Source organism: Pelodiscus sinensis, chromosome 5 (genome assembly GCF_049634645.1).
Source record: "Pelodiscus sinensis isolate JC-2024 chromosome 5, ASM4963464v1, whole genome shotgun sequence".
NCBI lineage: Eukaryota > Metazoa > Chordata > Testudines > Trionychidae > Pelodiscus > Pelodiscus sinensis.
The window spans coordinates 133,990,651-134,058,524 of record NC_134715.1 but is presented as its reverse complement, the minus strand read 5'-3'; the positions used below and the strand labels follow the sequence as shown (position 1 = coordinate 134,058,524).

The 67,874-nt window shown below is 62.3% G+C and overlaps 3 protein-coding genes across 7 annotated transcripts in view; 1 reads left to right on the top strand and 2 right to left on the bottom strand.

Moving 5' to 3' along the window:
- The window catches only part of LOC102448769 (C-type lectin domain family 4 member F-like), an 18,142-nt gene extending 8,389 nt beyond the window's left edge, over positions 1–9,753 (top strand). For 2 of the 3 annotated variants that reach the window (XM_075931120.1, XM_075931119.1), the window contains 6 exons: positions 20–133; positions 4,616–4,723; positions 5,663–5,803; positions 6,875–7,026; positions 7,545–7,663; positions 8,488–9,753. In XM_075931120.1, the coding sequence (XP_075787235.1) occupies positions 20–133; positions 4,616–4,723; positions 5,663–5,803; positions 6,875–7,026; positions 7,545–7,663; positions 8,488–8,650 (797 nt within the window). In that variant the 3' untranslated portion in view covers positions 8,651–9,753. The remainder of the gene's footprint in view (positions 1–19; positions 134–4,615; positions 4,724–5,662; positions 5,804–6,874; positions 7,027–7,544; positions 7,664–8,487) is intronic. The other variant, XM_075931121.1, reaches the window with a different exon arrangement.
- A 2,442-nt stretch (positions 9,754–12,195) lies between these two features.
- Positions 12,196–17,338, bottom strand: AP5S1 (adaptor related protein complex 5 subunit sigma 1). 2 transcript variants are annotated; one of them, XM_075931095.1, is made up of 3 exons: positions 17,217–17,338; positions 15,451–15,646; positions 12,196–13,471 (listed from the first exon to the last, which is right to left on the bottom strand). In XM_075931095.1, the coding sequence occupies exons 2-3, from the start codon at positions 15,633–15,635 to the stop codon at positions 13,045–13,047; spliced, it is 612 nt and encodes a 203-aa protein (XP_075787210.1). In that variant the 5' UTR covers positions 15,636–15,646; positions 17,217–17,338; the 3' UTR covers positions 12,196–13,044. The 2 variants fall into 2 exon arrangements, with proteins under 2 accessions (XP_075787210.1, XP_075787211.1); XM_075931096.1 differs by having other exon boundaries at positions 15,451–15,647; positions 17,229–17,312.
- Positions 17,339–27,859: 10,521 nt separating this feature from the next.
- CDC25B (cell division cycle 25B) lies at positions 27,860–49,597 on the bottom strand. 2 transcript variants are annotated; one of them, XM_075931094.1, is made up of 16 exons: positions 49,313–49,597; positions 45,673–45,800; positions 44,590–44,641; positions 40,406–40,447; positions 39,926–39,962; positions 39,368–39,475; positions 38,815–38,934; positions 37,743–37,877; positions 37,231–37,305; positions 36,539–36,715; positions 34,006–34,101; positions 33,391–33,453; positions 32,600–32,698; positions 32,212–32,345; positions 31,313–31,424; positions 27,860–30,691 (listed from the first exon to the last, which is right to left on the bottom strand). In XM_075931094.1, exons 1-16 carry the CDS (start codon positions 49,483–49,485, stop codon positions 30,554–30,556), a joined length of 1,689 nt encoding a protein of 562 aa, XP_075787209.1. In that variant the 5' UTR covers positions 49,486–49,597; the 3' UTR covers positions 27,860–30,553. The 2 variants fall into 2 exon arrangements, with proteins under 2 accessions (XP_075787209.1, XP_075787208.1); XM_075931093.1 differs by having other exon boundaries at positions 39,926–39,959; positions 49,313–49,595.
- Positions 49,598–67,874: the final 18,277 nt, after the last annotated feature.

Genomic DNA, 67,874 nt, shown 5'->3' with positions numbered 1-67,874 from the left:
TTCTTTGGTCTCCTTCAAGGCAATGCTCCCACGCGATCGGCTCCTTGGTGGCAGAGGACGAGAGGCATCACCCCAGCGGTGCTACTCCTGGTCCTGGCCCTGGCCACCTCCCTCCTCGCTGTGACGCTTCTATGTAAGTTCAGCGACTCCCTGTGTTTCCCCCTTCCATACAGGCCAGCTGGCTCCCGTGCGCAGGGGCCGCCCCGTTCTCAGCAGCATGGCGCCCGCATTTCCGGCTGTCCCTCCAGGAACTCTCCTGCTCAGGGCATTGGAACGGCGCTGTGAGATCTTGCCCTGGGGTTCGACAGCAGCACAAACGTTCTAACGCTACCGATGGCCAAGCCCTGGTGCAGTCACCTAGGGAGGCCGTGGTCTCCCGCGCTGGAGGGGGTCTCAACAGGGGTCAGACAGCCACCTCTCAGGGGTGGGCCCGGTGTCCTTCGTCCTGCCCCAGCATCAGCTCCCTGGCTTCACGCCACGTGTGGCAGCCCCGCCTGCTCGACCTCGCTCCGAGGGGCAAGCTGGGTCCCTGCCTGACCACGTGTCACCAGCACGAACCTCAGCCCAGGTGTGGCCCTGGTGCCACTGAAACATCCACCTGCCGGAGAGAGGCCAGCCCAGTGATTCGGGCCTGGCCTGGGAGTGTGGGGCTGGTTTAACTCCCTGCCCACCACAGAGCCTCTGCTCTGCAGCCCCGAGCCCCATCTGAGTGGGGAGCTGAAGGAGCAGACAAGGAGAAGCCCCACTGCCTGCGGTCTATATAGTGGCGTTATTCCAGGATAACATCCCTCATCCGAAATAGCGTTCTTTACATCTAAGAGCAAGCGTGTTATTTTGAAATGCATTCCAAAGAAAGGGCTTGCTATTCCGACATCCTGTGACCCTGATTGCACCAGGATTAAGGGGCTTGTCGGAATAGCACTGTACTGCGAAAGAAGCTATGCAATTTGCATAGCTCACATTGTATAGCTTATTTCAAACTGCATGCCCCTGTGTAGACATACCCTGAGTGGGTACTGGAGAGCATGTTTGTTTAAAGAGAGGGGCACAGGCAGTGCACAGTGAAGGAGCCTGTGAGCAAGCAGGTCAAGGCAGGTGTGTTTCTCCTCTCTCGTCTCTCTCCAATTTCTCCACCTCTTTCCTGAAGTGCGGTGCCCAGAACTGGATACAAGACTCCAGTTGAGGCCTAATCAGCGGAGAGCAGAGCAGAAGAATGTCTTGCTCACAACACTCCTGTTCATGCCTCCCAGAAGCATGTTTGCTTTTTCTGCAACAGTGTCACACGCTGACTCATATTTAGCTTGTGGTCCACTCTGAGCCCTAGATCCCTTTCTGCAGTATCCTTCCTAGATAGTCGCTTCCCATTCTGGGTGTGTGACACGGATTGTTCCTTCCTCGATGCAGCACTTTGCATTTGTCCTAAGTCAACTTCATCCCATTTACCTCAGACCCCTTCTCCAGTTTGGCCAGATCACTTTGAATTCTGACCCTGTCCTCCGAAGCACTCGCAACCCCTCCCAGCTCGGGATCTGCAAATTTTATAAATGTCCTCTCCATGCCATTATCTAAATCATTGATTAAGATACTGAAACAAACTTGTCCCAAAACAGGCCCCTGCGGAACCTCACTTGTTATACCCTTCCTGCATGACTGTGATCCATTGATAACTACCCTGAGAATGGCTTATGCACCAGTTATGCACCCAGCCAGTTATGCACCCACCTTATAGTAGCCCCATCTAAGTGTTATTTCCCTAATTTATTGATAAGAAAGTCATGAGAGACCATATGAAATGCCTTACTAAAGTCTAGCTATACTACATCCACCGCTTCCCCCTTATCCACAAGACTTGTAATCCCGTCAAAGTCCTTCCCCTCCAAAAGGTAGAATCCCTGAATTTCATACTTGAGATCTATATTAATTTAAATATTATTAATAATTAATCATCTGGACATGCCCAAGCCCCAGAGGCAGCTTTTACCTGCTACAGATCTTCTGGTGCTCCCAGCGGGGCCAGGAGTTTGTTTATGAACAGAGGGAGACAGGGTGAGCAAGGCAATCAAAGGGTTAATTCAAACCGAGGGCAGGAACAATGAGGAGGCTGGTGAGTGTCAAAAGGGGGAGCTCCAGGGGTCGGGCCTGTTCAGCTTACAGGGACGTTATCTGGAAAAGTGCTGACCAGGGAGGTGACAGAGTTTGCAGATGTTACAACGTGGCTCACAATGGTTAGGTCCCAAGGCGACTGCAGAGGGTTCCAGGGGATCTCACAAACCTGGGTGACTGGGCAACCAAATGGCAGTGGGAATTCAGCGATGATGAATGGAAAGTCGTGCGCATGGCAGAGCATGATCCCAGCCAGAGCTGTGCAATGATGGGCTCTAAAGGAGCTGTTAGCACGAGAGAGAGAGAGAGAGAGAGAGAGAGAGAGAGAGAGCTCGGCGGCGGCGTGGCTAGTTCTCTTCACAATCTGGTCCATGTGCAGTGTCAGTCCACAAAGCGAACTGAATCGTGGGGATCCTTGGGAAAGGAATAGCTAGGAAGACTGGAAACATCCCATTGCCACTATATAAATACTTGGTTTGCCCACGCCCTGAGTACTGCCTGCAGAATTGGTCACCATATCCCCCAAGATGTGTTGGAAACCGGCCCACAGATGGGCAATACAAGTGATTAGGAGGGTGGAACAGCTTCCATAGGAGCAGACTTTTAAAAGGTGGGGGGTGATGGGGAGGGGGTGTGAGGCTGGAACAGAGAGACAGGGGAGGGTGTGAGAAGGTCTGTGAATGGTGGGAAAACCGAACAAGAAAATGTGATTTCCGCGGGCGCGACTGCAGGGAAAGGACACAGGGGGCGCTGACCCTGCCCATGGTTTCTTCACGTGCCACCGCTAGCCCGGGGAGGGGCACCTCTCCCCCCCTACCCTTCCCCTACCCCATCCCGACCCCCAACCCTCTGCCCCTGCTCTGCCCCCTCCCTGCCACTTCCCGTCCCTGCTCAGCTCTCCCTGCTCCCACCCAACCTCTGCCCCAGCCACTCCCGGAGCAGTGATGGGAAGTGGAGCCATCTGGCCCAGCCTGCTCTGCTCCCTGACACTCAGTGCAACGCCCCACGCCCTGACTCTGCCCCCACCCCACCTCTCCCCCAACTCTCAGTGCACCACCCCGCTTCCCACCACTGGGGAGTGTGGGGCAGCTCCACCCTCCCCCAACCCTGTGCCTGCCCCTGGGCCGTGTGGCTGGAAGCCAGTGCCTACCTATCCCACCACTGCTGGTGAGCGCAGGGCAGGCTCAGCCCTACGGCCGGTGCCAGGCCCTGCTAGTTGTGTGGCTCTGTGGGCCCCTTGCTCCTTCCCCGTGGCATGTTGAGGGCCCACGGCCCTTCCTGCCCCCACGCATGGCCCCGCCTTCATCCACTGACACGAGGGCGCCCAGTGAAACCTGCAGGCAGCAGAGACCACACAAAACAAACCCTCTCTCCACGGTCACCCGGGGCCCTGCCAGGCCATGGTGTGATGGCCCAGCTGCAGCAGGGCTCCAGGGAGAACTGAGGCAGTTCAAGGAGGACGGGTCCATCAGTGGCCATTAGCAGTTTTCCCTGGACTCCGTCTGCCAGAGGCTGGGACTGGGCGATGGGAAGGATCACGGGATGGTTCCCTGGTCTGTTCCCTCCCTCTGGGCAGACAGGACCCTGGGCTGGAGGGACCTTTGCTCTCACCCCGTCTGGCCGCTCTGAAGTTCTTACACAGAAGCCAGATGTCTCTATTCCCTGCTGTACCCACTAGACCCCGCTCCCCTCCCAGAGCTGAGCCAGCGCCCAGCAGTCCTGAGGGGTCCCTCTCCTCAGAGCCCGGGAGGAAGCCTCACCCATCACTTCATGTGTAGCCTCACTCGTGTGCCCTCCATGACTTGCCACAAGATGGCCGCGCACGAGCGTGTCAGAGCTGAGCGGGGTCTGATATTGAGTTCACTGGCTGTTTATATAGGACTTAGACACAGTGCTCCTGGCAGCGCCTTGCTCAGTGAGCGGCCAAAACACTCACGTTTTCCAGGGCCTCACTAGCCCTGCCAAGAGGAGGTGGGTGTGTCGGAGGGGGGAGGGAGCTGATCATCTCGCAGAATTGCAGATGTTACTAAAGTTGATGTGTCCTGTGACATGTGGAAGGTCAGGACCATGATCCTGATGGGCCTTCTGGCTGCAGAGTCTGAGACCTTCTCTGGCCCCAGAGACTTCTCCACCTGAGACTTCCTGACTCCGCCGGGTGTGGGGTGACTCCCAGTGTTGTGTGAAAGCCTGCGAGGAGCCTGGCGGCCCTGGAGAGGGGAGACAGATGTGCAGGATGGATGGGGGACGAGGCTGCAGACAGCGCTTGGAGAGGGTCTCTGCGTATCGGGAGCAGCAACCTGCCCCACAGAGCTGCACCCCTGCCCCAAGGGTGCCCCGAGCAGCAGCAGCGACCCGACCGGCCTGGGCTCCCGTGTGCCCGTGGAGGAGGCTTGCAGAGAGACAGCCGCAGCCATAGCGCTTAGGCGGGCGTGGGGGGCAGGCCCTGCTCTGGGCCTGGCGCGTCCCCAGCCAGGTCAGTCCGGTCGCTGACCCGCCGACACCTGATCTCTAGATTCCCAGGGACGGAGCCGGCTGCAGGAGGTGGAAGAAGCCGCGCGGAACCTGAGAGTCTCCCTGCAGCCAACCAACACCTCGGCCACGCCCGCCAGGGAATCGGACAGTAAGTCTCAGCCTGGGGCCCGGCAGCAGGGTCACTCCCTCCCCAGGCCTGGAAGCCGAGCACGTGCCTGGCTGGAGGCTGGTGGGAGCATCCACGTGCCCCCTGCCCCTTGGCCTTCTCCCTGTCCAATCAGCTGCTGCTCTGCTCACTCCTCTGCCCATGGGGGCTCTGTCCCCAGGTGTGAACGGCTGCACCAGGCTCCCTCCTATCCCCTCCTGGCAGTGGCTGGCTGCTGCATCTCTCCCTGCTCCTGACCAGGAGGCCTAGTGGTCAGCATCTTCTGTCCTTTCACTAGTGTGTCCCTCATGCCAGAGTCCCCCTGGCCCTGCAGTGTCAGGGTCCCACGCACAAGGCAGAGAGATGCAGCTCATGAGCCAGACAGGGCTGAATTCAGACCTTGGTGGAAGCTGGGCACCAGTAGAGCTGCTCTCCTGGGCTTCATTTTCCACCCCCGCATCCTCCTCTCCCCCCCCCCCCCCCACACCTCTGAGCCCTTCCTAGGCAGCTACAACAGTTTGGGGCCTGGCCCTGTCACAGTGATGGAGGCAGAGCGCCCCCTTGTGGGCAGTGCCACAACTGCCTCTCTCTCTGTCTGGCAGGGGCTGTGCACACACACGGTCTGTGGCCCAGAGTCACTCAGGTGCAGGGGACGCGCTCACAGGTCACAGGGCGGCAGAGTCAGGAAGACGTGGCCGGGGAGACGGGCCTGGAGCTCAGGGAGCTGATTCAGTTCCCAGACCTGCTGCAAACATCCTGTGGACTTTGGGCATGTCTCTCTGAACCTGAGCTTCCCTTTGGGAAAACAAACCTCTACTCCTCCCACGTGGCATCTATCTCCACTGGGAGCTGCTGAGAGCAGGCCCCGTCTCCTCCTGCCTCCCAGATCCTGGCCCAACGATCGCTCTGACTGGCGCTGACGTTGCTCTTACTTGATCCCAGCGCTGCAGCTCCTGGGCGAAGTGCAGGCAGGAGTCCAGATGCTGAGAGCCGAGCTGGGAAATGTCAGTGCGGAGAACAGAGAACTCCAGACCCGTCTGGACACGGTCGCTGGGGCGCGAGGAGCTGGGTCGGATTCCTGCAGTGAGTCAGAGCCCCTGGTCCTGCCGGTGCAGGGGGGAAACGAGACTCAGGCTCCCAGGCTGCCAGTGCAGGGCTTGTCGCCAGCAACGAGTTCCCTGCATGAGACACACCTGTGGCTGCGCATGCACCACCCCGCAGGGATCCGTGTGGAGTTCAGTGGCACCCTCGGCCTCGATAGCCAATGGGAGCCCCCAGCTACCAGCTCTGGCTCGATCCAGGCCAGTCCGGGCACAGGCAGAGACAAACCAGACTTTCAGTGCCAGGGGGTGATGCTCAGAACTGTCCCTGGGCCAGCGCCCCCTGCAGGATGTGGGGGAACCTGACGGGAAATAAGCCTGAGACTGACCACTGACCACTAATGGTCACTGAGCACTGTTGGTGCAGAACCAGGGGCTGTTCCACCTTGTGCTGCTACATCCTCTGCCCCCCACCGCCTGAGTTCCCCCTCCAGCTCAGCTGAGCAGTGAGTCTTCCTGTTCCTATTACAGCTGTGCTGCTCTGCACTGGGACCAGCACCTGCTCCAGCCCAGACACAGCTGCATTTCCGTGCTGGGGGAGGGACCCTGGGCTGGCTGCTCTCTGCAGCATCTCCGGGATCCTTCCTACGGCCACCAATGTGATTGGCTGAGCAGCTGGAGAGTCAGGCTCAGATGCTCCCTGGGCAGCCGAGGGGCAGGGGAAATCATAGAATCACAGAAGACTGGGACTGGAAGGGACCTCGAGAGGCCAAATACTGTGTAGACCATCCCTGATAGACATTTATCTAACCTGATCTTCAATCTCTGCAAAGATGGAGATTCCACAACCTCCCTGGGCAACTTATTCAAGTGTTTCACCACCCTGACAGTTAGGAACTTTTCCTAATGTCCAACCTAAACCTCCCTTGCTGCAGTTTAAGCCCATTGCTTCTTGTTCTGTCCTCAGAGGCCAAGATGAACAAGTTTTCTCCCTCCTCATTGTGACACTCTATTAGATACCTGAAAACTACTAAATGCAGCAGGAGAAGCCCTGAGCTCCCTGCACGTGTCCCTGTGACTAGCCTGGGTATCTGACCCCAGTCTCTGCTCCCAGGGGTCCTGTGGACAAAACTCTCCGCAGGCTGGAGGTGTCACGGTGGGAACCTCTATTACTTCTCCCAAGAAGAGAAGTCGTGGTTGGAGGCCCAGCAGTTCTGTGTGTCTCAGGGCTCATACCTGACGTCCGTCTTGTCCCCGGAGGAGCAGGTGAGTGCAGCACCCTCCCGGGGCTCAGACCGTGGGCCAGGGCCTGGTTTTATGGCAGCAGCAGTTGACGGGTAACAGCTGAGGCAGCAAACCTGCGACGTGCCTGGTAACAAACTCTGGGGGAGGCTGCCCAGCCCTGGAACCTGACACAGGGATCCACCCATCAGCTGAGAAGCAGAGATGGGCAGGGGCACGGTGCCAGGCCCAGGACACCCCAGAGTCTAGGGTGTAGGAGGGAGGGGCGTGTAGGGTCTGGCTCATTTCTCTAGGACACATCGCCGTGGTTACTCTGTGCAGATGCACAGACTCAGACCCAGAGACGCTCCAGGACTCCCACAGGGTCTCCAGCAAGTCGCTGTCAGCGCTTGGGGTTAGACACCATGTCTACCGCTGCCCAGTGCCCTGCTCACATCCCCAGACGCCCGCTCCCCTCCCCAGCCTGCTCAGCCCAGGTAGCTGCAGCTGCACCTGCAACCTGCCTTGGGTGGCCTGACCATGCTGGGATCTGTGTTGGGCAGAAATTCCTCTCCAACGAGACGGACGGACAGTCCTACTGGATTGGACTCACTGACCAGGGCACTGAAGGCCGCTGGCGCTGGGTGGACGGCTCAGAATACAGAGCAGACGCCAGCAGCGGGTGAGTAACAGGGAGACTGATCCTCTGTTAATGTCTCGTCACAGGCTCTTTCAGCAGCAACTGTTCAGCCCCTTGGGTCCGTGCAGCCCCCAGCACAGGGGGCCCAATCCTGAGGGAAGCTCCCGGGTGCTTCCCCAACAGAAATTCAGCCTCCCAGGAATTCCTCGCATGCCCCTTTGCTCAGAGCGGTGCCCAGACACGCAGCGTGTGCTCCGTGCCAGTGAGAGCGAGACCAGAGCCTCCCTGGGAACTCGCCACTGACCTGAATGAACCACCTGGAACCACGCAGCCAGCTTGGAATGGAGCGAACAGCCGGGTCCAGCGCTCTCCCCAGGCCAAATGGCGCTCTAGCTTCCCGGCTGTGGGGGGCAGGCTGCAGGGGCCGGGGCGTGGCCAGAGCCAGCTGGAGCTGGTGCACTGAGCACAGGGGCTGGGGCTGAGGCCCATGACCGGGGCATGGAGAAGCCAATGAGGGAACCCGCTGCCCTCTCTTTCAGTCCCTGCGCCCCCATCTTGGGCTGAGCCTGGGACGTGCTGAGCCGCGCGCTTGGTGCTGGGCCCTGAGATCTGAGCGGCCGCTGCTCCGTGTTCAGAGCCACGCGGTCTCCTGGGCCCTTTGCCGGCCTGTCAGACCCAGGGCAATTGCTCCCCCCTCAGAAGCCCTTCGCAACCCAGCCATGGATGCTGCAGAGAACGCTGGTGGGGGTAGGAAGGGGGGCACTTTGCTGAGTCATTTCCGGGTGTCTTAGTCCCCTGCTGACACCAGAGTCCGAGCTCGGCATGTGGCCGTGGTTCTCCTGAGACAGGAACACTCTGCTCTGCAGGTTCTGGGAGCACCCTCAGCCTGACAACTGGCACCAGGGGATCGGCGGCAGAGAAGACTGTGTTGAGATCCGCACAGAGATGCAGACTTCGTGGAATGATGCCAACTGCTCTCTGCCTGCGCGGTGGATCTGTAAGCAGGCCCTTGGGCAGGCCGGGCTGTGACATGCAGGGCCAGTGTGAGAGTTTCACCCCCCTCCCCTTTGCTTTATGAAATTGACTTATGGGCACAAACATGCATAAGCCGAAGATGCTTTGGACAAATCCCTGATGTCACCCATCAGCCTTAACGCCACAAGCTGCTGGTGCCATGTGTCTGATTGGCGTGTGCACCATTCTTGGGGGTAAAGTGAGAGATATGGAGTAGGGGAAGGGTTAGGGTTTAACTATGCGAATGAAAGCCATGTGGGCATTTCCCTCCATGTCTGGGTGATCACCTGTAAACAGCCTCTTTTGTCCTGTGAGTCTACACAGTGGTTGGTTTTAGGAAGTCACATGACCACCCCAAGTGGTAGGCTGTGTCTACACTGGGCCACTTATTCCGGAAAATCAGCCGCTTTTCCGGAATAAGCTGCGAGCTGTCTACACTGGCCCTTGAATTTCCGGAAAAGCAACGATGCTCTACTGTACAAAATCAGCCGCTATTCCGGAAAAACTATTCTGCTCCTGCTCGGGCATAAGTCCTTATTCCGGAACACTGTTCCGGAAAAGGGCCAGTTTAGACAGCCCAGTAGTCTTTTCCAGAAAAAATGGCGAAAATGGCGATCGGGGCTCTTTTCCTGAAAAGCACGTCTACATTGGCCACAGATGCTTTTCCGGGAAAAGGGCTTTTCCGGAAAAGCAGCCTGCCAATGTAGACGCTCCTTTTCTGGAAAAACTGAAAACGGAATAGCAGTTCCGGAAATTCATGCCAGTGTAGACGTAGCCGTAGGGTCTGACCAGGTAATTGTCCATAGGAGGGGGAATGTCAAAACAGAATCCCCGCCTCAAAAGGAGGCTACTCAGGGATGTTTTGAGGCTTTTGTCTTTCCCTGGCACGTCACTGCCAGGAGAATGAACCAGAGACCCCAGGGAAAGGGCGTTCTCTGGCTGGGAGGCTTGGCTGAAAGAAGAACAGTTTCAGGGTAAGTTTGTGCTGAGCGTTTAGTGACAGAACTCGCTCTGCATTTCCTGTTAGTTTCAATCTGTAATCGACTTTGCTCGGCCTGTTTTCACCGGCAACCACTTCGCTGCTGCTGTTTGTACTGAATAAAATCACTTGGGTTCACTGTCCAGCCCAGGGTCAGTAATTGTTCCAGGGGAGCAATCGGAAAATCGTCCTCCTGTCACTGTGAAGGGGGCTGTAACCGGCCGTGCCTCCCCCCATGGGCACCTCCGGCTGCTCACTCTGGGGGTCACCTCTTCCGCCCTGAGCGCCCCTTTTCAGCCAGTCTGGCCCACGGGTACCTATTTTTTTCTCCACCTCTGGGTAATGCCCTGCCACAGGGCCCCCACATCTAGGATCCTCCCCTTCTGGGGGCCCCCAAACCCTCTCCCCTTGTTGCCTCAGGGACCCACTGCCAGGCTTCATCTAGCCCCTGCCTTGGGGCAAACTGCCGCCTGACATGAACACTCAGCATCGGCCAGGGGGTGGGGTCCTGCTGCCTTCTGCTACCCCAGCTGCCCCCTGCAGCCCTGGTGCCCTGAGGCCTTGTGTCAGGCCCTGCAGCCTGGGACCTTGCCTGGCCAGAGCTCCCCAGCCCTGCTCTAAGTCAGGAAACCTTCAGCTTCCCTGGCAGCCAGATCCCCCCACTGCAGGAGTGTGTCTGAGTCTGTGTCTGCTCCTCTCCGGGAGCCTTTATTTACACTCCCCTCAGCTGGGCCTGATTAGCAAGGACCTGCCTCAGCTGTGGGGCTTTGCTCTCTCCTCTCCCAGGGCTGGGTCAGTGTGGGGCAGACACCACGTCACAGGGCAACCGGATTGATTTGGGGTTCTGAGCCCAGCTGGCCGTTGGCTTCCTGGAAGCTGGGCCCCACAAACTGCATTTTCCTTGGGCCTGAAGAGTTTCTCTCTCTCTCTCTCTCTCTGTGTGTGTGTGTGTGTGTGTGTGAGAGAGAGAGAGAGAGAGAGAGAGAGAGCTTTGTGCCTCGGCTGGGGAGGGCAGATCTGGCCCAGCAGGACCGGGTGGTGAGAAGCCCCAGAGTGCTAGGAGGCGAGTGTCATTGGCCTTGTCAGCCCTCTGGGAAGCCCCCCCAAGGGGTCTTCTGTGACCCCCCCCAGTCACATTCAGACCCTCCAGAGGCGCCTCATTTCCCCAGCTATGAGCGTGTTTTCCAGCCAGCTGCTGAGGAGAAGCCCTGTGCACCGAGGGGGGGGGAGGTCCATAGGGCCTGCATTGGGGGGGACCCCCCAGGAGGAAGCCTGGTGACCCGGCCAGGAATGCTGCTGGTGGCTCCCAGGGCGTGTGGCAAAGCACGAGCTCCAGCAGTCTGGGGGGGGGGGGGGGGCAATGAGCTCCCACCGGGGAGGGGAGGCTGGCAAGGAAAAGGCTCTGCGCTCCTAGAGCCCTGCCAATCCGCAGCGCCGCTATCTGCCTGCAGAGCGCCCTGGCTCTTTTCCGTGGATACGGGCACAGATACACGTCTGGCACCTAGCGCCCTGCACAGGTACCCTCGGCACCCGTATCTGTGCACACGGCAGCAGATACCCGCGGCTCAGTCGTGCAGGCCCAGGCCGGGGCAGATACAAACGCTGTATCCGCACTGGGCTCTGTGCATCCCCCACGCGACTCGGGCCAGCGCCTGCTCCCAGATCAGAGCCAGGGGGAACCTACTGTGCCCGCCCCAGTGCTGCCCAGCTGATTAACAGAGCGCCCATGGCCAACAGCCTGTGTTTCTCCTGGTGGTGCACATCTGCACATGCCCAGTGCACAGAACATTTATTCTGCACAGGGATGGAAAAAATTAGAGTCTGCAGCCCCTCACCTAAAGCCCAGAGCGCCAGTGCTCCATAGGGTCTGAAGCCTGGATCCCTAACCTCCCTCCCCACCCAGCCACGGCCAACACCCACCTCTCACACCATGGCTGAAGCCCTGAGCCACAGGCGACGGTGCCTGCGGGGGAGGGGATGCAGGGAGGGGGATGCAGGTGTACCCCGTTGGGCCATTACAATGCTGGCAGGGGCACAGGCGACCTCCTGCCTGTTTGCCTCTCAGATTGGGCTGCCGCGTTGAAACGGTCACTGACCACTTTTGTTTCAGAAGGTCGGGGGCTGTGCCTAGGGGCGCTGGAACAAGCGTCCAGTGGGGGTGCTGAGCCACTGAATCAAACTGGGACTCCAAACTGCAGCCCCCCCGTTCCACCACCTGGGTGCCTTGGGGTGCACAAGCAATGCATCTGGCCCTGACCTGACCCCTGCTGGAGCTGCTAGAAACACCCAGCCTAGGGGAAAGGCTTCTGATTGGCTGCCCCTACATCACTGGGGAAAGCAGCCAATCAAAGCTGCTGCAGGGGCCAGACTAGCTCGCTCTCCCTCCTCCCACCCACTGTTAGGAGAGGGGGGCGGAGGGGCACTTGGGGAAAGGGGCAGAGCGGGGACTGTAGAGGACAGAATCGATGTGGGGCTGGGGCAGAGGGCGGGGCTGCAGGGCAGAGGGGGCACAGAGCAGATGAGGGTGCCGGGGGTCGTTCATTAACTGGAATCCTCGAATACAGGAAGACACAGCGAGGTCTCTGCACCAATAGCAGCCCTTTATGCAAATGAATGGGAGCTCATCTGGGCCCTCTAGCAAGAGGGGCAAAGTCACATGACACACTCTTAATTTGCGGGAGCTGAAACAGCTGGAACCCCGCCCCCTTACACCCCACCCCGGAGGGCGAGAGCCGTGTGCTCCCCATGCAGCCAATCACAGCGCCGCTACGGTTCCGTGGGCACCGCCCACACATTCTAGGTACTCGTGTTAGCAACACCGCCCTGCCCCGGGAGACCGTCTGGGCTACGACAATCTTGTGGCCCCACGATGAGGGAGGCCGCTCGTGCGGCCGCTCACTAGCCCAGGTTGCCCATTGCTGGTCTGGCCTCCCTGACATTTGCCACTAGCTGTCCCCACTGCCTGTTGCGTGGCCCTTGCCCCACGGGAGCACCTGGCTACTGTGCCCGGGGGTGCGGCTCCACACGCCCTCCACTGGCCCAAGAGGCCGGCTCCTTGCCCCAGCCCTGACACTGCCAAGGAAACAGGACCCCGGCGCGCTGGAGGATGTGCCGGGTTGCTCACGCCCAACCCTGGTGTATTGAGACAAGGCAGGGAAGGGGGCGAGATGTGGCATTCCCCCAACCACGCAGGCATCTCCCTCGTCCCCGTGCCACTGCAAGAGATTCTGGCTGGTCGCCGGGGAGGCTGTGGCCGGACGAACATGCTGAACGGCCAGAGCAATGGCAATAAAGACTACCAAGGCCACAGCTGCCAACCTTGCGTCTCCTTTCACTCCAGCGCAAGCCCCCAAGGTCCATGAACCTGCCGCCTGACCCGCCCAGAGGGTCTGGCCAGCAGCGGAGCTGACGACACTCCACCCAGAGCCCTCTACTTGGACAGGCAGGCGCTCAGCTCCCTTTCCAGCCCCTGGACGAACTGCTCGTTCAGGAAGAGCAGCTGCCCATGGGGCAGGAACTTGCTCAGGATGAGCTCGGTCTTGTCTGCCTTGAGGACCACATTGCTCCCCTGGCTCAGCAGCTTCAGGTGCTCCAGCAGACACTTGGCCACCAGGCGCAGGGTGTTCTCGGCCAGCAGCAGGTTCTCCTGCGGGTCGCACACCAGCACGAAGCCCAGAGACAGCACCGCCAGCCAGAGCACTGGCTTGTCCTCGCAGAAGGGATCCCCGGGCGGGAGGCGGAAAACCCCGGACAGGGCGTCCTGGAGGGAAATGGGCTCGTCGGACAGCTGGATGAGGAAGTCAGAGGCAGGACGCCCTGAGGCCTGGTGCAGCAGCTTACAGGCCGAATCCACCTGCCTGGAAACGGGAGAAATGCAGAGAGAGAGAGTCACAGTCCTGTTATACAGAGGTGGAAATAAGAAACACGGCCTGTCTGAGAACAAGATGCCTCATGCTGCAGAGTCATCCCCCAGGGTAGAGCCAGAGAAGCGACTATTCCCTTTATTCGGCTCTGGTGAGGCCACATCTGGAGTATTGTGTCCAGTTCTGGGCCCCCCACTACAGAAAGGATGTGGATGCATTGGAGAGGGGCTAGCAGAGGGCGACTAAAATGCTGAGGGCTGGAGCACATGCCCTATAAGAAGAGACTAAGGGATTTGGGTTTGTTCAGTCTGCAGAAGAGAAGAGTGAGGGGGGATTTGAGAGCAGCCTTCAACTCCCTGAAGGGGGGTTCCAAAGAGGCTGGAGAGAGGCTGTTCTCAGTGGAGGCAGATGCAGAACGAGGAGCAATGGGCTCAAGTTGCAGTGGGGGAGGTCTAGGTTGGATATTAGGAAAAACTATTTCCCTAGGCGGGAAGCACTGGGCTGGGTTCCCTAGGGAGGGGGTGGAATCTCCATCCCTAGAGGTGTTTAAATCCCGGCTGGACTAAGCCCTGGCTGGGATGATGGAGTTGGGGTTGGTCCTGCTCTGGGCAGGGGGCTGGACTTGATGACTCCTGAGGACTCCTCCAGTCCTGGGATTCTCAGATTCTATGAACGGGTGGGAGCCCCATGGCTTGGGAAGTTTGAAACCAAACTAAACAAAGCCCTGCAGGACAGGCCTGCGCGGGGCTGGAGGGCGTGTGCCAAGCCTTGCCCTCTGGCATGGCGCAAGAGAACAGCTGCAGTAGTCCGCTTTCTAGAGAGCTCCCTGGACGTTCGCATTAGCTCTGCTGCCCAGCAGGGGTAAGGGACACAAGGCGTGCCCTCGTCTAAAGGCTGCGGGGGCATCTACCCTACCAGGAATAACCCACAACAGCGCATCAGAGGCCAGGACAACTGACTAGGGCAGGAGTGGCCAACCCGTTACAGGCAAGGAGACAAAATAGTGGTGGACATAACACAAAGAGCCGAGGGGAGACACTTGTCAAGCAAAAAAAAAAATTTAAAAAAAAAAGACACTGCCCCTTTAAATGAAAACTTTTCAGCCACATATGGCTCCCGTAAGCCAGGACCATCTTACCGGTGCCATTTTGCTTTGCTGCACCAGACAGCTCCCCAGCACCCAGTGAGCCCTTTGTAGGGGCATAGGGGTGGTTTCGCAGGCCACGGGGTATGCTTCGTGCGCCACACTTTCTGCAAAGAGCTGCGGGTTGGCCACCCCTGGACTAGGATCCAAGACCTCACTGACAGGGCCGAAAAACAGCAGCTTGGATATTCAGGCTTGGACTGGAGTCTGGGCTCCAGAACATCAGAAGGGTCCCTCTGGGTCGGAGACGGGCAGCCCAGCATCCAGTCTTCTGACAGTGGCCAATGCCGGGTGCTTCCAAGGGAACAAAGTTACCCAGTGATCCATCCCATCACCCGCTCTGGCAGTCAGAGGCTCGGGACACCCGCAGCCTGGGGTTCAGTCCTGGCCATCTCTCAGACCCCGTCAGTGGTCTCTATTGCAAGCTGAACAATCCCGTTGTTTTCAGCTCTCCTCAGGCAGAAGCTGTTCCATCCCCCCTCGGCGTTTTCGTTGCCCTTCTCAGCACCTTTTCCAATTCTCCCAGAACGGCACTGCTATTCAAGGCGTGGGCGTACTGTGGACTTATACAGGGCCATTACGATATTTTCTGTCTTCTCATCCCTTTTTCTAATGGCCCCCAACACTCCCCCTCCCCCCCTCACCTGAAGGTCTATGCTGCTATTTTTAGCCCCCTAACACCCGGCCAATTCAGCTGTCCTGGCTCTGAGCCTCGCTGCTGCAGTGTAGACGTGCCCTTAGATTCTAGAACACTAACCCCCCCCCCCCCGCATACCGCCTATGCTACGCCCAGCAGCTCAGTCACACTCTGACGGGGTGAATCTCTCACCTGGCCACAGCCAAAAGCTGCTCCTTCCTGCCCAGCCTCTCCTTCTGGAGGTCCTGCGGCCCGCACTCCGCCAGCGAGTGGTCCAGCCTCTCAGAGCCAAACACCCTGGAATACAGCACCCGGCAGAGGCCAGCTTCGTCCCCCGGCCGGGGCTGGAGCGTATGGATGAGGAACGCGTGAACCATGATGCTGCAGCCTAAGAACAGACGCCCACGCGGCGAGTGACCATCACAGAGTATTATCGGCGCACGCGGCTCTGGGGTGCCAGGGCCCCTCCGCAGCCCGCTGGAAGGGGATTCCCCAATTCCAGCTGGGACAGACGGGGTGCAGGGATGGCAGAGTTGCTGGGACGCACACAATGCCAGCCTGACTGCAGGGTGTCTGCGGCGGGGGGAGGGGGGGGGGCACAGAGTGCAGGAGGCTGCACGGGCTGTAGGGGACGGAGGGCTGCGTGGGGGGTGCACGGGGGGCAGAGAGGGTGCACGCACGAGCTGTCGGGGGGGCGCATAGGTAGTCGGGGGGCACGGGAGGGGCGCACAGGCTGTCAGGGGGCGGGCGGGGGGAGCGCACGGGCTGTCGGGGGACAGGGGGCGGGCGGGGGGGCGCACAGGCTATAGGGGGCGCACGGGGGGCAGGGAGGGTGCACGGGGGGGCGCACAGGCTATAGGGGGCGCACGGGGGGCAGGGAGGGTGCACGGGGGGGCGCACAGGCTATAGGGGGCGCACGGGGGGCAGGGAGGGTGCACGGGGGGGCGCACAGGCTATAGGGGGCGCACGGGGGGCAGGGAGGGTGCACGGGGGGGCGCACAGGCTATAGGGGGCGCACGGGGGGCAGGGAGGGTGCACGGGGGGGCGCACAGGCTATAGGGGGCGCACGGGGGGCAGGGAGGGTGCACGGGGGGGCGCACAGGCTATAGGGGGCGCACGGGGGGCAGGGAGGGTGCACGGGGGGGCGCACAGGCTATAGGGGGCGCACGGGGGGCAGGGAGGGTGCACGGGGGGGCGCACAGGCTATAGGGGGCGCACGGGGGGCAGGGAGGGTGCACGGGGGGGGCGCACAGGCTATAGGGGCGCACGGGGGGCAGGGAGGGTGCACGGGGGGGCGCACAGGCTATAGGGGGCGCACGGGGGGCAGGGAGGGTGCACGGGGGGCGCACAGGCTATAGGGGGCGCACGGGGGGCAGGGAGGGTGCACGGGGGGGCGCACGGGCTATAGGGGGCGCACGGGGGGCAGGGAGGGTGCACGGGGGGGCGCACGGGCTATAGGGGGCGCACGGGGGGCAGGGAGGGTGCACGGGGGGGAGCACGGGCTATAGGGGGCGCACGGGGGGCAGGGAGGGTGCACGGGGGGGCGCACGGGCTATAGGGGGCGCACGGGGGGCAGGGAGGGTGCACGGGGGGGCGCACGGGCTATAGGGGGCGCACGGGGGGCAGGGAGGGTGCACGGGGGGGCGCACGGGCTATAGGGGGCGCACGGGGGGCAGGGAGGGTGCACGGGGGGGCGCACGGGCTATAGGGGGCGCACGGGGGGCAGGGAGGGTGCACGGGGGGGCGCACGGGCTATAGGCGGCGCACGGGGGGCAGGGAGGGTGCACGGGGGGGCGCACGGGCTATAGGGGCGCACGCGCTGTAGGGGGCAGGGAGGACACACGGGGGCGCGCACGGGCTGTCGGGGGCGGGGAGCGCACGGGCTATAGGGGGCGCGCGGGGGCCGCCCCGGGGCACGCTGGGAAACGCCGCCCGCTCCGGGCCCCGCCCGCACTCACCGCCGCTCCCCCGCTGCGAGCCGGCCGCCACACACTGGGCGGGGCCTCGGGAATCCCGGCAGTGGAGCTCTGCGGCGATTGGCTGTGCCTGCAGGGGGCGGAGCGTGGCCCTGCGGCGATTGGCTGTGATTGGCAGGGGCGGGGCGTGGCCCTGCGGCGATTGGCTGTGTCTGCAGGGGGCGGAGCGTGGCCCTGCGGCGATTGGCTGTGATTGGCAGGGGGCGGGGTTGGCGGAGCCGAGGTCGCTGCTCCGGCCCCGCTGGGGGTGTGACTGCGGAGTCCGGCTCCGGCCTATCCGGAGTGAAACCGGATTAACGCCCCTCCCCCTTTGACGCCGCTTTCAGCTCGGCTCGGACGCCCCCCGGGACTCCCCGCGGGGCGGATGCGGGGGGGAGGGGCCGTGTGAGCGCGGGCCGGGGGGGTCCCACCGCCTCCTCGCAGCCCGGGGCGCCGCTCAGAACCAGAGTCACGGACACGCCCAGGCTGCCCCCCCGCCCCCCCCCCCAGCGCCTCCTTAGAACCACAGCCCTGGCCGAGACCCCAGAAGGTCAAGTCCAGCCCCCAGCTCCAGGCAGGACCAATCCAACTAAATCAACCCGGCCAGGGCTGTGTCAAGCCGAGACTTAAACACCTCTAGGGATGGAGACTCCACCTCCTCCCTAGGGAACCCAGCCCAGTGCTTCACCACCCTCCTAGGGAAATAGTTTTTCCTAATGTCCAACCTAGACCTCCCCCACTGCAACTTGAGCCCATCGCTCCTTGTTCTGCATCTGCCCCACTGAGAACAGCCTCTCTCCAGCCTCTTCGGAACCCCCCTGCAGGAAGTTGAAGGCTGCTATCAAATCCCCCCTCACTCGTCTCTTCTGCAGACTAAACAGACCCAACTCCCTCAGCCTCTCCTCGTAGGTCATGGGATCCAGCCTCCTAATCACTTTGGTTGCCTCCGCTGGACCCTCTCCAATGCGTCCACATCCTTTTTGTAGTGGGGGGCCCAGAACTGGACACAATACGCCAGATGCAGCCGCACCAAAGCCGAATAAAGGGGAATAATCACATCCCTGGATCTGCTGTCAATGCTCCTCTTAATGCAACCTAATATGCCATTCGCCTTCTTGGCTACAAGGGCGCCTATTGACTCATCTCCAGCTTCTCATCCACTGTAACCCCCAGGTCCTTTTCTGCAGAACTGCTGCTTAGCCAGTCGGTCCCCAGCTTGTAACTATACTTGCAATTCTTCCATCCCACTTGTCCTTGTTGAACCTCATCAGATTTCTTGTGGCCCAATCCTCCAATTTGTCTAAGTCACTCTGGACATTATCTCTGCCCTCCAGCAAATCTACCTCTCCCCCCAGCTTCGTGTCATCCGCAAACTTGCTGAGGGTGCAATCCATCCCCTCCTCCAGGTCATTAATAAAGATATTGAACAAAACCGGTCCTAGAACTGAACCTTGGGGCACTCCGCTAGAAACCGACTGCCATCCTGACATCGAGCCATTGATCACTACCCGCTGGGCCCAGCCTTCTAGCCATCTTTCTATCCATCTTACTGTCCATTTATCCAATCCACATTCCCTTAACTTGCTGGCAAGAATATTGTGGGAGACTGTATCAAAAGCCTTGCTAAAGTCAAGGTCTATCACATCCACTGACTTTCCCACATCCACAGAGCCAGTTACCTCATCACAGAAGCTAATCAGGTTGGTCAGGCACGACTTGCCCTTTGTGAATCCATGCTGACTATTGCTAATCACTTTCCTCTCTTCCAAGTGCCTCAAAATGGATTCCTTAAGGATTCCTTCCATGATTTTTCCAGGAACCGAGGTAAGACTGACCAGCCTATAGTTCCCTGGATCGTCCTTCTTCTCTTTTTTGAAGATGGGCACTACATTTGCCTTTTTCCAATCATCCAGGATTTCTCCTGATCTCCATGACTTTTCAAAGATAATAGCCAAAGGCTCCTTGATGACATTTGCCAACTCCCTCAGTACCCTCGGATGCATTAAGTCCGGACCCATGGATTTGTGTACGTTTAGCTTTTCTAAATAGTTCCTAACCTGTTCTTTACCCACCACGGGCTGTCCATCTTCATCCCATCTTGTGTCACTTAGCACATTATTCCAGGAGCCCACCTTGTCCGTGAATACAGAGGCAAAGAAAGCATTGAGTACTTCAGCTTTCCCCACATCATCTGTCACTAGGTTACCTCCTTCATCCATTAGGGGCCGCACACCCTCTCTGATCACCTTCTTCTTGTTGACATGCCTGTAGAAACCTTTCTTGTATCCTTCCATCCTTAGCTAGTCGCAATTCCAATTGCGCTTTCACCTTCCTGATAACCCCCCGGCATTTTCGAGCTAGACATTTAAACCCCTCCCTGGTCATTAGTCCAAGTTTCCACTTTCTGTAAGCTTCCTTTTTGTGCTTAAGTTCACCAAGAATTTCCCCTGTAAGCCAGTCCGATCTCCTACCATATTTGCTTCTCTTGCTACACGTCGGGATGGTTTCTTTCTGTGGCTTCAATAAGGCTTCTTTAAAATACTGCCACAGGGGAGAGGTTATAACCCATCCCCCACCTCTCCTCAGACACCCCAGTGTTCCCTGTGCCCCCCAGCCCCCCCTCACACAGGGGAGAGGTTATAACCCATCCCCCACCTCCCCTCAGACACCCCAGTGCTCCCTGTGCACCCCCAGACCCCCTCACACAGGGGAGAGGTTATAACCCATCCCCCACCTCCCCTCAGACACCCCAGTGCTCCCTGTGCACCCCCAGACCCCCTCACACAGGGGAGAGGTTATAACCCATCCCCCACCTCCCCTCAGACACCCCAGTGCTCCCTGTGCACCCCCAGACCCCCTCACACAGGGGAGAGGTTATAACCCATCCCCCTCCTCCCCTCACACACCCCAGTGCTCCCTGTGCCCCCCAACCCCCCTCACACAGGGGAGAGGTTATAACCCATCCCCCACCTCCCCTCACACACCCCAGTGCTCCCTGTGCACCCCCAGACCCCCTCACACAGGGGAGAGGTTATAACCCATCCCCCTCCTCCCCTCACACACCCCAGTGCTCCCTGAGCCCCAACTCCCAACAGGTTCTCTGGTCCCAAAGGACCCACCACAGTCCCAAGCGCTCTATACCTCGGGTCTCACCCAAAGGGCTCTCTGGGCCGGCTCTTTAGGGTTTGACTTGGAAAGGTTTATTCAGAACAGACAGGTCTGTGAGGACGGGGCCTCCGTCCTCCCGGGCTCGCTTCACAGCAGAGCTGCTCCTGGCGCGAGGAGGCGCCCGCGGGGCCTCGTTCCTCCCTTGCCCGTGTGGAGGGAACCCCATGGCTCTGGCTGGGTGGCTCCCAGCCCGGACGGAGGGAGGCACCTGGGCACGTCCCCTGCCTGGCCGGACTCGGGGCAGGCAGGGCTCAGGCTGGTGTGAACGCTCACAGCAGAGCCCTCGGGTGTGGAGGGGCCCCCTCAGGTGTATTGTCAGGGAAGCGCTCTGGGTGCTAGACCGGCCGCCCTCTCACCGCAGCTTGAGCAAGCCCGTTGGCGTCTCCCCGAGGCAAACGTGAAATGTAAGAACCGAGCCCCCCACTCCACCCCTCCCGTACCACAGTGAGACGCACGCACGAGCAGTGTGAACAGAAGGAGCATCGCCAGCGTTCCGGAGACGTCTCACTCGGCCCCTGTGCACAAGACCAGCGGTTGCACCAGTGTCGGCACTGGCCATAATTACTGGCCGCTGTCGGCAGACAGGACACGGGGCTAGATGGGTCTTTGGCCTGACCCACTACGGCCCCTCTTGTGTTCTTAATTTATATCGGAATCCAATGACATAGACTCCGAGAACCCCCGGGCGGGCAGAGCCCTCAGGAGTCATGGAGTCCAGCCCCCTGCCCAGAGCAGGACCAACCCAACTCCATCACCCCAGCCAGGGCTTGGTCAGGTGTAGCTGGTCCTGTGTGGCCCAGACAGTTCTGTTGTGCTGTGTTTGTTCAGCATCCCCAGGGTGGATCCTCTAAGGCCAGAAGTGGGGGCCCAGGTCCCTAGCAGAATGTGAACACAAATGGTCCATCACAGTGCGTGGTTGGTGAGATTGGAATCTGGCAGTGGGCAGATCAGAGGCTGTTGGGGCGAGGCGGCTGGTTTAATGCAAGTGGCAGGGGGAGGCTGGAGCAAGGGGTCAGTTACAGCAACTCCCTTCTGAATTCAGCCTTGGGTTTCCAGTTTCCCCACTGCTGGAAACAATCCCCGGCCAGCCACCTGCCGGAGAGCTCAGCCAGGCAGCCAGCAGAGGGAGCTCCCCTTGCAAGTTTGGCCTCTTGCTGCTGAGTGACGGATAATGAGGGTGAAACAAAAGACAGGACCCTGCAGCACTTGACAGACTCACAAGATGGTTTATTAGGGGATGAGCTTTCGTGGGCCAGACCCACTTCCTCAGATCAAACAGTGGGAGAAGTAGCCAGAAAGGCCGGGCATCTGGCTGGAGTTCCAGCCTCTGAGACGGGCAAATGGCTCTCCTGCTTTTTGCTGTGTTGGAGAAACCATGCCTCTTTCTCCGCAAGGTTTCCTCTCTAGCCCTCCCATGCAAGGATCTCCGAACGCTTCATAGCCATCAATGCCTCCTGCTCCCCTCAGAGCCCTTTTAGCCTCGTGTTGCAAATGGGGAAACTGAGGCAGACCGGTGACAAGCCTTGACCAAGGTTCCACAGAGCCGGGACTAACACCCAGGAGTTCCCTGGCTCCCAGAGATCACGTGTTCATGTGAACCCTGCTCCGGGGTGACCCTGGTTACAGCTCTGCGCTCGTCCATCTGGCCCTAGGAACTACGTACAAGCTCTTATGGGCCCAAGCTAACAGAACTCCTCATGTAGCTCTGGGGTAGGTTCTGGGCAGCGCAAGGAACATGTGTAGCATCTGTACTGGAATGAGGGTCAATAAAACCAGTCTGTGCCCAATATGCTGATTAACTCTTTCGTGCCCAGCTGAGACGGGGTGGTGTAGCGGGGTTGCCAGCGGTAGCAGGCAAGTATCCAGGACGTCCCTTCCGGCCCCGTGTCCCCATGAGACGGGACCGGCTCCCAGGGAGTGGAACGTACTCACCATCCATGGCAACGTTTTCCAAACTGGGGATAAAACTTGGTGGCTGGGTGTGAGAGTTTGGGTCCGTTTTACTGAAAGCAGTTTGCTGGGCCAGGGAAACACAGCGCTCAGCAGGGTGTTTGCACCAGACCAGAGCGTCATTAAACCCACCCGGTGCCGTAGGACTGGGCCTGTTTCCCCCAGCTGCTCCCACGGCCGTGGCCTGCTGAGGATTCCCCTGGAAAGCCCTACGCCTGGGGGTGATCAAAACTCGACCCGATCCAACACATGACGGGCACACGTAAGCGCAGCCGCGCTTGAATTTTGAGACACTCCCTTGGCTGCTCCTGGGTGGCCCCAAGCCCATTCCGGGCCAGCAGCCAAGCCCGGCCCCTCAGGAGGCAGGGTTGGGGTTTTAACTCTGCCAGTGCCGCTCTTGGTGGCGGGGGTTGGGCGGCGGAGCCTCTCCCCCTGGAATGCAGCCTGCCTGGGCTGAGATGAGTTGCGAGGGTCTCAGCCTCGTGCAGTTTGCATCCCCCCCACACGTAGCAGGGGTGTCTGTATCCAGGGCTGCCAGCTGCCCTTGTCCGGGCACTGAATGCATTGGCAGTCCCCTCCCTGCTGAGCCGGGCGGGGGGGGCTCCCGGGGGGCATGGGACCCGCACACCCACGCAAAGCCGACATCCCCCCGACGCCGGTGCAGCTGGAGCCCCCAGGGAAAGGCGCCCTCCTGCCCCGAGCGAGGCCTCGCCCCGTGGGGAGTAGTTTATACCCCTGAGTTACGTCACCGCCTCAGCCTGAGGGAGGGGCCTAGGGGGGTGTGGAGCCCAGGGAGGTCCAATCCCTGCTCTGGCCCAGGCCCCGCCCACTTTGCCCAAGCCCCGCCCCCGCTCTGCCTTTTCCTGCCCCTGCTCCCCTCCATCCTGCCCCATTGCCCCCGTCCCCATGCAACATGGCCCAGGGGTTACCAGGGAGGCTGGTGCTGGCTGCTGGGTGTCTCCCCCTTGACCCAGCCCACTCCACTGCCCCACGCCCAGCTCCCAGCTGCCTTGCTCCAGGGGAGCAGCCCCGGCAGGGCTGGATCCCTCCGCTTCCTGCAGCTCCGGCCCCGGCGTGTGAGGTTAGGCCCACCCCCTGCTGCCAGCGCCAGGCTGCCCTGGGACCTGCAGGCCCCCCCGGCATGTGGGGCCCAAGGCGGCTGCCCCACACTGTCCCGGGGCCCAAGAGAACACTTTTATGTATTCTAAGCGGGGTTGCTGGCGGCTGTTAGACAGCCGCTGTGAGTCGCCCCAGAGGAGGCTGCAGGGCAGAGCGGAGTGACGTGACTAAGGCACCGCGACTGCGTCGGTTACGGGTGTCTGTGGGCTGTTCAAGTGGGCCAGCCTGGCCTGCAGCTGGCTGGCCCTGGGGCCCGGCACAGCAGGAGTCCTGGCCCGTAGAGACGAACGAACATGGAGCTCGGGGGATGACGGAGCCTAGCAGACGCGTCCTCCCTCCGTGAGCCCCGGGGAGGCCCCAGTGGGTGCGAGAGAAGCTCATGTCCAAGAGTAACCAGGCTGCCTCTGCGAATGACAGGCCTGTCCCCTGGGCGAGATAAGGGGCGGCTGAGGAGGCCCGTGATTAGGCCGTGTGCTAATAAGCCATAGTGACGGACACTTTCACAATCCCTCCGCAAACCCGGACACGTGTGTGCCTCCTCTAGTGGCCTGGGGAGATGGGCCTCGATTTAAAGCCAGCGCGCTAAGAAGCACGGCACAGAAGATGGTAAACGCTGGGTATTTTTATACACCGTCCGGGGCATAAAAATAGGGGCCCGGCCCCACTTTCGCCCTCATGTCGCCTTTCAGGTGAGCATCGCCCAGCGACAGCCACAACCCTTAAAGCGACATTCCCCCACATGGGAGCACCCCCGTGGAGCTAGCCCCCCCAACTCGCCCTGCACAACTAAACCCCCCCCAGCCTCCCACCCCCTCCGTCCACGCCAGCCCCAGAGCCTGGTTTTGCAACAAGCAGCCTGCGCCGTGTGTCATTGTCTTTGCATCCGGCCGGGCCGTGCAGCCGGACAGTGCGCACACGTGCAGGGGAAGGCCAGGTGGGTGGGGGGCGGCTTGGCGAGGAATGTGATTCGTCCTTTTAAACAGCAGCCGGCCGCCGGGAGGAAGCCCGGAGGGGGCATGGCTGGGGGCGGAGCCGTCACGGGGCCCGGCCGCGTGAAATCGCCCTTCCCTCCTGTGGGCCGTGGGGCGGGGCGGGAACTCGGCGACTCTGACTCACGCGCCCGAGGAGCTGGCAGCCCGTCAGTTCCACGACTCCTGCGGCCCCATGGGAGAGAGAAAGCACGTGGCCCTGCCTTGGCAGCGTCCGCCCCGGCGCCACGCACATGGGAGGCCCCCGTGGGGGAGCGGGAGGCCCCACGTCCCCGGGCCCGGAGGGGAAGGGCGGCAGTTTGAATGTAAACAGCCGCCTCCGAGACAGCCCTGGAAGACTTGCCCCAGGCGGAGGCCTTCCTGGTGGGCGAGGGAGCAGGCTCCCCCCGACCGGCCTCCTGCGGGGCCCTTGCACCTTCTTCTGTGGCGTGGGGCGCGGGCCCCAGAGTCGGGCTGGGGCGGCCCGGAGCCCGGGGCCCATCCAGCCCGGCCTGGGCATGCTGCTAGGTGAGCCCCACCCAGGCCAGGCACCTCCACAGCCCACGTCACCCGGGGCAGTGAAACAGCAGCCCCCTCCTTCCTCGGGCGAGGGGCATTTCCAGGGCTGGTGGCGCATTAGCCACTGGGCCAGTGGGGGCCATAACCGGGGCCCAGCCTACTCAGGGGCCCCGGAAAAATAGGTGCTCCGGCACCCTGCCCCGTGGTGGGCAGGCCGGGCCGGGCCGGGCCGGGGGGGGGCTGCAGGCAGAAGGGGGAGGAGCTGGTCCCCCACTTGTTCTAGCCCAGGGCCCACAAAGCTCTAATCCGCCCCCACCCGGACTGCGGGAGCAGAGGGAAGGTGCGGGTGGGCACACAGCTAGCACCCCGGCCCGCTCCGGCGCTCGCAGTGTGGCCCAAACACCCGCCGGCTGGCCAGCGGAGCTCACAGGGCCAGGGCCAGGGCCAGGGCCAGGGCCCCGGCCTTCCCCACAGCCTGGCTCGGCCTGCTGGGCTGACGGGCAGCCCCTGGCTCCCTGCCCTCGCGCCAGGCTGCTCGGCCAAGAGGAGCATGAGCAAAACGTGGGGCTCCTTCCTTTCAGGCTAAGCACACAGGGGAGGCGATTAGGTTAAGAGCAGAGTCTGTGAGTGAGGAAATAAGCTCCCCCCACCCTAGTGTAGGGGAGGGAAACTGAGGCACAGCATGAGTCAGGGGCTCGCCCAGGCTCACACACACACGGGGAGGCTGTCACAGAGCAGGGAACTGACGGCAGATCTGCTGCATTCCGGGCCTGCCTGCAAGCAGACCTCCCGTGTCCCCTAGCAGAAGGGCGACGCGGAAGCCGAGGGTGCAGGAGACAGCAGGGCCCAGAGGAAGCACTGGTGAGCTCTCAGGCTGGCCAGGATCAGGTCCCGGAGGCCTGGAAGCACAGCTCAGCTGGCACCGAGCGCCGTACCCGCTCTGGGGTGGGCAGGGGGGTTGCTGTGTCCGGAGGCCACCTCATGCCGGGCTGGGCGGGCGCTGGAGGAGGAATCGGGGGGAGAGGGCAGTTTGCATGATCCCAACAGTGCAGCAAGAGCCACTCGGTCCCAGTGCAAAACCCTCCCAACTGACCCCCAATGCGCAGCAGGGCACGGAGCCCCCAGAGCCCACCCGGGAACGACAGCCTCCCGAAACCCCCCCCGTACAGTGCTGGGAAGGAGGCCAGGCCAAAGCCGCAGCACCCCCCTGCCCAGCACGGGGGCAGGGTCCTGAGCCACACACAGAAGGCACCCATGTGCCAGCATTGCACTAAAGGTTGAGCGGCTGCGGCACGGCCAGCTCCCCGAGCCGTCCTGGAGCACTGGGTTAAGGCAGGGCAGCCACAGAACAGTTTAATGTGATTGGACAGTGCGTGCCTCAGTTTCCCATCTCACCATCGGGGCAGGAGGCATCAGGGAGTTTGCAAAAGCCCCCTAAGAACCTCAGGAGAGCCCTATAGGCAGGCCCCAGATTCCCAGCTCTCCCACTTTTATAGGCAAGAGCATTTACTTAAACCGGGTGCTTCGCTCGGTGCTGGAATGCAGCAGCCTCTGGGGTGGAACCCAGCCACACAGCACCACTGCCGCCTTGCGCATCTGGCCACCAGCAACCCAGCGTCTTCGCCCAGCCCCGTTTCCGAGCCTCCAGCTGGGCCGAGCCCTGGCAGGAAGCGCTGACCCACAAGCGGCTCTGCCAGGTTTATTTTAAACTCAGCGGCCACGTGAGCAGTCTGCGAAAGGCCTGCCAGCCCTGCCGTGCACGTGCGGGCGTGCTCACGTGGGCAGCAGGGCCGAGCTTTCCCAGACATGGGCACGTCGCTTCCGCCCAGCGCCCTGGGGAGCGGCGGGAGCTTCGGTTTTCTCACCGCTCGGAGGAAGCCAAAACCACGTGAAATCCTGGCCCAGTTGGCTGCGGCTGCCGGAGGCACGGCCAGGGAATGGAGAAGCAGTTGGCTGCGGCTGTGATTTAAACCGTTCAAAGCCACTCCAGCGCTGGGATTTAAACAGAGCTGCCTCCCCTGGGCAGGAAGGCCCCCCGCCCCCACACCGACAGCCTTGAATCCAAGCGTCTGCCCGGAGGCAGAGTCACTCCACGCTGCCCGGGCAGGTGCACAGCCGGGTGAAAGAGCCCCGCTCTCGGAGAACAGGCCGGAGCGGGGGGCTAGATCTGCTCTGAAAGACACAGGGCCCCGGCCGAGCCGCGAGGGCGACGGTTCCTGCAGCCCCCCCGGGCTTGGCCCTGTCTGCAGGGAACGTGCACCCAGCTGGATACACGGCCATGCAGCCTTAGCGGGGCTGAGACCCTCCTCCAGACTCGGGGCCAGGGTGAATTAGCGGCTGCACACGGGGCCGTCCTGCGTGCAAGGGGAGAGTTAGGCACGTGCTAGTCACACAATTGTAGCCTGGAATCGGTGCAGGTGCCCCGTGCCGGGCCCTTTGCAAATCCCCCTTAACGGGACGGCCTAATGGCCCAGGATCCTAGTCCCTGGGGGCCCTGCCCATCCAGAGAAGTGGACAGGGCTGGATGGGGATGGCAAAGCAACTTAGAACCTTCCCCCAGCTCCGCCTGCCTCCCTGCAGCCATGGCCAGGACTCCCCGGGCAGAAATATCCCGCCGGCAGGCTTGTGCCACGGCTCGCACTAGTGCCACGAGTGTGAAATGCTCCCAGCAGGGCCTTACTGCAGCAAGCTCCTCCGGGCCTGTGCAGCAGGGCTGGCTCCAGGCGGTAGCTCCCCCACTGCCGCGGTGCCGATTTGCTGCCGGTAGCCCAGGGGCTGACTTGGCAGAGCGGGTCCACGGGGAGCCCAATTCCCCTGGGACGAAGCCAGCAGTCAGGGGCCTCACAGAGCGGAGGCGACACGCCAGGAGCCCGCGCGGCGCCAATGGAAGCTCAGAGACGCTGGAGACGGCCATTGCTCAAGACCTTTTGACCTGGCTGTTTATTTTTGGCTCGGTTACACGTCCCTGCTGAGACCGGCCACCTTTCCCATAGCCCCCATACCGCACAAAGGGGAGTACATCTTGTCACACACACGTACAGGCAATGAAACAGCTCGCCGCCCTCCAACCGGCTCCCCAACGCACACCGCCCCCAGCTGGGCAGAGCACTCCCTGGGAAAGGCAGGCGCCAGCCCAGCGCGCTGCCGTCCAGCGTCACTTCGGCCGGGGTGGAATGTCCACTACGTGGGCCGAGCTGGCTTAAAGCTCAAGTAGCTGCCACTGAAGTCAGGGGCGTGGCTCCATGCAGGCCAGAAAAGAGCAGCTCAGAATCCAGGCCGCCGCGGGAGCTACCAGTGGGGCAGGGGGTTACTCCTGTCGCGTCCCTGAGGGGCTGGGATTTGAGCAGCGGTAACGAAGGACCCTGGCACGCATTCGAAACGGGGGGTCATAAATACACAGCGAAGAGAAGCCTCAGGGCCCTCCCCACACCTGGCTCCACACACACAAAATCACTTACAAATATTTGGAAATAGCATCATTAAAAAGACACCACCTGGTCAATCGTTAAAAGCAACGGCCGGTTCCTCTTCCCGGGTTCAGAACTCAGCGGGCACCCGCCTGCTTCCGACGCCAGCGCAGCCACCCGCTGTACCCCAGCGCCAGGAGCAGCGGGCCCCGACGCAGGCTCCACGCGGCCGCTCGGGCCTTGCTCTTGCGGTGCAAATTAGGCTTAAGTGCTTTTACCACATTGCTGCCGGCTGAGCCCCACTTTCTAGCCGGCTTGGAACCTCGCCTGTGGTCACCTTCGCTCAGGAAGGGTGATGGGGCCGCACAGCACGGCCCTAGCTGCCAGGAACGGGCACGGGACCCGTGACGGAAGAGTGGCGATTCCGACAGGTGCCGGAATTCGGTTGCACCGGGCTAGTTCACAGGAGTTACTACCCGGGGATGCACCCGGGCGATACCCTGGAGTCTGGTCAACCGTTTCAGTGCGTCTCCACCCCCAGAGCAACGCCCTGGTGAATCGGGTGCCCACGTCCCAATGTCCACAGAGAACGTGGCCGTTTGCACTAGGAGCCCCCTCGTGCACTAGTGCAACACCCGGTCGGTAGCTGTGGAAGGTCAGATACCGCAGGGGTGGGCAGCAGCCTCAAACCCTAAAACAGGCAGAGGGAGACACTCGTCTGCATTGAAGCGGGTGCAATTCTGCACGGACCCACAGGGCTCACTGGGGCCGCACTGGGTCTCACACCATGAAGAGGGGGTGCAGGCCCGGAGCCAAGCCAAGGCAGCCCGACCTCCCCAGCCCCTGCAGCCTCCTGGCTGAGCCCTGCCACGCAGAGAGGGCGCAGAGCCAGCCAGGAGGCTTCTCCACTCGAGCCTGGCGTCTGCCTCCCCCACACAGGCCCCCCAAGTCACTTCACACACCAGGGCCACGGCCCAGAAAGGGGGGGTCTAGGGACCGAGGGTCCCGAGCAGCCTGGCTGCGGGGGGTCGCCAGGACACCGGGGCTATTTAAGATCGCTCAGCACGGCCTGTGCACATCTCCGTGCAGGTGGGGGTCAGATTCTTAGCCCCCTGCCCATCACCTTGGGACCCAAGCATCCTCCAGCCTGACGCCAGCGGCCCAGCGAGACACCAGCTTTCGAGGGGCACGGCTGGCGTCCTGCTGTCGCGCAGGCGGCTGAAGGCGGGGGGCGGGGGGAAGCAAGCTGGCAATCGCATGGGGCCGGGGAAGGGGAGATCAGCCAGCAGGAGAGCACAGGGCAGCTAACAATGGGTCACATTTCCAGCTCCCGGTGACAAATCTCCCACTCAAGCCCAAGCGAACGCGGAGCCGGATCGGGGCCTTGGCTCCGGCGCTGCGGCTGGCAGGAGAGGGGATGTGAAGAGGCTCTGGTTCCTCAGCCTCACAGCTGCTTTCAGCGCTTAATTTGGCAAATCCTGGAGCTTTTCTCCAGTCCCTGAGACCTTCCTTCCCTTGTAGCCTCACCCAGGACCCTTCCTGCTCTTGGCCACGAGTGAAATCGTGCAGGTAGGACTGCAAGGGCAAAGCCGGAACCTCCCTGGCGAGACAGCGAGCTCCCTGCACCCCACGGCCCAGGCGGCCGATCTCGCGTCCGTTTCAGATGCACACGACTTGTTTAACCCTTTCAGAGCCTGGAGGCACCATGGCGAGGGGACACCCCCCGCCTACAGCCACGGGCGGATGCTCGCTCCCAGCCATCGGCCCGGACAACAGTCCCCACTGGAAACCCAGACTGGGGTCGCTTTAAGCTGCTCCGTCCAGCGTCCCGGAAACCTCCAGCCGAGAGCTTCGGGGGCCCTCCAAAGCCTCATTCGCGCAACCTCACGCAGATCTGGGTTGGTGTCAGAGCGACAAGTCCGCCTGGTAGGAGCTTCACAGCGTGGAGATGGGTCTAGCCCAGGGGGCTGGGAAGCCCTGGAGTGTGGCTCAGTTCTGTCATCCCGGGAGGTGCGTGGGGTTCCAGCAGGCGCGCGAGTTCCTCGGTCCCGTGGCTTCCTCCCCGGGAGTGGCTGGATCTGCAACCGTGCCCCAAGAAACTGGCTCAGCAGACGGGTCTCCCCTTGGGAAGCAGCCGCGGCCTGGCAGCAAGGCGCGTCAAGTCTCTTCCATGCACGTGATTCCCCCCCCCCCAGTCCCCCTGCACCCCTCAGAAGTTCATGCGGCTGTAGAGCTCCCGCCGGCTCTTCTCTCCCGCCCACGTGCGGCTCTTCTGGCGGAACTTGCGCAGGTCCTCTTTGAAGTCCTCGTGGTGCATGGGCCGGTAGTCCTGAGGTTCACAGTGTGCCTGGGGACAGACGTGGGGCGCGCGTTACCGGGCGTGGGCGACAGGCTGGCCAACAGCCTCGGCCCTCCCAGCCCGGATGCGGCTGCAGCCCCTCGGGACAGCCGGTGGTTACCTGCTCACGGGCGGCCACAGCTGGGTCTAACACCGGTCACCCCGCCAGAGGCCGGACACCGCCCCAAGCTTTCCCGATCGCCAGGGGCCCAGGCACCGCAGCCCCATCTTCCGACCCTTTCACGGGCTAATCAACAAGCCCCAGAGACGCCGGCTCCTTTGCTGGCTTCCCGCGGCCACCTGGAAATCACCCTCTTCGGTTTGTAAACGTGCCAGGACTCAGTCACCGCCCTGCCTGCTCACAAGGCCTCTCCAGCTGCCCCCTCGCCCCCCCACGCCCGTTCCTACATGGCAGCACCCTGTCTCTGGGCCACGAGCCCCTTCCTGCGCGCCGGGTCCCTTACTGCCGCGCCCGGCCCTAGACTCCGCAATGGCTCAGCGGCTGCCTGTTCACCCAGACCCTGGGAACGCCCGGCGTCCAGGGCACGACGGACCCCCGGGTGCTCCCAGCAGAGCGAGGGCAGCGTGTGCGGGACGGACGGACGGACACCCGCTCCCGCCGTGACTTACTTGGTACTGCGGGAAGAATTCTTTGTATCCTCCTTTCAAGATGTACAGTTCGGGGTAGTGCAGATTGGGGTACTCGTTGCAGGCCCGATCCTTCTCCCTGACAAACCGGCACCTTCGGGGGACAGAAGCACAGGAGGTGAGAGCGCATCGGACCCGGCTGAACTTCCCGCTGGGGTCGCGTTGAATGCCGTGGGGTGTGGGGCCCACTCCTCAGCTGGCTGCTCTGAAGTCAGAGCTGGACCAGCGTCCAGTGGGCTACGGGTCTGGCCCACAGGTTCCCACAGCACCTCTGACCCCAAATACACTCTGACAGAGAAATGCAGCCCCCTCTGGGGGGGAGTGTGACAGCGCAGCACAAAGCCGTCCCTGCTCCCTCTCTCGGCTACCGGCAGCAACGCTCCTGCTCTAGGCTGAGTGAGAAGGGGCCGGCCCACGCGAAGACTGGCCGGCCGCGGAAGCTGCGCTGGGGTTCACCCCGGCCTGGCGTGGCTGTCGGCTCCGATTCTGTTCCCACAGAGCTCGAGCGGCGACTGAGTCCAGACCACGAGAACCCCGAGCGCCCAGGCCACGAGCCGAGGGACACAGAGCCCCCTGGACACCTCGACCCCGTGGGAAATGCCCTTGGGCCTTGCTCTGGACAAGTCTCATGGGGACCCAACGGCTCGGAGCTGGATTCCCTGCTTTGGGCACGAGGGAGCTGCCGCGTGGTGGGATGGCACCAGCCCGCCGGGGCTCTTTGAGCCATTCCTGCCTTGTACAGTCAGGGCCCTTCAGCAGCCTCCTGCAACGACGTTCTGTGCAGCCCTTCCATGTAACCCTCGGCATGGCAGCCCCGCCCCCGGGGCCGGCAAACGGGCTGGGAGGGCGTCTAGCACCCGCGCGGCTCGGGCCCCACTTACATCCTGGGCCCCCTCTCCGAGGAGAATTCACAGTGGAAGATCAGGATCACCCGCTTCTGCCCGTCGAGCGGCACGATGGGGTCCCTCAGCAGGAAATCCTCCACGTCCTGCTCCAGCGGCAGGTTCACGGCCCCCTGCAGGGAAGGGCGTCGCGGCGTCAGGAGAGACCCTCCCCGCCCCCGCTGGCCCAGCTGCGCAGGAGGGGAGAAGCTACGCGGGCCCGGACACACGCGGGCCCCGACTCCCCGTGCCACGTCGCCCTGGCCCGCCGGCCCGTCCCACCCTCTGCACCCGCCACAGGCCTACGGCTGTGGGTTGTGGGGTGCCCGGGCAGCGCCAGCCCCCTGCAGCCCCCCGCGAGCGTCGGGAACAGAACCGGGGTCCTGACCTTGATGTGGCCTCCCTCGTACTCGTAGGGATACCGGCAGTCCACGATCACGCAGCTCTCGATGAGGCTGCTGAAGTGGCCGTTCAGCACCGCCACCATCTGCACAGGAGAGAAGGGGGCGCAGGGTTGCAGGACGCAGAACGGAGCCGTCCCACCCGCCGCCGGTCACCCAGGGCCGTTGGGACTCGGCGCCGGGCGGCACAATCAGGCTCTAGCCCAGGACGGGCCCGAGGAGGGCGGTGCGGGGAAGGGAGGGAGCTGAGCACGAGGTGGGGGTAATGGCTGCTCAGGGACGTTTGGTAAAGACCACTGCAAACAACGGGGCGCACCCACCCACCCACCCACGCCAGAACCCTCTGCCCCATCCCAGCCCTCGAGCTGCACGACCCGCCCCGCCCCTTCCTGCAGGCCGCACAGAGAAGTCAGGGTACGTCTACACTAGCTCGTTAGTCTGAGCGAGGTAGGGTAATTAGGGCAAGCAGAGTAGGTAGCTCGAATTAAAGATCCTAATTTGAACTACTGTTACTCCTCATTCCACGAGCCGCGGGCACGGAATTCGGACTAAGGGGGATTTAAAAATGGCGGCGCCCGGGAACATGCAAATGAAGCCCAGGATATTTAAATCCCGGGCTTCATCTGCAACTCCGCTTGCCCTAATTACCCTACCTCGCTCAAACTAACGAGCTAGTGTAGACGTACCCTCAGAGAGAAAGCGAGAAATCAGCGCGTCCGTCGCTTTCACTGCCACGTGGAAAACCCGCGGCCCTAGTCCTGGCCGGCCGCCTCCTTACCATTTCTGGGGAGATGTATTTCAAGTCCTGGTGCTTCCCTTCCACCGTCTGCAGGAGATAAGCCTACAACAAAGAGACCCGGGTTAAGCTCTTCCCTCGGGGCAATGGTTCCTATGATAAATACCATCTCAGAGACCAAAACTTTACCATTTTCGGGGGAGGAGGGGTAAAGAAGGGCTCGTGTTGCTTTGCCGCTCCAAGGCGGACGGGTGTTTTAAACCAAGCCTGCAGGGTCTGAACCCCCAAAGCCGGGCCAATTCCCCCCTCCCTTACATTATCAGCTGGGCAATCGGGGCAGAGCTGGCTTGCGCTGGCCATTCCGATCAGGCAGCTGTTATCCAGGTGGCAGGGGTGCCCAGGAAGCCGCAAGCCCCGGGCTGTGGATTCTCTTGTCTTGTGTGTGAAATGCCGGGTGCAATCACCACATTTCACCCCGCTTGGGAGACTCGTCTGTTTCACATTCCATGTCTAGTCAATGTCACCGCCCAGCCCATGCAAGCACAGGAAGCTATGGTTTCCAATACAGCCCGGGAGGGTACCAATGGCTAGTGGGGGGAGGGGGTTGATTTTGGTATCTTTAGTACCAAGAGGTTTTGCTTTCCCCACCCCCAATACCTTCGAGAAGTCCCCGATGAGTTCCCGGTGATCGTTATCCAGGATGCTTTCGATCACATCGTGGCAGAGGGATTTGGAGCGCAACAGCCTGGATTTCTAGGAGGAAACCGAGACTGGGTGTCAGAGCCGCACTGGAGAGCCTTCTGCAGAGCCTCTGGGCTGGGAACCCGGGAGGCAGGTCTGTGGTCCGGGCAGGGTGTCGGACGCGCTGATCAGGGTGAGCTCAGACTCCAAGGCCAGGAGGGAAGCCGGTCGGGCCTCCTGCTGAGGACAGGCCCCGCAGCTATTCCTAGAGCCGAGCTTTCAGAAACACAGCCAGCCTCGAACCAGGGCCAGTCAGTGCTGGAGAACCCGCCGGGACCCTTGTCCAAGCAGAGTGAAGCGGCACGGAGATCCGGCACTAGATGAGCAGTCTCTGCCCAGCGGCGTGGTGAATTCCGTTTGGTCCAGCCGGGGTTTTATCACCCAGGAGGAACCAAAACTCAAGAGGCAAGAAACCTGCAGCCTTTAAAAATCAGTGGGTCTGGATGCCCCGTCTCCACTGCCTTGAACTTGTGCAATTCCTCGTGCAACACGAGCAAGACACGCCGACAGCGACAGGAGTGCCCCCTCCCCACTCTGCCGGGCTGCCAAGAACCTGCCTCATGGGGGCTGCCACAGCCCTCAACAGAGCTCGGCTCACGTGTAGACCTCAGCCGCCCCACTCTCCTGGCGGTTACGTGCCCACCCGCAGGAGCCCAGTGCCCGGGGCTGTCAGGGGGGACAGGCTGGTGCACAGGCGGGCTCGGGCATGGGAGATCTCCAAGCACACAGCCACAGTGTGGGCGGTAGGGTCGGTGGCCGGCTGAGGGCGGGAGATCTCCAAGCGCACAGCCACAGTGTGGGCGGTAGGGTCGGTGGCCGGCTGAGGGCGGGAGATCTCCAAGCGCCCAGTCACAGTGTGGGCGGTAGGGTCGGTGGCCGGCCGAGGGCAGGAGATCTCCAAGCGCACAGCCACAGTGTGGGCGGTAGGGTCGGTGGCCGGCCGAGGGCGGGAGATCTCCAAGCGCACAGCCACAGTGTGGGCGGTAGGGTCGGTGGCCGAGGGCGGGAGATCTCCAAGCGCACAGCCACAGTGTGGGCGGTAGGGTCGGTGGCCGGCCGAGGGCGGGAGATCTCCAAGCGCACAGCCACAGTGTGGGCGGTAGGGTCGGTGGCCGAGGGCGGGAGATCTCCAAGCGCACAGCCACAGTGTGGGCGGTAGGGTCGGTGGCCGGCCGAGGGCGGGAGATCTCCAAGCGCACAGCCACAGTGTGGGCGGTAGGGTCGGTGGCCGGCCGAGGCCGGGAGATCTCCAAGCCCACAGCCACAGTGTGGGCGGTAGGGTCGGTGGCCGGCCGAGGGCGGGAGATCTCCAAGCGCCCAGCCACAGTGTGGGCGGTAGGGTCGGTGGCCGGCCGAGGGCGGGAGATCTCCAAGCGCCCAGCCACAGTGTGGGCGGTAGGGTCGGTGGCCGGCCGAGGGCGGGAGATCTCCAAGCGCACAGCCACAGTGTGGGCGGTAGGGTCGGTGGCCGGCCGAGGGCGGGAGATCTCCAAGCGCACAGCCACAGTGTGGGCGGTAGGGTCGGTGGCCGGCCGAGGGCGGGAGATCTCCAAGCCCACAGCCACAGTGTGGGCGGTAGGGTCGGTGGCTGGCCAGGGGGCGGGAGATCTCCAAGCGCACAGCCACAGTGTGGGCGGTAGGGTCGGTGGCCGGCCGAGGGCGGGAGATCTCCAAGCGCACAGCCACAGTGTGGGCGGTAGGGTCGGTGGCCGGCCGAGGGCGGGAGATCTCCAAGCGCACAGCCACAGTGTGGGCGGTAGGGTCGGTGGCCGGCCGAGGGCGGGAGATCTCCAAGCCCACAGCCACAGTGTGGGCGGTAGGGTCGGTGGCTGGCCAGGGGGCGGGAGATCTCCAAGCGCACAGCCACAGTGTGGGCGGTAGGGTCGGTGGCCGGCCGAGGGCGGGAGATCTCCAAGCGCACAGCCACAGTGTGGGCGGTAGGGTCGGTGGCCGGCCGAGGGCGGGAGATCTCCAAGCGCACAGCCACAGTGTGGGCGGTAGGGTCGGTGGCCGGCCGAGGGCGGGAGATCTCCAAGCGCACAGCCACAGTGTGGGCGGTAGGGTCGGTGGCCGGCCGAGGGCGGGAGATCTCCAAGCACACAGCCACAGTGTGGGCAGTAGGGTCGGTGGCTGGCCGAGGGCGGGAGATCTCCAAGCACAGAGCCACAGTGTGGGCGGTAGGGTCGGTGGCCGGCCGAGGGCGGGAGATCTCCAAGCGCCCAGCCACAGTGTGGGCGGTAGGGTCGGTGGCCGGCCGAGGGCGGGAGATCTCCAAGCGCCCAGTCACAGTGTGGGCGGTAGGGTCGGTGGCTGGCCGAGGGCGGGAGATCTCCAAGCGCACCCCCAAGGGGTATTCAGCCGCCAGCCCTCCCTGGGGAGGAAGGCTCCGGAGCCAAGGAAAGGAGGGAGAGGCAGACTCCCCGGCTCCATCAGTCGCTGTGGCACCTACCGGCTCCTCCACCGGCTCCGCCAGCGGGCTGCCCGCCAAGCTCTTCCGCCTCTTGGGTTTGACCGGAGTGTCCCTGTCCTGCGGCCGCTCCAGGCGCTTCAGGATGGGCCGGATCACGCTGCTGGGCATGGAGGGCGACCGGAAGAGCTGGCGACACTTGCCGTGTCTCCCCGACCTCTGCGCAGGGGAGAACAGCCGGCGCTTAGCGCCTCGGCCTGGCCTTTCCCGCAGCCGGGGCACGGAGGCGGGGCAGCAGCCTGGCCGCCCCCGTGCGGACCCCAGGGGTGGCAGGCTGACCCCCGCATGCTGATCTTGGCTTCGCCCTCGGCTGGGGAGACGCTGAAAGGCTGGATTGGGCACCCAGCCCCCCCGTGAGGCGGCGTGACTCCCATTTGGTGTCGGGGGCTGTCCCGAGGGACTGTGGGGTCAAATCCCTCCGGGGTGCAGAAAACGAGGCCCCACAGTAGCCAGGGAGATCCCAGCGCATCACCAGCCACCCCGACCCCCGCGCCTTCCCTCCAGGTCTGCGGCAGGCCAGGCTGGCAGCGAGCTCGGGTCACCCCACCCCATCACGGGGGCAGGGGTGTTTCAGCACAAGGGGGGCCCCCGACTGCAGGCTGCCCTGTCCAGACCTTTCCCCGCCCGCAAGCTCCCTCGGCGAGGCCCCGAGCCTGCACCAGGCACCTACGTACCACGTCCGCGCCTTCCTTCTTCACCAGCGGGGCCGTCAGCAGGTTCTCCATGCCGGGCGGCACGGGCGCGTCGCTCTGGGGAAGAGGCGGCGGGGTCAGAGCGCGGGCACCGGACGGCGGATTCCCACCGGCCCCCTCCCGAGACGGGCGCTGGCAAATCGCACGCTGCCAAGGGGCTGCAGGCGCCACACGGGCTGCATTTCGCCCCATTCACATCCCCTGGAGAGCACCCAGCTGCAGGAGAGGCACCGAGAGGCCGTCTGGATGAGCGTGGTGGATCCCCAGCCAGACCAGGGAAGAGACCAGCACCCCCTGCCCGAGGGAGGCTGGGAAGAAGCGAGGGGCAGGGTGGCTGGGACTGAGCCAGGGGGTGGGACCCCCGCAGGCCTTTCGGTGCAGCCGGGGGCTTAGCTCTGAAGCCCGTGCCCTCCAAGCTACGAGCCGGCGGCCCAAATGGGCAGGCGGGACGCGTGGCATGAGCTGGCCGGCGAGGGAAGAGCCGCGCACGGTACCTTCAGCTCCTCCTCGTCCAGGATCTCCATGAAGCCGTCCTCCTCGTCGGTCAGGGAGCAGGCGAGGGAGGCGCGGCGCAGGCACACCGGGCTCTCCGCCACCACCCCCAGGTTCTCCTTCTCGGGGGTGCCGTACTGCGGAGCACACAGCGAAGGGGCGGGGTTAGGTGCCGCCGGGGCCGCAGACAGAGGGGGAGGCATCTGGCTGTGGGAGCAGCCTCGGCATTTGGCCCTGAGGGGGTCTCCTCCGGGGGCGAACCCCCAGGAAATGCAAAGAGACAGTTGCCGAGCGAGCGGGTGCAGCCGGAGCATGGGACGGCCCCTGGCTGGTACCTGCCACTCGCGGACACTGCGCCCTGTGTGACGGCGCGTTGGGGGTTCCCCGTCTCCTGCACCCCGAAATGGCACAAACAGACTGCACCAGCCGGTGGAATAGAGGAAGTTTATTGCCTCTCCAGGATACAGCACAGCCCAGATGTAGTCTGGTCACAGAACTGGGCTAGGATGCCTCAGGCCCCCTTGAGTTGGGGGGAGACTGGGCCCCTAAACTCCAGCTCCTCTCCCTAGGCTGTCTCCTCCATCCTCACAGACAGCCCGCCACCAACTCACTCCCTTCCAGCCCTGCCCCCCAGCCAAGGCAGCATTCCACCTTCCTTTGTTCCTCTCCATGGGGGGTGTCTGGCCACTGGTTCAACAAGTTTGGCACTACCTCTGCCTAGCGAGGTTTTCCCTGCTGGGTCTTGCTCCAGACAGCAGAGGTCACCACAGCCCAGCAAGTACCCCCACTACGTCACACCCTGCCCCAGAAGCAGCTGCATTTCCCGGGCGGTCCCTGCACATACATTGCCCCGGCCCGTGGGGCAGCCTGGGTCCCACCCCGCTGGCTAAGGTGGCAGTGCTGAGATGCCACGGGTGCAGATCCCGGGCACCGGCATCACCAGCCGCCCAGCAGGTGTCTAAGTGCAGCTGGGCCCACGGGCAGCGGCGCCACCTTTTGCCACACTTCCGGCCAGGGCCAGGCACACGCCCGCCACCCTAGCCCGGCCCCTCCCCTGCCCAGGCCCTCTCTCACCATAAGGTCCGGGGCGGAGTTTGGCCTCTGTGCAAAAGGGTCCTTCTCGCCGCCCCCATCGCAGGGGTGAAGCCGGCTGTGGCTCGTGGGCCGGCGCGGGATCTTAAACACAAACCCAGCCTGCCAAGGCAAAGGGGCCGGACGTTACCCGACTGGAGACGGGCACCTCTGCCCCCCGGCCCTGGGCGCCAGCCACTCGCCGGCCGCCTCTGGGCAGGACACAGCCCTGGGCGAGCGGGCACGGCTGGGTCACCGGCTCCCCCCGGGCAGGGCGCGACGGCTCTGCGAGGACAGCGCCTGGGGGTGGCCGGCGAGCCCAGGGTCCCGCCGGCTGCGCTGCCGAGCACAAGTCAGGCTGAGCACGAAGGGGCTGACGCAGCTGGAGCCAAGAGGCCCGGGGTCGTGGCATTCAGGCAGGGTCTCCAGGCACGTCCCCATGGGGCGGCCCTGAGGAAGGGGCCATACCGCGCACGCCCGCCCTGCCCCGAGAGGTGGGGCTGGGACCTCTCCTGGAACCCGCTCCCCAGCCCAGCCCGTCGCCGCCGCGACTCACGTTCTCCTGGCTCCCTCTCCGCCGCGGGGGCCGCGCCTGCTCCGGGCCATTGAACTCCCTGGCGTTGGAAATGGTTTTCAGGGCAGGGCTGGTGCCCAGGAGTGTCTCCTGGAAGAGAGGGACAGTCAGACCCACTGCCCAGCCTGCTCCTGCCACTGCGCAGCCCCCTGACTGGGTCACTCCCCCTGGAGCACCCGGCACTGGACGCCGCTGGCTGGACCCTGGGTCTGACCCCGCTCTGATGCCTCGCCAAGGTTTGCCACCAGTGGGTCCCCTGCATCCCCACCTCAGCGCAGCGTCTGGGGACTCAGAGCCCAGCAGGGACGCCTCTCGCCCAGAGGCAGGAAAAGGGGGGGCAGCACGTTGCTGCTTCTCCTGCCCCACAGGGATGCACTGCACCCCCCAAACCTGAACCCCTCCCCTCGGAACAGCAGCCGTGGGCCCCTCCCAGGCCAGATCTCCATGGGCAGCACCCTACAGCCAGCACTCTGGGCCCGGGGTGGACACCGGCGCCTCCAGCCAGGCAGTCAGATCCGCCGCGGGGAGACGGGGACTCACCGGCAGGGAGTGGATCCTCCGGACGGGGAATTTGCTGCTAAAAAGACAAAGCAGGGACAGGTGTCAGTGGCAACCGGGGACACGCCCGGCGCACACGGGCTGCTGAGCCGCCCTGCTGCCCCGCATCCACCCCGCCCCGAAAGCAGCACTGGAGCCCGACCCGAAGGTCCTGCAGGAGCTGACCAGGGCGGGCAACTCCCAGCTCACCAGGGACCCTCCCGCAATGCCCAAGGGAGGGCAGGGAAGCGCAGGAAGGGCGAGGATCGGCTGCTCCCACGGCCAGACGCCAATCAAGGCTGCTCCGCGCCATCCCAGCGGCGCAAGGGGCTCTAGGAACAGGCTCGGGCGGTCTGTGAGCGGGGCGGCGGGTCCGCTCTCCCGCGGCGGGGCCCAGCGTTCCGGCCTCCCCCTGCAGCGCCCGACGGACGGGGAGACGCGGCGGAGGGCGAGCCCCCGAGGGATCGAGGCGGGTGCACTTACTCCGAGACGATTCTCGCCGATCCCAGGATGGCTCTCTCGAAGCTGCAGGAGACAGGGAAGGCGCCGGTTACGCTCCCGGCCCAGTCCTGCCACCCTCCCTCCCAGCGGAGCAGCTCCCTCCGCAAGCAGGGCCCAGCGCGGGCTCCGTGTGGCCGGTCACTGGCCATCTGGCCCGACGCGGCGCCACAGCCGGTGAATGAGCAGGGGCCGCGCGTCTCCGGTCACTCGGAACAGCTCCACAAAGCAACGGACAAGCCATCTGCTCCGCGTCTCGGCGTCCCGCCCCGCCCCTCGTCCCTCCCCACGCTGCCTGCCCCGCAGGCCAGCCAGGGACCCTGCTAGCTCCAGGTCCTACGGCTACGGATCCGGGCCGTCTGAGCCGGCAGGGCGCTGAGCACCCAGGGAGTTCAGATGGGGCCGGGGGAGATACCAAGCGCTGGATGCAAACTGTTTATATGGGAAAAACAATCCAGCCAAGCGGCCCCAAATTGGGCACCCTAAAAACAGAGGCCCCGGAATTCGAGGCTGCTTTGTAAATGTTTGGCACGAATGCCACGGTTCTTGGATCCCCCCACCCGGCCCTGCTGGCAAGAAGGGGCCAGGAAGGGAACCGCGAGGGCCCCGGCCCCGTGTGGGGCTGAGCCCTGCCTGAACCCGGCCCTGGCCAGGCCGACCCCTCGCGTGGGCAGGCTCTGAGAGGGACGCGGCCCCCCTCCGTGCAGGCGCCACTCGCCGTAACGAGCGCGGGTTAATTAGACGCCCTCTGACGGGCAGGGTGGTCCGGGGAGGCGGCGCGGCTCTCGTTCGGAGACGTTACCGCCAAGCGTGGCGGGAGGGGCCCCTCGAGCCAGCCCCGGCAAAGCGCCTTTGTGAGGCCGGGGGGGGGGGGGGGGGGATTTCTATAGCAACCGGCCTGGCGGCTGCTTTGCACCTGTATGCAAATGGGCACCATGGGGGGGGCCCTCAGGCAGCTCCTGTCAGATCAAGGCCCCAGGCGGGGGGGGGGGGGGAGGAGTGTGGCAGCACAATGGGGGGGGCAGCCAGTCAGCAGGGCGAGTGAAGGGCCCCCCATGCCAGCCAGAGGGAAGAACGGGCCCAGCCCCAATTAATTCAGCTGGGGGGGGGGGGGAGCCTTTGGACTCTCCCTTGTGGAATCCAGCCCCCCGCCTCCCCACCCCCCATCTCCTGGGAGCCTGCGGGCGGGGGGGGGGGGTGCAGGCCCGTGGCCAGCGCCGCCCCAAGCGCCATCTGCTCAGCTCCACCCCCAGGCGGCACATTCTCCAGCACCACGTCTGTCGGGCACCTCGGAGCAGGTGCCAGAGGGACGGGGGCGTGGAGCCCCGGGGGGGCCTGGAGCCCCGGGGGGGCCTGGCTCGGCCAGACGCAGCCGCTGCTTTGTGTGTGGCAGCTCGGTCAAAGGGGGCACCGGGGCCCCCAAGGGCCCAGCGGGACCCGCTCACCCAGTACGGCCGCAGCCGCCGGCCAGGGAGCCACACGCCCCCTCGCTGCTACGGCCCCGCACGGCCCCCCCCCCCGCACGGCCCCCCCTCGCTGCTACGGCCCCGCACGGCCCCCCCCCCTCGCTGCTACGGCCCCGCACGCCCCCCCCTCGCTGCTACGGCCCCGCATGGCCCCCCCCTCCCCGCACGGCCTCCCCTCGCTGCTACGGCCCCGCATGGCCCCCCCCTCCCCGCACGCCCCCCCCTCGCTGCTACGGCCCCGCATGGCCCCCCCCCTCCCCGCACGGCCTCCCCTCGCTGCTACGGCCCCGCATGGCCCCCCCCTCCCCGCACGCCCCCCCCCTCGCTGCTACGGCCCCGCATGGCCCCCCCCTCCCCGCACGGCCTCCCCTCGCTGCTACGGCCCCGCATGGCCCCCCCCTCCCCGCACGCCCCCCCCTCGCTGCTACGGCCCCGCACGGCCCCCCCCCTCCCCGCACGGCCCCCCCTCGCAGCTACGGCCCCGCACGGCCCCCCCTCGCAGCTACGGCCCCCCCTCGCTGCTACGGCCCTCACCCCTGCGCCCAAGCGGGGAGCCCAGGGACTGGCAGGGGAAAAGCAGCTACTGCACATGGACACCAGCGTGGCCCTGGGCCGGTGGCCCCGTTGGGCCCCTCTTTGCCACGGCTCCCGCCCCCCAGCTCTGCCTGTGGCCCAGCCCGTGGGGTCTGCTCCGCACAACAGACTGTCTAGGTGGACCTCCGTCACCACCCCCGAGCAGCACAGGCACACCCACCTCGCCTCCCGGCGGGCTGCGCCACGGGGAACTTCTCCCGCCAACCGCCCCCGCCCCGAGAGGAGGCAGCTAACGGAGCTCCCCGGGCAGAGCCCGTCTTCCTGAAAATACTGCGGGGGCCCAGCTGCACCCATGCGGCCTCTCCCGCGGGGGCCAGCCGAGCTTGGAGACTGCCGGCCGCCCCTTTCCTGCCCGGGGAGGGGTTCCTCCGTCGCTGCCGTGAACCCACCTCTCCAGGAGGCAGGAACTGGCGAGATGGAAGAATTCTTCCGCCCACCTAGCAGTGTCTACGCCAGGCCTTAGGCTGGCTTAGCTACATCCCTAGGGATGTAAAGGGTTACCCGGTAGCCTTATTGGCATGCTTACCAGGTAATAGGGATGTTAATGGTTAACTGGTTAACCGGTGGGGGCTGGGACAGTCCATCCTGCCCACTGGACCCCTGTCCTCTAGGGTTAGCCAGTTAAATTGGGTTGATAAAAATCGATGATTTTGAAAACAAAAAACAGATTTAAGTTAAATCCGATTTTTTTTTAAAATAAAATGCTTTGAGGAAAAATCCTCTCTAAAGATGGATTTTCATTAAGATAAGTTATAGCGCGAAGATTTCATCATGGAATAGGGGGTTTACGTTCTATCGTATGAGACAATCTATTCATGGCATGTTTAAGAAAAGTTTTGTAAAGGCGTTCCAATCGTTCACGGATTAGGGACCCAATCTTGTGGGCTTCTAGAGGCTATTGATTATTTAGGTTAATCTTGCTATCTCCCCAATGGGACTCAGTCTAGAAGGTACCACTGGAGATGCTGAGTTTTGCAATTCTCCAACGGTAGATTTGTGTCTCCAGAGATAACATGCTTGTTAACAGCAAAAATGTTTTGAAAGACAGAAAGCTCATCCTTTTTGTCCTGCAAATTTGTGTTCACAGAATCAAGCCCTTCCCTCTCTGGAAGTGCAAAGTTTCAAAAAGTTCCAAGAATAGAGGACTGTTGGGGGTGGAACAGATTGGACAAGGAGAAGTCTGGAGATCAATGTGCAAAGAGCGGGACAGGCAGTAGAAACAAAAGTGAAACTGTTTGAGTAGCATATTCCAGAAGTCTGAGGTCTTTCTGAGTGCAGCCTTCACTGACCTGAGACCTACCCTCCCGTTCTCTCACTGGAATGCACTTTTACGTAGAAAACCATGATTCAATCGAGTCTTCCTGACTAGTGCTTTAAATCCATTTATTGTTTAACTAGTTAATTTTTAAAATTGGTATTTACATCCCTGTACATCACACAGGGCATGACATTTCACAACTGAATTAGTCACTGCTACTGCATTGGGCTCAATCCATTCCACCCTGCTGGTATTTTCAGATTCTCTTAAAGTCTTAAATCCACTGCTATTCCTTTCCTCCTCCCGCGCTTTCTCCCCTCCCCCCCAAATGGATTAAGCTCAGCTATGAAGCATTTTTGGGAAAGTAGATCCAATTATAGCTTCCCTTTATACTGGAGGACAGGAGTCGTGTCACGCCACGACTAAAATGCAGCTACCTCTGGGGGGGGCGGGGAGCTTTACAACAGCACACAGCAACACGGCACGCTAAGGTTTGGGGCAGGACTTGATAGAAGGGGGACCAGAGGGAGGCAGAATGGAATTATTTCAGAACAGGGGTTGCAAAAAGACTTTGTAGACCAGCTTCACATTCACCTCGGATTTGCCAACGGGCATCCCCAACAGCAAAGCACCAGTCTCGAGGCTCCCACCCCACTTCTGGCAGCATCTGGGTTTTACGTGAGTGTCTCCGTCCAAGATGCCAGGATCACAGCCCAAGCCACGTGGCCCTCGAACACCCTTAAACCTCCAGCTAAACCAAAGCTGCCTCTTTTCCAGTGGTCAAATGGCTCCCAGCCCGCCCCACCTCCCCTCCCTGCTCCGACAGGCCTAGTGACAAGGAAATAACTTACACATCTTCAAAGGGCTCTGGGTCCAGGTGTCCAGGCGAGTCCAGCCCAATGCCTGTGCAAATGAAACACCCGTGGCTCAGTCCCTAGCAAGGCGGCGGGTGCAACCCCCCGGCTTCCTTCGCGAACGCGGCGGTGCTCGGGGAGAGAAGGCAGAGGCCAGGTCTCTGCTCCCCACAAGCCACGGGGGAGACGAATGTAACGACGAATGTAACGTTCATTGCAATCGGGGGAAGCTGAAGCCGCTCCTCCCCTGGGCAACGCCTGGCTTCCTGGATCCCAACCCACTCCCAATTCCCCCGGGGCCAAGGGGAGTGGATTTAACTGCACCTCCCAACCTCAACCCCCTGGGGAAAAATGTTTTCCCCCTCCTCTGGAGATGCCCAACAACACATGCAAACCTGCCCCATTTCCTCCCCCCTCCCAACACATGGACCCCCCCTCCCCCCGCCCACTCCAGCTGCCGGCAGCATTCCACATGGATGGTTTAAACATCGCTGGGCCCTTTGGAGCAGATTTTAAGCCAGGGGAAGGGAGTCACTCCACTCAGATCATGTCTAGTGATAATAGTGTCAACAAAACCCAGCCCAGGGGCCATTAACTGTTCACGCTTATCCAGGCCTGCTAATTCAATCAGGCAAGGGCTGGGTTCCTGGGCACCTTTCCCCTCCATTGGGGAGATGGGGGGGGGGGGGTTGCCCGTCTTCCCGGGGACCCTGGCAATGCTCCGACTATAGGAGGCCCTGGGGGGGCTCCGGAGGGGACGCACAGGCTCGCCCCAGAGAGAGGGCCCCCACGGAAGTGTCTCTTTAGCAGAGATGGGCTGCAGCCCCACAGCCGGGATCTGGTGACCCCGGAGAGAGCCCGGTTCCCAGGACGGCAGCGGCCGACCGCTCTGCCCAGAGCCAGTCCCTCCCCAGGCAGGCCAGCTGCAGAGGGGGGATGCGGCCCAGAGACACGGGAGACCTCCCCCCGCCTCCCCACACGCTCCAGAAGTCAACTGTGGAGCCCTGGCCCTGCGCAAGCCTCCAGAGACAAAAGTCAAGGGGGTGGCCCCATCCCCATCCCCCAGTGACCGGCACTGACCTGAATCCAGAGACTCGGACCACCCAGAGTCCTGCGACGACTCCGAGGAGATGGAGTCCTGCGACCGCGAGGACCACTCGCTCCTGAAGTTGATCCCCAGCTTTTTCCTCTTGGGGGTGTCACACTCACTGGAAGGGGGGGGGGCAGAGAACACCCGTCAGCAGCTGGAGGGCGCCAGCTGGCGAGCCAAGCAGGAGGCACCGTGACCCGACCAGGCGGAGGCAGGGCGGCTCGGCTCAGCACGCCTGCTTTCTCTTACGCCAAGCCTGGCACGGACGGATCCGGGGCAAGTCTCTCACCCCTAAATTCTTAGCTGCCCCCCAACGTGGGGGCACCCAGGGCTTGGCTGTGAGAGGTGCCTGGGGGGGGGGGCAATAAAACAAAGCAAAAAGAAAACGAAAAAAAACCCCAAACGGGCCCCGACTGGCCCCAGCATTGGATGCCAGCCCTCCCCCCCCCCCCCCCATCCTCCCATCAGTTAAAGGGGCAGGAAAGGCTTGCAGCCGTGCCAGGCTCTTTCCTGTCGAGCCGCAGAGCTCGGGGCAGAGGCGCTGGAGACGGGGAAGCTTGAAAGGATCCCAGGGGCTTAGGGATGTTCCTCCTGCTTTACTTTACAACCCGGGCAGGACCCTTATCTCCTCGGCCAGATAGGGGAAGGGGAGGACCAGAGAGGAAGCGAATTTGCTCCAAGCCAAGCGGGAGCCGGGCTCTGCGGCCGCACTTCCCTGCCAGAGGACTGAAGTAACTGCACGGCCTGGCCGCCACGGAGCGGGACGTTGGTTTGCACCGCGTGAAGGGGCCAGCCCAGCATTCCTACAGCATGGCCGGAAAGGCCACACGGGGCCTGCCCAGCTCTGGCTCGGAGGGCACGGCACGGCTCTGGCTCGGAGAGCATGGCACGGCTCTGGCTCGGAGAGCACGGCACGGCACGGCACGGCTCTGGCTCGGAGAGCACGGCACGGCACGGCACACCTTGGGCTCCGTTAATTAGGGGAGGCGGATTTTCAGAACTGGCCCAGAAGCCTCGGCTGCTGCAGTGGCTGGCTGAGCCCGGCGGTGTGGTTCTGGCGGAGCAGGGTGTTTTGGGGGGCGGAGGAGATGCAATAAGGCCGCCCCGGGAGGAGCAGGATACTCGGGCCTTGAGAAAATGTCTCCCAGCCCCTCACCCTTACTGGCCTCTGCCCGAGCAGCCGGCACTAAGCGTTACAGGCTTCCTCTTGCCACACAGGCCGGAGGCAGCTGCCCACGGCTCCATACAGGCCACGTGCTGGGACACAGCACTCGGGCTGCAGGGAAAGACCCCCTAGCTCTTCCTGGAGACGTACGCCCGCCAGCCTCCTGGGCAAGCCAGAACGCACCCACCGCTGAGCAGCCCCCCCACCCAGGGCAGACCCCGCAGCACCCACATCCTGCCACCGCAGGCTCAGTCTGGGAGGGCCAGATCTGGGGGGGGGGGGGGGGGCGGGGGGAGATTCAAGGAATTGGCTTCACAGGATTTGGCCCCACGGGGGAGACAGAGAGGGGGGCTGCGCATGGTATGTGGGGGTCAGGATCCAGCTCACTGGGCCGTGATCAAGGGGTCCATAAGCAATAGTCAGCTTCAGCCGAGCCAGGATTTCACCCCTGCCGTTCCTGCCCCCTGCCCCACCCCAGGTAGGTGCAAAACCAGCTCTGCAGCCAGGGGCAGGATTCTGCCCCCCCACCGGATGGAGAAGAGCCAAAGCTGCGTGGAAACCAGAACATTCCTCTGACCAGCTCTGGGGACCCAGCTTGCCTGGGCTGCCCCTGGGGTCTTTGCACTGGCGCTTCGGGGGGGGGGGGGAGGAGCAGGATTGGGCCTCTTCCAAAGAGAAGCAAACAGGCAACATGAAGCAGGGCTGGAGCACGGGTAGCAGTTCTCCCCCTCCAACACCCACTGGGGCCGCCCAGCTCCTCCTGCCCCTTGCACGGGAAGCACCCTGTATTACACCCGGGCGGTCTCCCATCCCAGTGCTAGCCAGGCCCGACCCTGCTTAGCTTCCGCGATCAGACGCGCTCTGGGCGGCATGGCCATAGGCAATAACAGAGTGCACCGGTCCCGGCCAGGCCCTGCCCCGGGGCTGGGGAGCAGCCGGCCCGCAGGGGACTCCCGGCCGGCATTGCACCCCCAGGGAGGCGCCCCGCTGCTCGCCCCCCGGGGCAGGTGGGGCTGAGGCAGCCCGGCCCCAAGGCTGTTCCGGAAGCCTCTGTCCGGGAGCCGGGCCCGCTACCCCCCCCCCCCGGGCCTGCCCCGCTGGGGATCGGGGCTGCGGCCGCGCTTGGACATTTTACAGGCTGGGTTGCTAATCGTGGAGCCCCTGAATGGATCTATGCAGCCCAGCCCCCCTCCATTATCACCCCCCCCCCCCCGGGCCGAGACAGCTTCCGCCCCACACCGCCATAGTCTGCACGGGATACACACACACAGAGAGCACGCAATGCACCCCCCCACACACACACACACACCACGCAATGCACCCCCACCCCACACACACACACACACACACACACCACGCAATGCACCCCCACCCCCCCCCACACACACACACAGAGCACGCAATGCACCCCCACCCCACCCACCCCCCCACACACACATACACAGCACGCAATGCACCCCCCCACACATACACAGCACGCAATGCACCCCGATCTCTCACACACACAGAGCACGCAATGCACCCCGATCTCTCACACACACAGAGCACGCAATGCACCCCGATCTCTCACACACACAGAGCACGCAATGCACCCCCATCACACACACACACGCGCGCGCGCAACGCAATGCACCCCCCCATCACACGCGCGACGCAATGCACCCCCCATCACACACACAGCGCGCAATGCACCCCCCCTCACACACACACGCAGAGCGAGCAGGCAATGCACCCCCCTCACACACACACACGCACACACAGAGCGAGCAGGCAATGCACCCCCCTCACACACACACACGCACACACAGAGCGAGCAGGCAATGCACCCCCCTCACGCACACACAGAGCGAGCAGGCAATGCACCCCCCTCACACACACACACGCACACACAGAGCGAGCAGGCAATGCACCCCCCTCACACACACACACACACACACACACACACACACAGAGCGAGCAGGCAATGCACCCCCCTCACACACACACACACACACACACACAGAGCGAGCAGGCAATGCACCCCCCTCACACACACACACACACACACAGAGCGAGCAGGCAATGCACCCCCCTCACACACACACACACACACACACACAGAGCAAGCAGGCAATGCACCCCCCTCACACACACACACACACACACACACAGAGCGAGCAGGCAATGCACCCCCCTCACACACACACACACACACACACACAGAGCGAGCAGGCAGTGCACCCCCCATCACACACACACACACACACACACACACACACACACACACACACACGGAGCGAGCAGGCAGTGCACCCCCCATCACACACACACACACACACAGGCAGAGCGAGCAGGCAGTGCACCCCCCATCACACACACACACACAGGCAGAGCGAGCAGGCAATGCACCCCCCCCCCCCACACACACACACGCACACGCACAGAGCGAGCAGGCAATGCACCCCCGGGCACGCAGCGGCTCTCACCTTCCCAGGCCGGCCAGGCTGTTGAGATCGAGGGCCAGGGTGGTGACCGGAGACATGACCCCGGCCGCCGGCGGCAGGAGGCCACCGGGGAGCCCCGGCAGCCGGGACGGCCTCGCAGCTGCGCTCCTGCCGCGGGACGGGCTGCAGCCGCCCGGGGCCCCCGCGTCCTCCATGCGGAGCGGAGCCGGCGGAGCGCGGGGCCGGGCTGGCGCGGGATGCTCCGATGGGGATGCGGGGCCGGGCCCCTCTCTCCGCCCGCGCCTGGCCCGAGTCAGCGCCCCCCCCCCCCGGGCCCTGTATTTATATTCGAAAAATAACACGGGCGGCCGGCAAGCGGCCAACCAATGGGGCGGGCCGCCCGGCAGAGCCAGCCCCGCGGGGAGGGGACAGCCCGGAGCCCCGCCGGGGGGGGCACCAGCCGTGCGATGCGGGGAGGGAGGAGCGAAAGGCAGCGGGATGTGGGGGGGGGCTGCACGCTTGGGGCGCCCTCCAATAGGGGAGCCACCTCTCCCCCTCCCAGGGCCCCCATCTCCCCCCCTCACCCCACGCCTTCTCCACTCCCCTTCCTGGGGGGGGCACCGCATGGCCCGATCCCCCCCATCTCTTTATTGCTTCTGCAGCCGAAATACTCGTGGGGGGGGGGGTCCTGCTTTGGGCAGGGGGCTCCTGAGGTCTCTGCCGTGCGGGGGGGGGGAGGAGAGGGGGGTGTGGGCAGGGAGGTTTGCAGGGCTCTGTATGAGAAGGGCGGGGAGACTGGAATGAAATCCTCCCCCCCCTCCAGCTGGCAGGGTCTGGGGACCCCCTGGGACTGGGTGCAGCCAAATGGAAACCTGCCTCATAGCAAAAGTGAAAGCGGCAGGGCCTGTTTGCATCCCCGGCCTGAGACAGGCAGAGAACAGAGGCCCAGAGAAACTGGGGTGAATTAGAGGTTTCCCATTGGGGCGGGTTTAATGGGCTGAATGTGTGGGGGGGGGAGGGTTAGGCCCTGATCCTGCCACCGGGTCATTGCTGCTGATAGGGCCAAGGCCAGAATAGCAGCCTTAGTCCCCCTCCGTCCTCCGCCCACCCCACACTGCCAGGGTCCCCCACCAGCTCTACCTCGCTATTAACCTGAGGTCCAGCTCTGCAGCTCCCCATGCAGGCCACGTAGGCCTCACAGGGCCCAGGCTCCCTCTCCACCTTCTCCTCCTCCAGCCCCAAAGCCCCGACTCAGGGCTTACAGACAGTCTTGCATGGGGCCTGCACCCCGGGGGGGGGGGACCTTAACACCCTGAGCTCGGCTCCTGGCTGGGACCGAGGAGGCCAATGGGGCAGGCAGGGGAGGGAAAGTTCAGGGGAGCGTCCCTAGGTTCCAGAACCGCACATATCCAGGGGCCAGATGGAGACAGCAGCCTCTGGGTGCAGGATGGGCCCCAAGGCACCCGGGAAAGCCCAGGGCTAGGAGAACTATGCTGAAGCCAATAGCAGATGGGAACAGCTAAAGGGAGCAAGGTTAAAGGTGGCGTGAGGCCTTTGCAGGGCTCCTCCACACAGAGAAAGGGGATTTCTGCTCCGCGGACGCATGCTGGTTTGCTTCCTTTTCCTCCGGTGCAATCCACAGCCCGCAAAGATCCAACGTTTTCCTTCTCCTTTTGCCTCCCCGCCTCTGGCCGAAACGTTAGACCCACGGCAACGTTCAGGCTCAGGCATGCCGAGGTGAATTTCCACACACCGCCATCAGCACAGCCAGAGAGCTGCTAGCATGGCGCTGGGATGGTTCATTCCCCAGAGTCCCTGGGGAACTGCCAAGGCGAGGTTCCTCCTCCCCCGGCCCACGCCTGCCCAAAAGCAGCTCCCGCTTCGTGCACCTGAAAGCACTTGCCAGTGGCGCACAGCCTGGGTCGGGTTTGAAAAGCTGCTTGTTTTATTTCCCCCGTCTTGTCGCTGGAATCCAAACCCCGGCGCACCCAGCTCCCTGCCAGCGTACCCCCTAAAGGAGCTTTGTTGGGTTTCTCATGCGCCTCATTTAAGGAGATTAAATTAATTTAAGGAGACTCCAGCGTCCAGCCCCATCACCAGGGCTGTGCTAGAGTGTCCGGAGCCGATGGAGACTCCCCCACCTTGGGCCTCCCATGATCCTGCCAGGGCCATCCCCCCGGCTGTCCCCCCCCCCCCCCATCTCCCCAGGTCCGGGGGCCCGGCTCTCCCCACTGCTCCCTCCCACCACATTCCCACAGCCGTGAAACTGGCCCTGCTGGCTTAAAGGTGGGGGGAGGCTGTGAAAGGCACTGGGCCTCTGATGCCCACAGGTTCAGGAGCTGTAGGGAGTGGGGGCGTGCGCTCCCCTTCTGCTCACCCCCGGCCTGGGCTAGCTGGGTTTTGCCCTGGAAGGGGGCTGTGGACTGGCAACAAGTCAGGGTGCTGGGGTGGGTACCGGGAGGGCAGAGACCGTGCCCTAGGATGCGTTCATTTCATCTCAAAATCACCGTCTCTGATAGAAGCAGAGCATTCTGGGCCAGATTCACCGGGGGCCAGGGCCGGGGGGTTCCCTGGAGTTGCACCAGCCGCAGAATGAGGTCACAGGGCCTAGCTGGTGTCCTAAGGCTGCAAAACCTCAGTGGTTGCCTACACAGGAAATCTACGGGCCAGGCCTGTGTTATTTCAGGAAGGGCTCTGGGGCGGAAGTACACTCTGTGCCCACAGCAGAGAGGCGCTGGGGGTCAGGACTCCTGAGTTCAAATTGCCAGTGGGGGGGGGGAGGGTGGAAGTGGGGGAAGGGGAGGGCTAGGAATCAGGGCTCCTGGACTCTGGTCCCAGATCTGGAAGGGGAGCAGGGTCTAATGGATATGGGTAGAGACCCAGATTCTAATCCTTGCTCTGCCACGGATCTGCTGAGTCAGTGCCTCGCCCCGTGCCTCAGTTTCCCCTTCTGGGGATGAGGATGTCCACCCCACCTCACAGAACAAACGGTGCCAGAAATGCCTGGAGAGGCGCCGCTGGAGAGGGGGAGGGGCAGAGCACTCCATGGGTCACAGCCGGCCCTGGTGTGACGCCAGCAGAAAGGGGGGGACTTCCCCCAGGAGCCACCGCTGCCAAATGCCAGGCCCAGGCGTGCCTGGCTGCCCTTCAAATTCCACCAGCTGCGCTCCCGTTTCTCCTCTGCCCGCCCGCCAGCTGTGACGATTGTCAGGGGAGGGCTTTGCCTCCACGAGGCTTTTTACCAAGCACCCCAATGCAGCCGGAGCCGCAGTGCAGACAGGTCTCCGGCACCCGCTGGGGTTTTAAGGCAGAGTCCGTGGCTCTCAGGTGTGCCCGTTTTATAGCGCGGACGTCAGTGGAGCTGTTCCTCAGTGACACTATGTCAATCCACACGGAGCCTCCCCAGGGAATCGAAGGGAGATGTGATTCCCCCCACCCCCGCATTGGCTGGGGCGTTGACTCTGAAACATAATGACGACCACGTCAACGTCAGTAGGTAGTTTTTCACTGGTGCCCCCTTTAGCAGACACATTCCGCCAATGGGCATAGATTCCACCTAGCAAGAGGCACTGTGGTCATCGGGTCCAACCTGCATCACTTCGGCCGGAGAATCTTTCCCGGAGCTGGCTGGCAGCCTATCTGTGGGAAAGATAGCTAATCTCCCTTTAAAGCCCCCTGAGCAATGGTGAATTCACTGTTCCCCTGTGCACCCGCCCCACACTGATAGGAAATAGCATCTTATTGCAAGGCTGAATTGGGCTGACTTGGGTTTCCATCCATTTGATCTTGTTAGGCCTTTGTCAACAGGACTGCAAAGCCGGGCTGCTATCAGCTGCTGTCCACGTGCACGTCCGTATCCGCCCGGATCAACCTCTCTCCCGCACACCGAGCAGCTGGCGCGTCTCGGCTCCTTTCCCAGCCCCGGGCTCATGGAATCTGGGACGGGGTAACTAGGCCAAGGGTGGCAACTCCACCCTTAGAGGTTTTGAAGCCCCGGCTGTTCAAAGGCCTGGCTGGGATGATTCAGTTGGGCTTGGTCCTGCTTGGAGCAGGGGGTTGGGCGCAGTGGCTCCCGCGGTCCCTTCCCACCCTCTATGAGCCTTTCTGCAGCTTTCCTTTGGAGCTCTCCCCATCCTTCGCGGCGGCTGCGCCAGACCTGGACGCTGCGTTCTAGTAGCTGCCCTGGGACCCGGGGATTCAAAAGGGCCAGGACTCCCAGCTGCTGCCGCCGGAGTGAACTCGCTGCCGGAGCCCCAGTGCAGCGTGCTCGGAGCTGCACTGAGGGCTGCCCGGGGAGGTTAAACTCAGCCCCACCCTCTCTGCCCAAGGCCCCGCCCCTTGTGGGGGTGCGGCGCATCCCCCTCCCAACACACCTGCCAGGCAAGTCTGTTGGATTCCTTTGAAAGGTGAAACCACGGGGCGGGGAAGGCTGCGAGTTTTAAATGCAATTCGTGTCCTGTTCCCTGCAGGGCCTGATTTCGGTTCTTTGTTTGTCCTCCAGGGAACTCAGGGTCGGGGAGCGAGGGAAGGGGATCGTGGGTAGGGCGACCCTGGGGAAGGCCAGTTCTAAGCCTGCAGAAGGCAAAAGAGGATGCAAACGTCATTCAAAGCGAGGTGCCCTATGGGGAAGTGTTTGCTGGGGGTGAGTGTGCTGGAAAGCCTGGCCGATAAAAAGAACCCCCCTGAACACGCTGGGGCGGGGACAACGCGGGCGTGTGGGCGGAATATTGCCCGCGGGGCGGCACACTGCTGCTGCGTACCCAGGGCGTGGGGATCCGGCCCCGTGTCTTAGCAGCAGCTCTCCCGGGTGTGGCGATGCCCAGGGTAGTTGGGTGTTTGTGTCGTGGTTGCTGAAATCCCCCCACCCCACTCTTAGGGACCTGGGGCTACCGGAGTCGTGGCTTCCACTCGAGTTTCCGGAGTCAGGGCTGCAAATAAAAGCCCAAGACCGGTCCAAGCCACAGGCAAATAAAAAAACCAACAAAGCTTTTTGTGGGATCCTTGCTCCTGATTTGGGAGCTGTTGACATCGGGGATCACACACGTATATTATACTAATGCCTATGGGCCTTGCCCGTATGGAGCCCAACGTACGGGGTATAACATAGCACTTATAGCCTAAACCAGGGCTACTCAACACACGGCCCGCATGCGGCCCGCGGCCCGTTTATTTGTGGTTTACGCAGGGCTCAACACGTGGCCCGCGGGTGGGATCCTTCGAACGTGGCTTCCACTGGGAACACGCTCCACAGCGGCGAGGCGTCTCCCAGGTGGGGTGAGCATTGAAAGACGCAAGCGGACGGGCTGGCTGGGACAGACGGGTACAGGGTGTTGGTGTTTCTAGCCCCGAGGGAGGAGGTGGCGGGCGCGCCGGGGCATTGTGGGAAGCACTTTGTATTCATGCCCGTCAGTGTGAAAGAAGCTATTTGCATCTATTTGCATATCTATTTGCATGTCTATGCAACCACGCTTAAGTTGCAGCCCTTGGCATGTGCTGGGAGTATCCTTATGGCCCCCGTGAGTAGCCCTGATCTAAAGGAAAGTAAACCCTCGACTGCAGCCCGCTCAGATGTGTTGTTCAGTGCCACTTCCCCTTGGATGGGCAGGTGTGTCCGTTCCCGCGGCTGGGTGAGCTCCAGCGCCTCTGGCCCTGACTCGGTTTCCCCAGCTGGGCAATGGGGCTGGTGCTGGGGAGTGATGAATGACCACGTGTGAGGTACGTTGACAGCCGGTGCTATAGAGACACTGAAGACAGCAGCTCAGAACTCCTTGCTTTCCCCAGTGGGGAGGTTTTCACACCACGGGGGAAGGTGCCTTTGCTGGGGTGTAATAGCTACTTTGTGTTCCCAGTTCTCACCAATCAGTGGTGGGTGCCGAGCCCTGAGAGAATTGGCCTGCTCCCTCCCAGGCCAGACTGATCTCGTTAGGAGTCGGCTGCAGAGCTGGGCCCTTGCATTGTCCAGGCAGCGCACCAGACCAGCTCCTGCTGGAATCAATTGACAGACTCCCCTTGAGCTCAGCCAGCCTTGCAGGGGCCCAGAGGGCCAGGCTAGGCTGCGGCTGGGAGGGGCGATTTGCCTGTCTACACTGATGGATGCAGCTGCCCTGATCACTGAGCTCTGGAAACAAGCCCTCCCCCGCAGTGTAGACAAGGTCCTGCAAAGTAGGAGTGAGTCCGCATTCCATTTGTACCCAGGCCTGGAATGTCCCCCGATTGCTACCACCAGGTCAGCTCCCCCCAGGGGAGCTACAGCGATGGGAGGGCCGGTATAGACGGGCCCAGGGGGCTGCTGGCTTTGAGCCTCTGCGTCTCAGGGACCTAGACTGAGTGGGGTTAAATGGGTGCTGGAAACCGTGTCCCCACCCCCTGCCCCCCAAGACCTGTCCGCAGTAGGGCTCAAACAACCACAAGCCCCAGTGGAGCAGCAGAACCGGTGGTAGCAACGGTGGCATTTCGGGGGTCGAAAAACCAGTGTGGACACCTCGCTTCCCCGGTGGGTCACAGCCTGTAGTACACAGGCAACCTCTCTTCTAGGCAGTGTAGCCTAGTGGCGAGAGCACTGAACCCACGTTCTCAGGGATTCTCACCAATTCATTATCATGCTGGTCTCTGGTTGGCCCCCTTGTTACAGTCTCAAGCAAGCCCCTTCATGTGTTCTTCATGCTAACCCTCCTCCCCCAGATCCCTCCGGAGATCCCAGCTGGTCACACTCCCCTCGCGCCCCCCGGTCTGCCTGCCCCCATCTGGCGTCTCTGGTCTACGCTCAGCTTGTCGGCTGCAGGGGGCCGCTGAGAGCCAGACTAAGGACGCTGCGTCCGCGGGCTGGGCCCGGTGGCTTGGCCCATGGGCCGTATTGTGCCCAGGCCTGGTCTAACGGCTGCTGCAAGGAACGCAGCATTTCCCCCATCAGCTCTGTGGCCCCGCGTGGCAGGTGAACCCCTGTTGTAGGACCCCTGGCCAGCCACTGCAGGGGTCCGGCCGCACGCTCTCAGTTCGGAGCAGGGCCTGGTCCCTTGCCCTTCACGCTCACTGGGCGCCCCGACGCCGTCCTTCGGATTGGCCGCCCCGTGTCCGGAGGTCCTGATGCCCGCTGCAGGAGGATGCAGGGCCATGCCTTCCCGAGCGACACGGGTAAGCTGGCCCTGCCCCCACGGCAGCCGGCTCCAGGCGCGGGGGAGAATCCTTGCGGCTGCGGGGTAGGTGCAGGGGCAGCCTTATCTGTGGCAAAGCTCCCGGGCTCGCGCCGACGGGCCCCACCTGTCAACGCCAGCAGAGCTCCTGTGACTTGGGCGGTTTCCAGGGCCGGATGGCACGGGGCGTTCCCGTGGAGAGCAGCTGTTCTCAGCATTCCACTCCCCGACCCCTGCCCTCCCAGGGCTCCCCTCTGCCTCCCCAGGCCGGGGGGTGGGGGGGCATTCCTTTCAAGCCAGTGGCAGGGAGGGCTTCATTCTTTCTTTTGGGGGGTGGGGGGACCCGATGGGGGAGGGATCTGTTTGGCCTTCACCCAGGAGATCTGAGCCGGGCTGGGAGCAGGGGCGAGGTGATTCCCGCTGGAGGACGGGAGCAGCAGGCCGGCTGACGGACCACACGGGAATCTACCCGCTCACCCGGCCGAGCTGGGGCAGGGGGCTAGAAGGAGACAAGCAGGCAAGGCCACTTGCTCCCTGGGGACAGAGAGCGGGCCAGATGGGATCAGAGACTTCAGGGCCAGGGCCAGGAATCACCCCTAAATCCAGAGAAACTCACGTCCGGGGGCACTTTGGGTGGGCAGCAGTGTCACCGAGGTCTGGCCCAGTTTCTGGGAGCAGGGGGGCAGGGCTGGGCCAGACACAGTTTGTGCACCAGGAGGGCTGCCCCAAAGTGGGTTTTACCCATGAAAATGCATGATCCTAGGCCTTTCCGAGGTCTACACTGGGGAGGTATCTCGAAAGAACCTGCCTACACTGGGGAGGTAACTGACAAGAACCCCCCTTCTTTCAAACCCACGAGGCAAGTGTCCACCTGACTGAGCCCCGTACTTCCCAGTAAAGGGCTGGTTATTCGAACAGAACAGCTCCTGCCTGTGCCGAGGAAAAGGCGTATTTCGCAGTCGTTCTCTCAGGAGCGGTTAGTTGGAAATAACCCGGGAGCGCAGACAGAGCTTTGGTGCCACAGGGCTCCTCGGCGTAAAGGCCCAGGCTAACCCGGCGCCCGCTCTGAGACGTCATCCCTCCTAGGTTTGGCTGTGAACATCCGGTACTGTGCTCGGCCCCGTTCCCGGGACGAGTCACGGCTGCGGCAGTAGGACCGTCTCCTGCCCCCCTGCCTACTCCTGGGTCTGTCTGTCCTCACGCCTTCCTGCCACATCCCTGCGCAAGCGCGTGTCCCGTCGTGACGCTCACCGGGAGAGCGTGCCTCTTCTGCGGCTCTCTGCCCTGGGCGAACCCCACGCGGCCACCTCCTCTCTGTGCCACCACGGGTGGCGTCCGTGGAGGCTACACCATACAGCCAAGGCGGGTCTGCACGGGCAGGTGCTTGGCTGGCGAGGGAGGGATATGAGTAACGGGCCATCTCCCCGGCACGTCAGGGACGTGGCTCGTCACTCCCCAGAGCAGTGGGGAGCTGACTTCACGCCTGGTCGGGGCCTCTGGGACTCGGTGCTGCCTGGCCCAAGCATCACAGGCTGCCTCATTTATCACCAGGCCAGGCCCAATTAGGCCCCCCCGTGCCCTGCCCAATCAGCCCCCCAGCCAGCCAGGATGCTCAGGAGCTCAGGCCCCGCTGGCCTCAGAGGGCGCAGCTCTGGTCAAGGTGGTGCCCGCGCAGGAGCGAGAGGAGAAGGCACCCGAGGGCTTGGCTCTGTAGTTTCCAATGCCACAAGCCCGTGGAGCGTTCCCTGGCCGCCCCGGCGCCTCTGCGCCCCTTTGGGGGGGCAGGCTGGGTGTGGCGCACAGGCCTGCCCGTGGCCTCTGCCCAGTGCCAGGAAAACGGCGCTCTCTCCCCGGAGTGCTGCCCGGCCCAGCCAGCGAGGCCACCGTGGCCAGGCTAACGTGAGCCTCCCTGCCCGGGTCCCCGACCCCGCGAGCTGCCTTCTCATTGCGCAGGCGAGGGGCTAATGGCTTCCAGGTTAATAAACAAAGCATGGTGGGGGGATGGGATGAGAGAAGGGGCCTTCTCTGGGAGGCCTCCGCTTCCCGGCCTGGGGCTGCCCTGGCCCGGCTGCCAGCTCCGGCCGCGAGGGGGGAGAGGTCCCGGTCCAGGCCGTTCCGGGTGCCCGCAGCACTCGGGGGCCAAAGAAGGGGAACAGCCCGGCCCTGCCTCCCCGAGGTCCACGAGGACAAGTACGCTGAAGGCTGCAGGGAGACCTGCATCAAAGGGCTGATTTATAGTTACCTCAGTGGGGGGGGGGGGGGCCCTCCAGGAAGGCCCTGCCCCAGCGGGTGTGGGGCATCAGGCCCTGGGTCTGACCACGGCTGACAGCTGGGAAAGAGAAGGGTGGAGGAGCTTCAGAGGGAGGAGGGGAGACACGGCAGTGACCCAGGGGAGTCGTGCTCCGGGGGGGCCTTCAGTTCTCAGCCCCACAGAGCTCGCTCAGCCAGTCCGGGCAGGACCCAGCAAGCCCTGGTGTGAGGGGATTGTCTGACGCCCTCGCCCAGCCCTCGCTGTAACGGGGCCGGGGGCAGAGAATAGCGTATTGCCTCTGTGTACGTCCGTGGCGTGCCCGCGTCTGGGACACTGCGTGCAGAGGTGCTCACGTCCTCGCCAAAGAGCTCTCTTTGGAGGAGGTTCAGAAAGGGGCAACAAAAATGCTGAGGGGTTTGGGACGGCTGCCCGCTGGAGAGAGGCTGAAAAGACTGGGACGTTTTAGCTTCAAAAAGAGGAGACTAAGGGGGCTAGGACAGAGGTCTATAAAATCATGACTGGTGTGCAGCAAGTGAATAGGGAAAAGTTAGTTATTTGCTCCCGGACATCAGAACTAGGGGTCACTAAATGAAATGAATAGGCAGCAGGTTTGAAACAAACCAAAGGAAGTGTTTCTTCATGCGGTGCACAGTCAACCTGTGGAACTCCTCGCCAGAGGAGGTTGTGAAGACCAGGACTGTAACAGGGTTCAAAAAAGAGCTGGATAAATGCCCCTTTCACTCCCTTGTTAGAGCTAGAGAGATTCATGGAGGATTGGTAGGAATGGTGCCCCTGGCCTCTGTTTGTCAGGGGCTGGGAATGGGCGACAGAGGAGGGATCCCTGGATGGTTCCCTGTTCTGTTCCCTCCCTCTGAGGCATCTGGCGCTGGCCACTGTGGGCAGACAGGACCCTGGCTGGATGGACCTTTGGTCTGACCCCCTCTGGCCATTCTGATGTTCTTAAAGTGGGCCGCTGAGGGCTGGATCCCCAGGCAGGAAACTGAGCTTCCCCTTCGCTCCCTCTCAGCCTCCTGGTCCCTCCCCTGACCTCCCGGGCCATGGGTCAGGGCAGAGCCAGGACAGAGAGTGACCAGCTGCCTGGAGAGGGAGGAGGCTGGGGAGGGAGGGAGCTGCTCTCATTTCATGGCTGCCCTGAGAGCCTAACAATGGGTTTAAGTCACAGCCAGGGGCCCCGGGGACGTTTCCTGCCTTTCCGCCCAGCTCCTGGCTGCAGAGACTGGCCCAGAGTTTGCCCCGCTGCATTCCCAAGGTGGGAGGGGCTCGGCCAGGAAGCTTCCAGGTAAGGAAACCCACAGAGTGAAAATGGACCCTGGCGGTGCCAGCCCAGCGTGCTTTCCTCTGCGCCGGGCGAATGGGGCTCCCGGCACTTTGTGGGGTGGGTCTTTCACATCAAAGCCACGTCCTCTCAGCTCAGGGCACATGGATCCTCACCAGACCAACCCGGCCTGCTCCCCAGCCCCTCGCTGGTGGCCTCCACCCCCACGCTATGGAAACCTGCGCACACAGGCACTGAGATGGCAAAGCCGGAGACAGACAGGCAGACAGACCATGAGCTGTAGGAACACAGCCGTGCCAAACAGCCTGCCAGCTAGTACTAACAAGAAGGCCTCTCTCCCAGGGTGCATCTGCACTGCACCCTGGTGTGAAACGATACGCAATGTGAGCGACGCACATTGCACGTCTTATTTCGAAATACTTTATTTCATCATTAGGCACTGGTCTACACAGCGCCACGTTTCAAAAGACCCCGCTCTTCCGAAACGTCCCTTGCTCCTTGTGGAATGAGGGTTACAGGGAGTCGGAATAGCGAGCCCGTTATCGTTTGGAATAACGGGCTTGCTGAGAAGACGCGGAACAGCTCTTTCGGGATACTCCAGTATGGTGTGGTGGGTACTTGTGCAAAGGCGTTTCACCAGTGAATGCTTGTGCAACAAACCTCAATTCTGGTAAGTGTTCTCTTGGGAAGTCTGAAGGCTCCTTGGGTTTGGGGTCATCCAGCCAGGGAGGGGAAACAAAGCCAAGTGATGGAGGCAGGCCCTGTGATTAGTGCCTTCCAGCCTCCGGTGTGCCGAAATAGTGTTGCAGTGTAGACATAGTCTCATAGACCGCATGCCCCCAGCAGATCTCAAAGCAGGTCAGTAGCATTAGCTCCTTGGCACAGCTGGGGAAACTGAGGAACACAGTGGTGAAGTAACTTACCCAAGGTCCCCCAGGAGGCCTGTGTCTGAGACTGTCAGGGTAAAAATCTTGTATTTGATCCTGATAACTTGCCTTGGTTGCAGAGCCGAACATATACTGTCAAAACTATCCGAAAAAAACCTCATAACTCATAACTATTGCTCATAACCCATCACGCACTTTCTAGGAACATCAGGACAGGAGGAACCTCTCTGGTCTGGCACTATCCGTGGTCCGGCACTATCCGTGGTCCGGCATGATTTTAGTTGGCTTGGGTGTCCACTCAGGAGGCTGTGGCCAAGTTTCCTGCACTCCCGTAAAGTTTCTTTACAGCCCCAGGCCTGGCTCTCAGGGTTCTGTGCTGTTATTAGCTCTAATTTACCCCTCCATGTCTTCTCAGAGCCCAGCAAGCAGTGGCAGTGTTGGGAATGCAGCCAGACAATACTGACCTCCCTGGTCCGGCAAATTCTCTGGTTCGGCACCGGGCAGGTCCTGAGGGTGCCGGACCAGAGAGATTCAACGTGTACAAGCAAATGTTTGTTTCAAGGAAGGGGAAGGTGTGGTGGGTACTTGTGCAAAGGCGTTTCACTGTGAATGCTTGTGCAACAAACCTCTTGGTCTCTTGGTAAGTGTTCTCTTGGGAAGCCTGAAGGCTCCTTAGGTTTGGGGTCATCCAGCCTGGGAGGGGAAACAAAGCCAAGTGACGCAGGTAAGTCCTGGGATTAGCGCCTTACAGCCACCAGTGTCCATGGAGGCTAAAGTCACTTTGCTTCCCCCCTTGCATGAACGTTTCCGGCTGTTTCCCCACATGGGGAAAGTGGGTGAACGCGCCAGCAATTCCCTTCCAACAGCTGCCCTTGCTCCGGTTACAGAGAGAATCTTGCATTGGTCCAACCCCCATCGCTGGACAAATCCCCGTCTCTTTCAACCACAGGGACCACGGCTTTGAGGGTACAGCGTGCCCCAGGCAAGACCTGCTGCTAGAGGAATCGGTACATCTCTAGTATGTCTCTAGAGCAGAGCTAGAATGGCAAATGGAGTAGACGTGGGCTCACATATCTGACATCCGACGGTTTTATAACTAGCCCTGCCGTTTTCTGTGACGGGTGTGCATACCCCGCACTGGGCCAGGAGGGCTTAATGCCCTTTGCGTGGGGGAAGTCCCGCCCCCCCAGCCACACTGGGCATGCTCCGAGGGGTGGAGCAGTATAAAAGGGAGCAGCTCAGCTCAGTCTTGGCTGGACACTGGAGGAGAAGGACCGGCCTCAGGAGCACCAGAGATACCCCAGCCAGAGAGCCGGATGTCAGGAGGCAGAGACCACCTCGAGCTGCCGGTGCCAGAGGAGCCCCAGGTAGAGGTGGGTGCTGTGCAGCTGGAGACCACGGGGAGCGTCCCCACACCAAGGTCACCTGAGTGGGAGATACCACTCCAGCACCTCCGGGGGTAGGAAATGGTATCTCCCACCCAAGTGAGCTTGGTGTGTTGTGGTTGGATTCCCTGCTGAGCAGGTGGTGCAGCACTCCGCCACTCACTGGGGCCTGCTGGGCCTGGGTCCCTCTATGAGGGCAGTTGGCTCAATCTACTGACCCTAGCCATTAGGTAGTGCTGCCCTGAATTGCAGGCTACCTCTACTGACTCTAGCCATTAGGCTGTGCTGCCCTGAATTGCGGGCTCCCTCTACTGACTCTAGCCATTAGGCTGTGCTGCCCTGAATTGCGGGCTCCCTCTACTGACTCTAGCCATTAGGCTGTGCTGCCCTGAATTGCAGGCTACCTCTACTGACTCTAGCCATTAGGCAGTACTGCCCTGAATTGCGGGCTACCTCTACTGACTCTAGCCATTAGGCTGTGCTGCCCTGAATTGCAGGCTACCTCTACTGACTCTAGCCATTAGGTAGTGCTGCCCTGAATTGCAGGCTACCTCTACTGACTCTAGCCATTAGGCTGTGCTGCCCTGAATTGCAGGCTACCTCTACTGACTCTAGCCATTAGGCTGTGCTGCCCTGAATTGCGGGCTCCCTCTACTGACTCTAGCCATTAGGCTGTGCTGCCCTGAATTGCGGGCTCCCTCTACTGACTCTAGCCATTAGGCTGTGCTGCCCTGAATTGCGGGCTCCCTCTACTGACTCTAGCCATTAGGCTGTGCTGCCCTGAATTGCGGGCTACCTCTACTGACTCTAGCCATTAGGCTGTGCTGCCCTGAATTGCGGGCTCCCTCTACTGACCCTAGCCATTAGGCTGTGCTGCCCTGAATTGCGGGCTCCCTCTACTGACCCTAGCCATTAGGCTGTGCTGCCCTGAATTGCGGGCTCCCTCTACTGACTCTAGCCATTAGGCTGTGCTGCCCTGAATTGCGGGCTACCTCTACTGACTCTAGCCATTAGGAAGTGCTGCCCCAAATCCTAGGGCTGTGTTATAGGCTGTGACCATTGGGCTGCACTGCCTCGGGCAAGGGATGCTTGCAATGCGACATTTACCTTTAAAAGAGATTGAGTCTTTCTTTTACTAGCATATCTTAAACCAATTCCCTGACTGGAGCAGTCTGTCCCAGCAAAAGGCCCCTTGGCCTCTAACTGTGTCCGCACTACAACATTTGTTGGCTTAGCCATGTTGGATGGGGGGGAGCACACTCTACCTGAGGTAGCCATGCGGACAAGCCTTGTAAATGCCGAGCCAGCCCTAGAAAAGATGCTGCAGCAGACCCCAGGCCTTCGTGGCAGTGCTGCACACTTGGAATGGCGTAGAAACAGCAGCAATGGCATTCAGATCCTGTATTATTGAGGGAACTAAAAGAGAATCTCCATTAGCTACTAGCAGTATAGGGCCTATGAAACATAGCTGAACATTCTTCCTCCATGCTGCAAAGGGCAGTGCTGGTACGCAGTATGACCAGTCATGTGGCAAAAGTGTTTCTTTTTAGAACACCTGTCTTTTTTAACCAAAACTGCCAGGGACATTGGGAGTTTCTGTCTGCAACAGCTGCCACTTTGCCCTGCCTCCCAGCTGCAGCCCCCGCCTAATGCAAAAGGGTCGGTTTCCTGGAAAGGCAGCTGGCTGGTGCAAGGCGTAACAAAGGCCTTTCAGAGCTGGTGGAAGGGGGGACTTTGTTTATTCAAATTAGGTTTTACAATACTGGAAACCAATCGAAGGAGTTCCTTGAGGTTTTTTTAAAGATGTAGTTGCAGTGGATGAAGTTTTTAAAATAAACACCTAACCCTTCCCCTCGGCCTTCTTCAACCTAAATACTGAGCTGGTGAACAAACCCCCCCCCCCCCCAGAAAACGCCAAACCCTTACTGGGTTACACTGCTCAGGGACTGTCTGCGCTAACTTGAAGCCATGAGCTCCTGGAGTATTTTAAAAACCCTCGAGTGAAAGCCATGCGGGCTTGTGCCTGGAATTAATGGGTTGGGTCCCCGCGCTTTGCGGCAATTTGTCTTGCATTGTTTCCTTCCCGGTTCAAGCTACGCTGCAGAAAGCCGCTTTGAAAACCAAACCTGAGAGTCTACAGAGGGGTGTGCGCGGGGTTAACGAAGCCATTTGCAAAAGTGACTTCAGTGGAAACCAGCGGGCCTCGGCGTGGCCACAGGGCCTGCTAACCGGGAGCGTGCGGCAGAGATGTGACCTCACCACGCTTGTGAACCGTCACATCCGCCCACTAAAGCGCTGCCCCAGTTCACTCACCTTCTCAGGCCCGGCCGGTCTAGAACCAGCTCCGTCGAAACGGGTTCATTCCCTGTGGGGTCAGGACCAGCCACAGTCAAGTGGAACGCGTCCACCCGCCGCTCCCCCACAGTGCACCGGTGTGGCCCGAAATCTCCCAGAATGCCTTGCTGCCAGGAGCCGTGCTGGGGGCAGATGCGGAGGGGGTGAAAGGGCCAGAGTTCCCAAGCTGGTGTGAACGGGCGCCTGGTCAGTCTGGACACTGGACACAGTCTGGCTTGGTGCCCCTCCGCCGAGGGGCGGGAGAGATTTGGGGGTGCGTTGCCAAGGACACAAGCGGTAGGTATATAAGGTACTTATCCGCCCCCGTTAGCCTGTACCTGAGCACGACAGAACCATTAGTACACTTGGGGAGGCTGGGCAGGGCTGTTGTTCCCATTGCCCGGCTGGGGAAACTGAGGCACAGTGCGACTAAGGGAGCTGCCCAGCTCAAACGGGGAGTCTGTGGCAGTCCCTAAGCAGTGAGCTACCCTCCCTGTAGGGGCCTGGGCCTTGCCTCACGTCAGCCGCTGGCGCAGGAAGAGTGGAGCGGCCCGGGGGCTGAGGGCCCACGGGGAGGGCAGAGCCGTCCCCGAGGACTCCGCCCGGCGCTGCCTCAGGAAACCAGAGGCGTCTTTGCGGTTTCGAAGCAGCAGCAGGTGAGGAAGGCGCCAGCAGGCAGCGGATGTTTGTCAAGAGCGGAGGCGGAGTGAAGCAGAGTCGCCCCGGAGTCACTCCCTGCTCAGAGGCACATCGCGTAGACCCAGCACCCGGGGCCCTCGGGCCAGCGGTGGGGGTGGCGCGTGTGAGCGCCCCCTGCTGACTCTGTGCACAACAAGCTGCCCTGCCCAGGTGCCCCCGCGCCCGGGCCGTCCCATGTCCGCTGCTTGGGACGAGGCCGCAGGCACGGCTGTGGTCGGTTGTAGGCGCAGGGTGCCTGTCGGGGGCATTCACAGCACCACCACTCGCCCCCGAAGCTGGGCACATCCAGCCCTCCCTGCCAGGCTCTGCGCCCTGCTGGCCTCTCTCCAGGGCCCGATCCTGAGCGGGGCCGGCCAGCAGGTGGTCTCGCCCCCCAGCACCCCGGCCCCGCTATGCCCCTTCTTGCCTGCAGAGCCCTGCCGGGCGCCAGCTGCAGCCGAGCCAGTGGAGGGAGGACGCCGTGTGCAGGGCAGATGCCTCAGCCCCTCTCCCTAGGCTGGGTGACGCACCGGCCCGCCCTGTGCCAGGCACCTGGCGGCGGGGTCAGATGGCAGGGGCCGTTCTGCGCCTCTGGGTGGGGGGACCACGTGAGCTGCCGAGGAATTTGCTTCCTCAAAAGGGTTTCCCTGTGAGGTCGGAGCCCTTGGCGACTTTCTCTGCTCCCTCCTGCCTTTCCACCAGGCAACCCTCGCTAACCAGGAAGGAGCTGGGGGTGAACAATTCAGCCTGAGGCTACAGTATCTGGGTGACCCCACTCAGACCAGGGCCAGGCCGTGGAGTGCTGCACACACACAGAGGAGCAGGCCTTGCCTGCCTGCAGCACTTACAGTGGTTCTCAGCCGGGGGACGTGGGCGTCTCCCAAGGGTGCGTCACCTCCTCTGGCTGTTGTCTGGCTTTCCAGCAGGCAGCGTACAGAGCCCGAGCGAAGTCAGACCAGACTGAAGTGTCACACAGGCTGTGGTGGCTCACGCTGCTCTCGGTGCCGTGCGCCGAACTGTAGGGACCGGGTTTCTATTCCAGTTGCTGTGTTTGACGGTTAGATGGTAAAATGAGGAAATCCGCCTTTGGCCCGTGGTCCGGGGGCTGCGGCACTTTGGCAGGGTTAGGGCTGATTCTGTAAGCAAGTCGTTTTAAACTCAGGGGGAACAGCCGCCCGGAAAGGGGACAGCCACGGAGATAAGCGGTAAAGGAAGGATTGGGGTTGCCTCTGTTCCGAGGAACAGAGTAGGTGATGTGCCTAAGGGCACGCAGAGAGTCTGTGGCAGAGGCAGGAGTCGACGCCAGCTCTCCCCAGAGCTAGTCCAGTTTCACCTCTCAAACAGCCTGGCTTTCCCTTAGCCTCATGGCTCCGCTTTGATCTCATCTCGTGGGGATGGGGGTGACATTGGATATCCCCCTCAATCTCCCCCCCATACCTCTTAACCCTGCACAGCCCCTGGGATGGTGGCATGCCCCTGGGAAGTCTGGGTAACAGGGGGTTGCTGCTGTGAAGGACACTGACGCGCCCCCCCCTTAACATGCCCCAGTGTGGTGAATCGCCTGGGCCAGAGGGGAGGGTGTGACAGACAGACTGCTGGAAAACGTTAGGACAGACAGACAGAAGGGGGGGGGGGATGGGGATAGTGCAGCTGGCCCTGGTTACATGGCCTGCCCCGGGTAACTCGCAGCCTTACCCCGTGTGAGGCCAGCCCTGGCTCGCAGTGTGCGAGGGGCATGGGGTTTCATTGGGGGGCTGGCAGCACGTTACGCCATGAGATGGAGCTAAGACTGCGCTGAGGCACGGGGCTGCCTTCAGGAGCCACCGCAGGCCTTTGTGCCTCAGTTTCCCCCGAGGCCAATGGCAGTAGCCTTGCTTGCTTTGGCTGTAGAAGAGTGCTCTGGATTGGCCTGAGGTGCTGAGCACCCGTCCCCCCACCGGCAGCAGGCGGCGCAGCGCCTGGAAGGGGGCCTGGGCTGGCCGGGCGTGCAGGATCTGAACACAAAGGGCGAGGGAGGCGGGAGGGAAAAGCCGACGGACAAGGAATCAGCTGGCGGCGGTTCAAAGGCTCCGGGAGCCGGGGAACCAGACAGATGCCTAGTTCCAGCTGCTCTTAGAGCCATTGTCCGCAGCAAATGCTCTTCCCCATCTGGCCCGTGTGCAGCTACCCCGCGAGGCCTGGGGCTCTCCTGGCAGAGGCGCTGCAGGGGCCCTCGGGCTCCGTCCCTGTCCAGCGTTGGACGAGGCTTGGGGGGTGCTGCACCGAGCCCTCGGCCCGCTCAGCACCTGGGAGATGCGCGGGAGGCTCCCTTGAAACCGCGCTGAGCGCCGCAGCCGAGGAGAGAGGCAAAGCGTTCGCAACGGGAAGCATTCGGCAATCGCCTTCCTCTGCAGCGGGCGGGCGCTTGGGCAGGGCCACCGTGCCGCCCACGCCACACCGAGACCTGGCAAACTTGCGCTGGCATCCGGCTGCTGAGGTCCTTGCTTATCGCTGCCTCTTCCTCAGCACCAGCTCACAGCAGGGTGGACTCAATTAGACTCTTTGGGTGCGTCTACACAGCGCCCGAAACAAGCTACGCAATTTGCACTACGCAAATTGCGTCGCTGATGTCGAGTCTATTTTGAAATATATTTAAAATATCT

Coding starts and splice junctions, on each gene's coding strand:
- AP5S1 (XM_075931095.1), bottom strand. CDS start 15,635: ATGGTTCACGCGTTCCTCATCCATACGCTCCAGCCCCGGCCGGGGGAC. Junction 13,472..15,450: donor CAGCTTTTGGCTGTGGCCAG/GTGAGAGATTCA, acceptor TCCCGTTTCCAG/GCAGGTGGATTCGGCCTGTA.
- CDC25B (XM_075931094.1), bottom strand. CDS start 49,485: ATGGAGGACGCGGGGGCCCCGGGCGGCTGCAGCCCGTCCCGCGGCAGG. Junction 39,963..40,405: donor TCGGCGAGAATCGTCTCGGA/GTAAGTGCACCC, acceptor TTGTCTTTTTAG/CAGCAAATTCCCCGTCCGGA. Junction 39,476..39,925: donor GGAGGATCCACTCCCTGCCG/GTGAGTCCCCGT, acceptor CCTCTCTTCCAG/GAGACACTCCTGGGCACCAG.